Source organism: Balaenoptera acutorostrata, chromosome 20, assembly GCF_949987535.1.
Source record: "Balaenoptera acutorostrata chromosome 20, mBalAcu1.1, whole genome shotgun sequence".
Classification (NCBI taxonomy): Eukaryota; Metazoa; Chordata; class Mammalia; order Artiodactyla; family Balaenopteridae; genus Balaenoptera; species Balaenoptera acutorostrata.
The window spans coordinates 20,466,254-20,537,590 of NC_080083.1; the positions used below are offsets into that span (position 1 = coordinate 20,466,254).

At 45.7% G+C, this 71,337-nt stretch overlaps 3 protein-coding genes across 3 annotated transcripts; 2 read left to right on the forward strand and 1 right to left on the reverse strand.

Annotated features, from left to right (window-relative positions):
- The first annotated feature begins 33,744 nt into the window (after positions 1–33,744).
- On the forward strand, positions 33,745–35,464 carry LOC103015160 (C-C motif chemokine 8). The gene is made up of 3 exons (XM_007190168.2): positions 33,745–33,880; positions 34,730–34,847; positions 35,253–35,464. Exons 1-3 carry the CDS (start codon positions 33,805–33,807, stop codon positions 35,356–35,358), a joined length of 300 nt encoding a protein of 99 aa, XP_007190230.1. The 5' UTR covers positions 33,745–33,804; the 3' UTR covers positions 35,359–35,464.
- A 12,614-nt stretch (positions 35,465–48,078) lies between these two features.
- Positions 48,079–52,953, forward strand: LOC114238844 (C-C motif chemokine 13-like). The gene is made up of 4 exons (XM_057536225.1): positions 48,079–48,116; positions 49,994–50,067; positions 50,619–50,718; positions 51,203–52,953. The coding sequence occupies exons 1-4, from the start codon at positions 48,079–48,081 to the stop codon at positions 51,399–51,401; spliced, it is 411 nt and encodes a 136-aa protein (XP_057392208.1). The 3' UTR covers positions 51,402–52,953.
- Positions 52,954–54,790: 1,837 nt separating this feature from the next.
- On the reverse strand, positions 54,791–57,352 carry CCL1 (C-C motif chemokine ligand 1). The gene is made up of 3 exons (XM_007190335.2): positions 57,277–57,352; positions 55,992–56,106; positions 54,791–54,881 (listed from the first exon to the last, which is right to left on the reverse strand). Exons 1-3 carry the CDS (start codon positions 57,350–57,352, stop codon positions 54,791–54,793), a joined length of 282 nt encoding a protein of 93 aa, XP_007190397.2.
- Between the last annotated feature and the right edge of the window lie 13,985 nt (positions 57,353–71,337).

The following is a 71,337-nucleotide window of genomic DNA, read 5'->3' on the forward strand; positions in this document are numbered from 1 at the left end:
ATGCACCATGGTGAGTGAAAGAATGCAAAACCTGAAAAACGGGACTGGCCAGGAAGCTGTGAAGAAACAAGTGGCCATCTTGATTTCCCCATAACTCTGACTGTTTATTGAATTTACAACCACAGTCAATCCTAATTTCTCTGACTCAGGAGCAGATTGTTGCTCTGTTGCAAGGACATCAGCATGGCGGAAGTCTGGCAGCAAAAGGTCACAATATAGAGGCAGAATGGACTTCATCCACATGTGCCACAGCTTTTTTTTTTTTTTTTTTTTTTTGGCCACCTTGGGTCTTTGTTTCTGCGCATGGGCTTTCTCTAGTTGCGGCGAGCGGGGGCTACTCTTCGTTGCGGTGCGCAGGCTTCTCATTGCGGTGGCTTCTCTTACTGCGGAGCACGGGCTCTAGGCGCATGGGCTTCAGTAGCTGTGGCACGCGGGCTCAGTAGTTGTGGCTTGTGGGCTTAGTTGCTCCGCGGCACGTGGGATCTTCCAGGACCAGGGATCGAACCCATGTCCGCTGCTCTGGCAGGAGGATTCTTAACCGCTGTGCCACCAGGGAAGTCCCGGGCCACAACTTTTATAGACTTTTATGGCCTTCTCATGAAAGCCAGCCAGGGTGTCTCCCTGATATTCAGGTTCAGTCCTTTTAGTGTGAGCCTCAATTTTAATGATAGCAATTTCAGAAGCTAAGAGAATGGCAGTAAGAAGGTTGTTTATTTGTTATCCATGTTTGATTGGGGTCCCAGAGGATGTAAGAAAACCCCTTTGTTTCCATAACATTCCCAAATCACGGACAATACCAAAGGCATACCAGCTGTCAGTACAGATATTAACAGTTTGTCCTGATAACTGGCACAGAGCTTGGCTTGTTGAGCTGATTTAGCTTGTGGGAGACTTTCCCTCTCAAGTAGTTCATTTTGGGTAGTAAAAGCATCACCAGTGTGGAAATCGCCTTTCTCATTTTTTTACAATCTGAACCATCCACCAACAAAATTAGATCAGGATTACTCAACAGGGTGTCTGTAAATCAGAACGTTGTGTCACAAAATGGGATGTTATTACCGTGCAGTCATGGGGCTCACCTTCATCAGGTAGAAGTGGTAACATAGCAGGATTAAGGATGTTGCAGTGTTTAAGGTACAGATTAGGCAGTGAGAACAGAAGGATCTCACAGGCCAGTCTGCTTGCAGAGAAATGTTGGGTCAGCTCAGAATTAAGAAGACTTTGGCCAGTGTGAAGAATTTGTAAATAAACATCATTTCCTAGGGTTGGATCCTCTGAGGCTTTACTAACTTTGCAGCTGCGGCTATAGCCTTAAGACAGCTGGAGTGGCAGGAAAAATGGAATCAAGCTGATGCTGTGACAGGCCTGTGTTTATCACCAGGCTCTCGATGCTCCCAGGGCCTGGTTCTCTCTCTCCTGCGCAGATAAGGTGAAAGGTTTTGAATAGTGAGGTAGCCCTAGGACAGGAGGTTCTTGTTTTAGTCTTAGAAAGGCCTACTCATGTTTATTTTCCCATGGAAGTGGTTCAGGGACAGAAATTTTACTAAGTTCATAGAAAGGGGAAGCTAATAGGGAAAAATTAGGAAACTGTAAGGCAATAAATAGCCAGCTAGGCCTAGAAAGCCACAAAGCTGTCACTTAATTGTGGGCCTAGGAAGTCCTTGGTTTAGTTTAATCATTTTTGGAGCTAGCTGGATTCCCCAAGAGCTTACATTACGACTCGGTAATGAACAGTGTCTAGAGATAATTGTAACTTTTACTTACAGCAAATAAGTGGAATGCTTTATGGGTGCCCCTTTGGTAGCTGAGCACAGCAAGAGGTCATCTACATGCTGTAGAAGGTTGATTTCCTGACACTGGAGGGTCTTACATCTCGGTGGAGCCCTTGGGAGGAACAGGAGAGTCCTCAGTGAACCCTTGAAGCGTGACTGTCCGGGTATATTGTTGATGGTTCCAAGTCAAGATGAATAGATATTGGCTGTTGGGGTCCACAGAGATGCTGACAAAGGCTGAGCAAAGGTCCACAGCAGTGAACCCTTCTGAGTCTGGCGGAACTTGTGATAGAAGAATGTGCAGGATTGGAACCACCGGGAAACAGGGAACAACTATCTTGTTAACAGTTCTCAAGTCCTGGACAAATCATCATCCCGCCCATTAGCTATACTGGGAGGATCTGCGTGTTGCAGGGGCCGGTAGAGAAATGACCAGCCTCAGCATGATTAAGTCTTTTGCTATGTGACAAGGTGTGAGGCCTTGTACAGTCTCAGGCTTTAATGGACACTGAGGCAATTTAGGAAGAAGTTTAGCCATATCTATCTGAATATGTACAGGCTTTATACTTTTTATTCCACCAACATCAGTATTAGAAGTAGCCCACAGATTTTTGAGCACCTCGATTAAATCAGGGGACTTTTGTTGGAATTCTTCTTGCAAACCAAGGACAAATTGTAAAAGACATATAAGATCAGGTTGAAGTTGGTCAGGAAATTCTAAGGTGGAGTCTCCATGGGAAGCAAAACATATCAGTCCTTTTCATTTAGAAAAGAGATCTCTACCTAATACATCAACTGGGGCTGTGTCACACAGCAAAAAATAATGCTTTACTCATAATCATTTTGCATTGCTTGAGATAGAAATTCTCCCTGAACTTTATTAGATGGAAACCTTTTTTTCACAGGATTTGTTGTCCTATGAGAGTGGGGTTTAAAGTGGAGAGTGCAGCCCAGGATCTACCAGAATTTGGCAAGGTTTCCATCAATTTTAATTTTTGTTTCCCCTGGGCTGTTTAAGGGTATGGCTGGTAGCAGTTACCAGCGGGTCCCTCAGAGCCTCCCATCAGTTTTGGAAGAGGCCCAGATGAGTGTTCTCTCTTAGGGACATTTGCGTGGATATTGAGGAATTTGTATAGGACTTTGAGGACAATTTTTCTTTTCCAGTGTCCCAACTGATTACAAGTGAGACATTGCTTCTTGGGTGGGCATTCTAATGATGGACCTAGCAGGATGCGATGTGGGAGGCCCAAGTATTATCTGAGGTCTGGTCTTGGTGCTGTTGTAGTTATAAGGCCAATAATGCATCAGATCTTTGTTTACCATCTTGTTTCAAAGTCCTTTCAAAGTGCTCAGCTATGGTCACGAGTTCAGTCAGGTCAGTGGCCTCCCATTTAATTTTCTGCCTTTTTTATTAATCCACTAATCTCAAGAGATATTCTGTTTACAAATAGGGCAGCTGGAGCAGCTTAGGTGACATCATTTATTATATGAAATCCGGAATGCCTCAGGACAAGCATTCTTTCTTTTGTTTGAATGTTTGAAGAGTAGAAAAATTAGTGCAGGGAAGACTCTAGGAATGGTTTGTGAAAGGTTGGTGGCTCTTTTGCGAGCTTTTTTTTGGTTGAGGCTCTCAATCATCATCCTCGGGGTTTTGCCATTCTGCTTTCTGTATCCGTTTTTGGGTTTCCCCAGGTCCCACCATCCCGGGCACAAGCTGATAAAGATCTGGCAGCCCCGGGTCATAGGCCCCAGTAAGGATTCTAAATTCTTCAAAAAACTCTTGGGATCCTCCCTGGGTTTAGGAAACCCTTTAGCTATGGCCCTTAGTTCAGTCTTTGACTAAGGAGTAGAAGATACCTGAGGAGGATGGCCTGCAATCTTGGGCAGTTTTCATTTTTAAAAATAACTGTTGGACTTTCCTGGTGGCGCAGTGGTGAAGAATCCACCCGCCAGTGCAGGGGACACGGGTTCCAGCCCTGGTCCGGGAAGATCCCACATGCTGCAGAGCAATGAAGCCCATGTGCCACAACTATTGAGCCTAAGGTCTAGAGCCCGCGAGCCACAACTACCGAGCCCACATGCCACAACTACTGAAGCCCGCACACCTAGAGCCCGTGCTCTGCAACAAGAGAAGCCACCGCAATGAGAAGCTCACGCACCGCAGCGAAGAGTAGTCCCCGCTCACCGCAACTAGAGAAAAGCCAGCGCGCAGCAACAAAGACCCAACGCAGACAAAAATAAATTAAAAAAAAAATAACGGTTTACTAGTCTCTTAGAATAAAAAGGCAGTTCAGAGAATTAGTAAAATGTGAGTACCCAGGTAAAGAAGGATAGAGGGGAACAGGAAGAGTCATGCTGGTCCTATTATCTTTTGTTTTAGGTACCTCCAGTGTCCTTAATTTTTTATTGGCCTTTTGCAATGAATCTTTCTCTTTTTCTCCCCATTTTTAAATTGAGTTTTTAAAAAATATTTATTTATTTATTTATTTGGCTGCATGGGGTCTTAGTTGCAGCACAAGGGATCTTTAGTTGTGGCATGCGGGATCTAGTTCCCTGACCAGGGATGAACCTGGGCCCCCTGCATTGGGAGTGCAGAGTCTTAGTCACTGGACCACCAGGCAAGTCCCTGAGTTGTTTATTTTTAATTTTTTTTATTGAAGTATAGTTGATTAACATTGTGTTAATTTCTGGTGTACAGCAAAGTTATTCAGTTATATATGTGTGTATATATATATATATATACACACACACACACGCACATATATATTCTTTTTCAGATTCTTTTTCTTTATGGTTTATTAGAAGATACTGAATATAGTTCCCTGTGCTATATGTTAGGACCTTATTGTTTATCTATTTTATATATAGTAATTTGTATCTGCTAATTCCAAACTCCTAATTTATCCCTCCCCCACCCTCTTTCCCCTTTGGTAACCATAAGTCTGATTTCTATGTCTGTGAGTCTGTTTCTGTTTTGTAAATAAGTTCATTTGTATCATATTTTAGATTCCACATATAAGTGATACCACATGGTATTTGTCTGACTTACTTCCCATAGTATGATAATGTCTAGGTCCATCCATATTGTTGCGAATGACATTATTTCATTCTTTCTCATGGCTGAGTAATATTCCATTGTACGTATGTACCACATATTCTTAAGCCAATTGTCTGTTGATGGGCACTTGGGATGTTTTCAGGTCTTGGCTATTGTAAATAGTGCTGCTATGAGCATTGGGGTACATGTATCTTTACGAATTGGAGTTTTTTTCCAGACATATGCCCAGGAGTGGGATTGCTGGATCATATGGCAACTCTATTTTTAGTGTTTTAAGGAACCTCCATACTGTTTTCCATAGTAGCCACCAATTTACATTCCCACCAACAGTATACAAGGGTTCCCTTTTCTCCACACCCTCTCCAGCATTTGTTATTCGTAGATTTTAAAACTATGGCCGTTCTGACTGGTGTGAGGTGATACCTCATTGTGGTTTTGATTTGCATTTCTCTAATAATTAGTGATGTTGAGCATCTTTTCATGTGTCTATTGGCCATCTGGATGTCTTCTCTGGATAAATGTCTATTTAGGTCTTCTGCCCATTTTTTGATTGGGTTGTTTGGTTTTTTGTTATTGAGTTGTATGAGCAGTTTGTGTATTTTGGAAATTAAGCCCTTGTTGTCACATTTTTGTAAATATTTTCTCCCATTCTGTAGACTTTTTGTTTTGTTTATCATTTCCTTTGCTATGCAAAAGCTTATAAGATTGATGAGACCCCATTTGTTTATTTTTGCATTTATTTCTGCCGCCTTGGGAGACTGACCTAAGAAAACATTGCTAAAATTTATGTCAGAGAATGTTTTGCCTATGTTCTCTTCTAGAAGTTTTATGGTGTCATGTCTTATATTTAAATCTTTAAGCCATTTTGAGTTTATTTTTGTGTACGGTGTGAGGGTGTGTTCTAACTTCATTGATTTACATGTGTCTGTCCACTACTTGCTTAAGAGACTGTCTTTTCTTCATTGTATATTCTCGCCACCTTTGTCAAAGATTAATTGACCATGGGTGTGTGGGTTTATTTCTGGGCTTTCTATCCTGTTGCAATGTTCAATGAGGCTATTTTGGAATCTTGAAGGCTTTTGGAGGCCTCTGCATACCAGTTAAAATAGGTACCCCGTTCTGCTTGTTTAATTTGGGAATCCTGACTTTCAAGTGCTCTTCTTAAATGAATGATCATGTCTAATTAAAATGTTCTCCATGATGACCATTGTCATTCTAGACTGTTTTTGGTAAGATTTTGCCATTTTTGTAGAGATTTGTAGCTTTCAGAATCATATTTTTCAGACATAAAATAAGCAGTTGTGCCAAAAGGTGGTGCCCTTGACTCTTTAGAGTTTAAGGATCCCATTAGCTAAGGCTTTGGGTTTCTCGAAGCTGGTCTAATACCCATAAGGGATGTACCACTGAGTTGGGGATTATGTGGTATTTTACAGTGTACATTGTTGCACGGAAAATTTCTTGAGGTTGGTGAGTGACCTAGTGTCAATTTGACCCACCCGATGGCCAATTTATCCTAACACAGAAGTCTTTGGGTTTGGCGGCAAGTGCTTTAACAGTTCTTATGTGCTTGATCCATACCCACCAATTTTTTTAGCTTTTTGGCCTCCCAGATTACCATTAGCTGTAGCCTTTATAGATACAAAACAAGACAAACAAACATGTGCACCTTAATATATCAGCAATAACCAACAGATGTTACTGCACCCTGGCCAGGAAAAGGCCTTGTGCACACCACCAGCAATTCCCAGTGTGGAACTGGGGATTGGGGAAAGGATTGAACCAGCAAACCCCAAAGAATGGAGACTTTAGGCTGATTCAAAACAAATACGGAAATGCAGACTAAACCGCCAGCAGCTCCCAACGTGGAATCTGGGGACAGAACCAAGAGCTGGGGTTTCCAATCAAACAGGCAACTGTGGTTTAAGGTACCAGCAGCTCCCAACTTGGAACCAGTGATTTCAGACAAAAGGAGAGCTAACTGGAAAGCTAATTTTTAAAAAAATCTTTTTTAAAAAATATTTATTATTTATTTATTTATTTTGGCTGCGCTGAGTCTTAGTTGCAGCACAGGGGATCTTGGTTGCGGCATGTGGGCTTCTTAGTTGCAACATGTGGACTCTTAGTTGTGGCATGCATGCGGGATCTAGTTCTTCGACCAGGAATCGAACCCGGGCCCCCTGCATTGGGAGCATGGAGTCTTACCCACTGGACAACCAGGGAAGTCCCTGGAAAGCTAATTAAATTGAGCTTGATGCAAAGAGAGTGATGCTCAAAATCAAGAGGAAACTTACCCTCAGAATTGGTGAAAAAGACAGTGAACTCAAAGGGTTCATGGAGTACCTATGTTTCGCATTGTCCCGAAGCTGTCAGAAGTCTCCTTCAGTCCCACCATTGCCACTAAATCTATTAAACAACAAAAATTCAACTGAGTGAATTTAAAGATCAAATTGGCTTTTTTCAATGATTCATGAATCAGCATCCCTTCTAGCAATAGAAAAGAACTCCCTCAAGCTGTAGAAAAGGAATAGTTTTTAAAGGCAGAAGGGGGGTGGAAAAAGGAAATTATTAGCAAAGAATGGATTATTTCAGGCAAGGTCGCCTTTCTAGGGGGAACAGAAGGGCCTATCGGAGGGATCATCTCACTATTGCTGACCAGATAATTTCATGTTGCCTGGTAAAAGGTTATACTCCTGGGAGATTGAAACTGCAATTAGGTTAGATATTAAGTCTTGGTTTGCTGACATGGGGTTTAGCACAAGTGACTCCATTTGGGCCTGCTGTCTTCTTTTAACAAGGTAATGGGGGACACAGCCAGGGAACTTGTAGATGGTAAGGGGGGAGAGGGCAATTGTAAGGAGAAGGGGACTAGGTCAGGTGAAATGTTGAATGTTGTGGATGGAGAAGCAGGATTAGTGATGTGGAAACTTTCCAAACTCCACAAAGCTGCAATTAAAGGTGGCTTCTTAGACCCAGAAAATTCACTTCCCTCCATTACTCTTCCCATTACACCCCAAATTTCCAAGCTCAAGAGCTTCCAATCAAGTGGACAGGACCCCAACTTCCTGTATCAGCAGCTCAAATCAGGATTCCCCTGCAGCATATGAAATCAACTGGCATTTCTGTCAGTCACGTGACCCCTGGACACAAAGACCCACCGTGTCCTCTAGGGTAGAAAAGGGTCACTGGTGCTCTGCTGGTGTAACTCCACGCAGCCTGATGCTGCCAATCTGGAGAGCCGATTGTCCCCTACATATTGTTACATCCAGCAGTGTCACTGCACTGCATAGCTCCAAGGGGCACCATTCACACCAAAGTCCCCTTGGGCCACTATATGTGGTGACCATGGCAGAAGGCAATATAAATGGCAGCATGAGGCATCAGGAAGCACACTTACCTGGGAGGCAGGTGACTTCCATTTTAGCCCTTAGAAATGGTCTCTCTCACTATATTACTTTGGTTTTGATTACCCCATCCATAATATGAGATAATGATGTTTTAGATGTTGATTGAAAGAACACACACAACATAAGAGCAGTGAGTTTCAGGTTTATTCAGGGACCTTACTGAGAACTAGATCCTGGAAGACAGCCCCTCAGATAGTTCTGAAGAACTGCTCCGAAGAGGTAGGGAAGGAGCCAGGATATATATAAATTTTTTGGCTGAGAAATACATGTAGTCAAGCATACATCTTGGTAAAAGATTAGTGCTAATCAGCAAAAAAAAAACAAAAAACAAAAAACCCCCCCAGATATCTCAAGGTAATGATTTTAGTGCTTTTCGGTGAGTGGGAATATGCAAGAATCTGGGCTCATTGAAATTCTTCCTTAGATATGCATCTTAACTATCTAGGGGTTATATTTCCAAAACTCAGAATGCTTCTCTGTTTTTCTCCATCTTGAATTCCCCTCAGGGTGCACTGTCTGTGGGTTGCAACTTAACCCTTTGTATAACTGGATGGTGAGTGAGACTCTTGTTCTTTTTGTTTGTACAGGGAAGGATCTAAGGGATCAAATAAATGGTCCTTCAAGATCTTCTGCTCTGAGAGCACTTTCTCTTGGAAAACATCACTATCTCTACCCACAGGGGCAGGGAAGTTTGGGTGAGGGTTCTTACTCACACTCCCACAATCACACAAGGGTCAAGCCAACTGACACATCCGTGCATTCAGACTGCCTTTCTGGGAAGCTTTTCTATCAGAGCCTCAAGTAGAAGCAGGGACCCCAGGAGCCACCAGAGAGCTCCCAGTGGCTACCACAGAAAGTCTCCCATTTAGAGTAATCACTGGACCTCACTCCAAGGACAACAAACCTCCCTGCCTTTCCTGCAGCCCAGCAGACTTCAGCCCTAAATGCCACTCAGAGAGGCACCTCCAAATGTTAGCATATCCAGAGGCGGGTACCAGCAGACCAACAGTGTGGTGGCCACAGGACAGCTTACTGGGATCAGCAGACCCTCTGGTGCCAGGAAAATCTTGAAGATGGGATCAAGAAAAGAGAGTGGCAGGGGGGAGTGTCTTCCATTTGTGAAAGACTAAACAGAATTTGCTCACATCACTATTGCCAAACTTTCTCTCTTCTCGTTCAAGGAATCCTGAGCCCGATTCACCTCTAACCAGGCACAGCATCATCTGCCCCTGGAGTTTGAATGGTGGGCACAAAACATTGGAGATATTTAAAGCTTCTGATGACACACATTTTACCGAACTAAACCTGGATCTTCTTGCCCTCGCAGTAAAGCCAATCTACTGACACCGGGTTGTGGTGAAAGAAAGTGTAGCATTTTTTTTTGGACTGTTTTTTTATTTTTTAACATATTTATTGGAGTATAATTGCTTTACAATGGTGTGTTAGTTTCTGCTTTATAACAAAGTGAGTCAGCTATACATATACATATATCCCCATATCTCCTCCCTCTTGCGTCTCCCTCCCACCCTCCCTAACCCACCCCTCTAGGTTGTCACAGAGCACCGAGCTGATCTCCCTGTGCTATGCGGCTGTTTCCCACTAGCTATCTATTTTACGTTTGGTAGTGTATATATATCCATGCCACTCTCTCCCTTCGTCCCAGCTTACCCTTCCCCCTCCCCGTGTCCTCAAGTCCATTCTCTACGTCTACATCTTTATTCCTGTCCTGCCCTTAGGTTCTTCAGAACATTTTTTTTTTCTTTTAGTTTCCATATATATGTGTTAGCATGCGGTATTTGTTTTTCTCTTTCTGACTTACTTCACTCTGTATGACAGACTCTAGGTCCACACACCTCACTACAAATAATTCAGTTTCGTTTCTTTTTATGGCTGAGTAATATTCCATTGTATATATGTGCCACATCTACTTTATCCATTCATCTGTCGATGGACACTTAGGTTGCTTCCATGTCCTGGCTATTGTAAATAGAGCTGCAATGAACATTGCAGTACATGGCTGAAAGTGTAGCATTTATTGCAGGGCATCAAGCAAGGAGTCCAGACAGCTAGTGCTTAAAAGGCCTGAACTCCCTAAAGACTTTCAGGGAAAGGTTTTTAAAGATAGGGTGAGGGAGGGGTTTGTGGGGTGTGGGGTGTGTGATCAGCTCGTGGACATTCTTCTGACTGGTTGGTGGTGAGGTCATCAGGAGTCAACATCATTAACCTTCTGGTTCCAATCGGTCTGGGGTCTATGTGCTCATGGGCAGCATACAGTTAACTTGTTCCGGTCTGGTGGGGATTTCAGTATCTGCATAACAGCCCAAGGATATGGCTCAGAATATTCTCTATAGCCCTTGAGGAGGAACTAAAAGTCCTTGACTTTGTGTAATGGCTAAACTATTATTATTTTGTCTTGCTTGACTGCTTTCCTTTCTTTCTGCATTTTCTCACTCCTCTGATTACAATTATTCTTTGACCAAAGTTTTTCTACAGACAAAAAGCAAGCAGAAGACATACATTGGGGGTGGGGGTGTGTTGTGAGGATGTCCCATAGGGTCCTGCTCAGTTACACACAGACCCCAACCAGGGAACAGGGATGTCATCGAATGGTTTCTCTGGGAAGCAAACTCTTAGATGAAAACGCTAATCCACTGCTGCAGCTGGTCTTGAGGCTGTAAATGATACTATGGTGTTGCAATTAATAATAAGAAATACATGTTCCTGGCACAGAGCTCCTAAAACTGGAATTTCCAGTGATGAGAGCTAATATGAGCTGTTACGTAACGAGGTTACTTTTGGAAAGTGCCTAAGGATGGAGGCCCTCTGGCCCTACTTGTGCCCAATCCCAAGGTGCTGATTTAATCTCACAATGGACTGTTGCTGGGTCCACCTGGTTTTATAACTTGGTGGGTTTCACTAAACCCAGCTCCTGACAGGCAGTTCTGGCTGCAAGTCTACTTGAATTCCTCTGGCCAGGCTCTTTGTCTCTGCCTGGGGCAGTAAACACACTGGGAACTCTTTTTTTCAGAAGATATCAATTCTCCTCTTTAGATGGCATGGTCTTGGTCCAGAAGCCCAGGGGTCCATTTTGTGATTCTCCAACAGAGTCCTAGACTCCACGGGGCACAGTGGGCTTCTTTGCCACCACGTTGCCTCTAATACCTGCGTCGAGCTGGTTATATGGCACAAGCTGCAGGATCACTTGCCCCACATCCAGACCTGCTGGAACCCACTCATGCTCTGCGCCCCTGGAAGCCTGGAAGTCACAAGTGGAAGCCTTTCGTATACATGGTCAGAGCAGTCTTCCCGAGGACAGAGAAGCTGACTGACAGGCACTGTGTCTCTTTTTTCAATGGTGGGAGGCGAGGGATGCTACAATTATTCTCTGACTTCGGAGGGGATATCCCAGTGTGCTCCCAGACTAATCCTATGAGGCGCTCTGGAGCAGGGATGCTCCTTTAGAATTAGCCCATATAAGGAGAAAGGAATGGGCCTTTATCTGTCTATATCACCCATCATTGGGTGTGGGCAGTCCCCAGAAAAGGGGATGTGACTTTGAGGAAGGCAGTTCCCTACAGCCCAAGGCAATTCCTAGAGAAGCACTCGGTGCAGACCTGTTGGCCACCAATGCGGCTGAAGTTGGGGGAATGATTACCTTGGTCCTGAGGAGTGAATGGGGCTCTAGGCAGAGCAACATGGCAGCGGCTATAAGGATGCAGGCCTGGACCTAAGGCATGTCTGATCCCTGGATGGGTTCTGTAGCTAGCCTGGAAGGTAACTCTTGGAAACTTACATTTTCTCACTGGGCTTTGTTGTACCCAACCATAAAAGGGATCCTTGAACTAGATATATGACTTCTCATTGACTGTGCATTAAAATGACCACAGACATGTCTAAAAGCACAGGTTCTTTTTTTTTAATTTTATTTCATTGAAGTATAGTTGACTTAAAATGTTGTGTTACTTTCTTGCTGTACAGCAAAGTGATTCAGTTATACATATATATGCATTCTTTATCATATTCTTTTCCATTATGGTTTATTACAGGACATTGAATATAGTTCCCAGTGCTATACAGTAGGACCTTGTTGTTTATCCATTCTATATATAATAGCTTGCACCTGCCCAACTCCCAATCCTTCCCTCCTCCACCTACCCTCCGCCTTGGCAACCATAAGTCTGTTCTCTATGCCTAAAAGCACAGGTTCTAAGTTATCTTTTCCAAAGACTCTGCCTAATGTATTAGAGTGGGGGTGAGGCTTGGGGACCCTATTCTACTTGCTAGACTTGCTTCAGCTCTGATTTGCCTGAACCAGCTCTGCATTCTCTGGAAATCATTTAATCTCCCCAGTAAAGTGGGGATCAAGACACCTGCTACTAGAGGATTATGTGAAATAACAGACAAATAGCACTAGAACAAAGGCACATGGGTGTGTGTTCAGCATAGCTCAAGGGCAGGTCTGCACAGAGAGGCAGCTCTCCCTTTTATGGGCTCTGTCCCATATGAGGAAGGCTTTTGGCTTCTCTAAGCTGCACTTCTTGTATCTTTATAATGAGCGTCATAAAAGCAATTACCTCAGATGTTGGCCAGGAGGATTAAATTAGATAACATGCATAAATTCTATAGTCCCTGGCATGGAGGACAAATTCAAAAAAGCAGCCACCATTATTGAGTTTTTACTGTGTGTCAGTTGCAATGCTGAGCTCTTATATGAAAATGAGTTTATAGACCGTTTCTTCCAAAAAGTTCCAAGAAACTTTGGGAAAGGCTGATCCCAAATATCAGCTGGTTCTCTTTTATAGAAGGGACAGTTGAGGCCCTGGGCTTGAGAGAGTACAATATAGTAGTAACCTCATGGGACACGTCAGGGGACCTGGGCACTGGGACACATAGGCCTCTAATACCCTGCATGGCCTGATGGATTTTGTCCATCCTTGGGCCTTGGTTTTTCTATCCAAGAAAGGAGAGGGTAGAAGAGAATGAATTCTCGGGTCCTATTCACTTCTTTCTCTAGTTGTGTGGTGTCAGATGAATTCTGCATCCGAGCTATAAAACAAAGCTGGGAGTCTGGATTCCCAGGTTGCACTTCTACCTGACCGTTCTTATTTCTTAGGGACCAGGTAAGAAGTCAGGACATCAGTTTCCATAACTGGGTACTCATATCCTGCCCCCATCAGAGTGAATCCCGATCATAGACTCCCCAGGCACCAGCAAGAGCGAATGTGAATTGAATCTGCCTTGGGTGAGTGCTGGCTGGGAGGTTGCAGAAAAAAGCCAGAGAGCGCCCACCACGCTGCAGAAGGCAGCTGAGCCGGACAGAACAGCTGCCGAACCTGGATGGTGGGAATGAGTGGGTTAATATTTCACACTGAGTTCCCCAGGGAGCACAGCTGAAGTCTGGGGCAGGAAACTGCAAAATGAAAATAGCAGCCTGGCGTCACTGAACATTCACCAGCTATGACGCTGGCATCACTCAGAGGCTGTCGTCCCTGGAACACATCAGTCACATTGCCTGAGGCCTGGAGCACTCAAAACATCTAATCTGGGGTGGGAGAGTCGGCCTTTGACTCAGCCGCTGTGCTTGCAGCGGCTGGAGCCCCACATGTGCCCAGAGCCATGCTGAGGATCTGCACCGCGAGACCGCGCACGCTCCGGTCCCTGCACGGCCGCCGGGAAGGCACGCCCCCGCCGGCGAGGGACCCGGGACCTGCGCAGAGGTTGTTTTCCACTGAGAAAGTCAATTCTAAGGATCGTGCTCTCCCCAACCCCAGCTGGAGCAAGGACTTAAGACTCCCCTTTGACCAGTTCATGAAGAAATGTGAAGACGGCTCCTGGGAACGTTTGCGTCACATAAAAGTAACTGTACTCAAGAGTGAAGACTTCAAAACCTTTTTTCTTGGTAGGAATAGCTGCTCTCCCATAAAGAATATTTAAATATCAAACATAAAACTAAGACAGGAGGACCTTCAAGATGGCAGAAGAGTAAGACGAGGCGATCACCTTCCTCCCCACAAACACATCAGAAATACATCTACACGTGGAACAACGCCTACAGAACACCTGCTGAACACTGGCAGAAGACCTCAGACTTCCCAAAAGGCAAGAAACTCCCCACGTACCTGGGTAGGGCAAAAGAAAAAAGAAATAATAGAGACAAAAGAATAGGGACAGGACCTGCACCAGTGGGAGGGAGCCATGAAGGAGGAAAGGTTTCCACACACTAGAAGCCCCTTTGCGGGCGGAGACTGCGGGTGGCAGAGGGGGGAAGCTTCGGAGCCACGGAGGAGAGCGTAGCCACAGGGGTGCGGAGGGCAAAGTGGAGAGATTCCTGCACGGAGGATCGGTGCCGACCAGCACTCACCAGCCCGAGAGGCTTGTCTGCTCACCCGCCGGGGCGGGCAGGGCTGGGAGCTGAGGCTCGGGCTTCGGTCGGATCCCAGGGAGAGGACTGGGGGTGGCGGCGTGAACACAGCCTGAAGGGGCTAGTGCGCCACAGCTAGCCGGGAGGGAGTCTGGGAAAAAGTCTGGAGCTGCCGAAGAGGCAAGAGACTTTTTCTTGCCTCTTTGTTTCCTGGTGCGCGAGGAGAGGGTATTAAGAGCGCCTCTTAAAAGAGCTCCAGAGACAGGCGCAAGCTGCGGCGATCAGCGCGGACCCCAGGGGCGGGCATGGGACGCTAAGGCTGCTACTGCCGCCACCAAGAAGCCTGTGTACAAGCACAGCTCACTCTCCACACCGCCCCTCCTGGGAGCCTGTGCAGCCCGCCACGGCCAGGCTCCTGTGATCCAGGGACAACTTCCCCGGGAGAACGCACGGCGCGCCTCAGGCTGGTTTAACATCACGCCGGCCTCTGCAGCTGCAGGCTCGCCCTGCATTCATACCCCTCCCTCCCCCCCCGCCCCGGCCTGAGTGAGCCAGAGCCCCTAATCAGCCACTCCTTTAACCCCCTCCTGTCTGGGCGAACAACAGGCCCCAGGAGGTGACCTACATGCAGAGGTGGGATAAAATCCAAAGCTGAACCCCAGGAGCTGTGCAAACAAAGAGGAGAAAGGGAAATTTCTCGGTGCAGCCTCAGGAGCAGCGGATTAAATCCTGACAATCAACTTGATGTACCCTGCATCTGTGGAATACCTGAATAGACAACGAATCATCCCAAAATTGAGCTGGTGGACTTTGGGAGCAACTGTAGACTTGGGGTTTGCTGTATATGACTGACTATTTTCTGATTTTTATGTTTATCTTAGTATAGTTTTTAGCACTTGTTATCATTGGTGGATTTGTTTATTGGTTGGGTTGCTATCTTCTTTTTTTAATTACTTTTTAAATTATTTTTATTTTAATAATTTTTTATAACTTTATTTTTTTTCTTTCATTCCGTTTTTTCTCCCTTTTCTTCTGAGCTGTGTGGATGACAGGATCTTGGTGCTCCAGCTGGGTGTCAGGCCTGAGCCTCTGAGGTGGGAGAGCCGAGTTCAGGACATTGGACCACCAGAGACCTCCCAGCCCCACATAATATCAATCAGCGAGAGGTCTCCCAGAGATCTCCATCTCAACACTAAGACCCAGCTCCACTCAACGACCAGCAAGCTACAGTGCTGGACACCCCATGCCAAACAACTAGCAAGACAGGAACACAACCCCACCCATTAGCAGAGATGCTGACCAAAATCATAAAAACATCACACACACCCCAAAACACACCACAGGACGTGGTCCTGCCCACCAGAAAGACAAGATCCAGCCTCATCCAACAGAACACAGGCAGTAGTCCCCTCCACTAGGACGCCTACACAACCCACTGAACCAACCACTGGGGGCAGACACCAAAAACCCACTGAACTTAGCCACTGGGGGCAGACACCAAAAACAATGGGAACTACAATCCTGCAACCTGCGAAAAGGAGACCCCAAACACAGTAAGTTAAGCAAAACGAGAAGACAGAGAAACACACAGCAGATGAAGGAGCAAAGTGAAAACCCACCAGAACAAACAAATGAAGAGGCTATAAGCAGTCTACCTGAAAAAGAATTCAGAGTAATGATAGTAAAATGATCCCAAATCTTGGATATAGAACGGAGAAAATACAAGAAACGTTTAACAAGGACCTAGAAGACCTAAAGAGTAAAAAAAATGATGAACAACACAATAAATCAAATTAAAAATTCTCTACAAGGAATCAATAGCAAAATAACGGAGCCAGAAGAACGGATAAGTGACCTGGAAGATAAAATAGTGTAAATAACTACCACAGAGTGGAATAAAGAAAAAAGAATGAAAAGAATTGAGGACCATCTCAGAGACCTCTGGACAACATTAAATGCACCAACATTCAAATTATAGGTGTCCCAGAAAAAGAAGAGAAAAAGAAAGGGACTGAGAAAATATTTGAAGAGATTATAGTAGAAAACTTCCCTAATATAAGAAAGGAAATAGTCAATCAAGTCCAGGAAAGGCAGAGAGTCCCATACAGGATAAATCCAAGGAGAAACACGCCAAGACACATATTAATCAAACTATCAAAAATTAAATATAAAGAAAAAGTATTAAAAGCAGCAAGGGAAAAGCAACAAATAACATACAAGGGAACCCCCATAAAGTTAACAGCTGATCTTTCAGCAGAAACTCTGCAAGCCAGAAGGGAGTGGCAGGACATAGTTAAGTGATGAAAGGGGAAAACCTACAATCAAGATTACTCTACCCAGCAACGTTCTCATTCAGATTCCACAGAGAAATTAAAAGCTTTACAGACAAGCAAAAGCTAAGAGAATTCAGCACCAGCAAACCGGCTTTACAACAAAAGCTAAAGGAACTTCTCTAGGCAGGAAACACAAGAGAAGGAAAAGACCTACAAAAACAAACCCAAAACAATTAAGAAAATGGTAATAGGAACATATATATCAATAATTACCTTAAATGTAAATGGATTAAATGCTCCCACCAAAAGATATAGACTAGCTGAATGGATACAGAAACAAGACCTGTATATATAATGTCTACAAGAGACCCACTTCAGACCTAGAGACACACACAGAGTGAAAGTGAGGGATGGAAAAATATATTCCATGCAAATAGAAATCAAAAGAAAGCTGGAGTAGCAATTCTCATATCAGACAAAATAGACTTTAAAATAAAGACTATTACAAGAGACAAAGAAGGACACTACATAATGATCAAGGGATCAATCCAAGAAGAAGTTAGGACAATTGTAAATATTTATATACCCAACATAGGAGCACCTCAATACATAAGGCAAATGCTAACAGCCATAAAAGGGGAAATCAACAGTAACACAATCATAGTAGGGGACTTTAATAACACAATCATAGTAGGGGACGTTAACACCCCACTTTCACCAATGGACAGATCATCCAAAATGAAAATAAATAAGGAAGCACAAGCTTTAAATGATACATTAAACAACATGGACTTAATTGATATTTATAGGACATTCCATCCAAAAACAACAGAGTACACTTTCTTCTCAAGTGCTCATGGAACATTCTCCAGGATAGATCATATCTTGGGTCACAAATCAAGCCTTGGTAAATTTAAGAAAATTGAAATCATATCAAGTATCTTTTCTGACCACAACACTATGAGACTAGATATCAATTACATGAAAAAATCTGTAAAAAATACAAACACATGGAAGCTAAACATACACTACTTAGTTACCAAGAGATCACTGAAGAAATCAAAGAGGAAATCAAAAAATACCTAGAAACAAATGAAAATGAAAACATGATGACCCAAAACCTATGGGATGCAGCAAAAGCAGTTCTATGAGGGAATTTTATAGCAATACACTCCTACCTCAAGAAACAAGAAACATCTCAAATAAACAACATTACCTTACACCTAAAGCAATTAGAGAAAGAAGAACAGAAAAACCCCAAAGTTAGCAGAGGGAAAAAAAATCATAAAGATCAGATCAGAAATAAATGAAAAAGAAATGAAGGAAACAATAGCAAAGATCAATAAAACTAAAAGCTGGTTCTTTGAGAAGATAAAATTGATAAACCATCAGCCAGAATCATCAAGAAAAAAAGAGAGAAGACTCAAATCAATAGAATCAGAAATGAAAAAGGAGAAGTAACCACTGACACTGCAGAAATACAAAGAATCATGAGAGATTACTACAAGCATCAATATGCCAATAAAATGCACAACCTGGAAGAAATGGACAAATTCTTAGAAAAGCACAACTTTCCAAGACTGAACCAGGAAGAAATAGAAAATATAAACAAACCAGTCACAAGCACTGAAATTGAGACTGTGACTAAAAATCTTCCAACAAACAAAAGCCCTGGACCAGATGGCTTCACAGGTGAACTTGATCAAACATTTACAGAAGAGCCAACACCTATCCTTCTCAAACTTTTCCAAAATATGGCAGAGGGAGGAACACTCCCAAACTCCTTCTATGAGACCACCATCACCCTGATACCAAAACCAGACAAAGATGCCACAAAAAAGGAAAACTACAGGCCAATATCACTGATGAACATAGGTGTAAAAATCCTCAACAAGATACTAGCAAACAGAATCCAACAGCACATTAAAAGGATCATATACCATGATCAAGTGGGGTTTATCCCAGGAATGCAAGGAGTCTTCAATATATGCACATTAATCAATATGATACACCATATTAACAAATTGAAGGAGAAAAACCATATGATCATCTCAATAGATGCAGAAAAAGCTTTCAACAAAATTGAACACCCATTTATGATAAAAACTCTCCAGAAGGTAGGCATAGAGGGAACTTACCTCAACATAATAAAAGCCATATATGACGAACCCACAGCCAATATCATTCTCAATGGTGAAATACTGAAACCATTTCCACTAAGATCAGGAACAAGACAAGGTTGCCCGCTCGCACCACTATTATTCAACATAGTTTTGGAAGTTTTAGTCACAGCAATCAGAGAAGAAAAAGAAATAAAATGAATCCAAATCAGAAAAGAGGAAGCAAAACTGTCACTGTTTGCAGATAACATGATACTATACATAGAGAATCCTAAAGGTGCTACGAGAAAACTACTAGAGCTAATCAATGAATTTGGTAAAGTAGCAGGATACAAAATTAATGCAAAGAAATCTCTTGTATTCCTATACACTAATGATGAAAAATCTGAAAGAGAAATTAAGGAAACACTCCTATTTACTATTGCAACAAGAAGAATAAAATACCTAGGAATAAACCTATCTAAGGAGACAAAAGACCGTATGCAGAAAACTATAAGACACTGATGAAAGAAATTAAAGATGGTACAAATAGATGGAGAGATGTACCATGTTCTTGGATTGGAAGAATCAACATTGTGAAAATGACTCTACTACCCAAAGCAATCTACAGATTCAATGCAATCCCTATCAAACTACCACTGGCATTTTTCACAGAACTAGAACAAAAAATTTCACAATTTGTATGGAAACACTAAAGACCCCGAATACCCAAAGCAACCTTGAGAAAGAAAAACGGAGCTGGAGGAATCAGGCTCCCTGACTTTGGACTATACTACAAAGCTACAGTAATCAATACAGTATGGTACTGGCACAAAAACAGAAATATAGATCAATGGAACAGGATAGAAAGCCCAGAGATAAACTCACGCACATATGGTCACCTTATCTTTGATAAACGAGGCAAGAATATACAGGGGAGAAAAGATAGCCTCTTCAATAAATGGTGCTGGGAAAACTGGACAGCTACATGTAAAAGAATGAAATTAGAACACTCCCTAACACCATACACAAAAATAAACTCAAAATGGATTAAAGACCTAAATGTAAGGTCAGACACTATAAAACTCTTAGAGGAAAACATAGGAAGAACACGCTTTGACATAAATCACAGCAAGATCTTTTGACCCACCTCCTAGAGTAATGGAAATAAAAACAAAAATAAAAAATGGGACCTAATGAAACTTGAAATCTTTTGCACAGCAAAGGAAACTATAAACAAGACGAAAAGACAACCCTCAGAATGGGAGAAAATATTTGCAAACAGATCAATGGACAAAGGATTAATCTCCAAAATATATAAACAGCCCAGGCAGCTCAATATTAAAAAAAAACAAACAACCCAATTAAAAAATGAGCAGAAGACCTAAACAGACATTTCTCCAAAGAAGATATACAGATTGCCAATAAACACATGAAAGCATGCTCAACATCACTAATCATTAGAGAAATGCAAATCAAAACTACAATGAGGTATTACCTCACTGTCAGAACGGCCCTCATCAAAAAATCTACAAACAGTAAATGCGGGAGAGGGTGTGGAGAAAAGGGAACCCTCTTGCACTGTTGGTGGGAATGTAAATTGATACAGCCACTACGGAGAACAGTATGGAGGTTCCTTAAAAAACTGAAAATAGAACTACCATACGACCCAGCAATCCCACTACTGGGCATATACCCTGAGAAAACCATAATTCAAAAAGAGTCATGTACCACAATGTTCATTGCAGCACTGTTTACAATAGCCAGGACATGGAAGCAACCCAAGTGTCCATCGACAGATGAATGGATAAAGAAGATGTGGCACATATATACAATGGAATATTACTCAGCCATAAAAAGAAACAAAATTGAGTTATTTGTAGTAAGGTGGATGGACCTAGAGTCTGTCATACAGAGTGAAGTAAGTCAGAAAGAGAAAAATAAATACTGTATGCTAACACATATATATGGAATCTTAAAAAAAAATGGTTATGAAGAACCTAGGGGCAGGACAGGAATAAAGATGTAGACATAGAGAATGGACTTGAGGACACGGGGAGGGGGAAGGGGAAGCTGGGACGAAGTGAGAGAGTGGCATGGACATATATACACTACCAAATGTAAAACAGATAGCTAGTGGGAAGCAGCCACATTGCAGAAGGAGATCAGCTCGCTGCTTTGTGACCATCTAGAGGGGTGGGATAGGGAGGGAGGGAGGGAAACGCAAGAGGGAGGGGATATGGGGATATATGTATACATATAGCTGATTCAATTTGTCATACAGCAGAAACTAACACAGCATTGTAAAGCAATTATACTCCAATAAAGGTGTTAAAAAAATAAATAAATGAAACTAAGAACAGGTTGAAGCACTTGTTACCATTTGAAAAAGGAGGCTAGTGCAGGCGGGTTGCTATATTCTCCAGTTTTATAGGCCAGAAATCTCAATAAATTTCACAGATTGTGGGAAAGCAAAAAAAAAAGCAAAAACATCTAATCCTCATCACAATATCTTGGACATTGCCCCTCTAGCTGGTATTCCTTCTGTTTCTTTTTCCATAACACAGGCATTCCTGAAAAACCATCCCCACTGCAACATGTCTCAGTTTGGAACCACAGGTCAATTTGGGGAAGAAATTATGAGAATTCCATTGTCTTACACTTTTGAGTCTCTGCCCAGAGACGCCAGGCCATACTTCTTCTGAAGTCCCTAAAAGTAACGACTATTAAACTTATGGAGAATTCGCCATGTGCTAGTAGCCACTTTTGAAAACACTTTGTGTACCTCAGTGCATTTAAGCCTCACAAGTTGTATTAGCCCAATTCCAGACGTGGAAATTAAGGTTCAGCTTCTGACTCCTCCCCTATTGCCACATCCCGTGTTGATGTGCACAGGGCTTTTATCTAGTGGACACAAGCAGGCATTTCCCCTGGTCCCAGGACAGGGACACTCAGGCCTTCACCTTGAGGAAGTTCCTAGAGGTAAGGGGCTTCATCAGTTGAAGGCCATAGCCCTTGACCTATTGCTCTGACATCCACAAGAGGTGTTCAGTCGCCTCTGGACAGGGCCCCCGTGCCATCCTCCACACCCGTGCATCATCCGTAGATCTTCAAAGAGGACGTTCTACTTGGGCAGAGGGAGCCTAGACAGAGCAGGGATGAGCACAGAGTTCAGGGGTAGCTGGACAAATGTCTCTAAAATACTTCCAAGCCAATATTGGATGCAGTGTTTTTCTCTGATGCCCTGCGTGCCTCTGCACCAACTGTCCACTAGAGGGAGCCAGTCCTCAGCAAGTAGAACACGTGTATGCTGTGTTCACCCCTGCCCATTAGTTCTTGATGTGTGTGGGGGTGGGGGGCGAGGAATATCTCATCAGCGCATCTCACTCTGAGCAGTTCCCTGGAGGCCTGGCATGAGGGACCAGGGCCTCCAGCTTCTGCCTCGTACAGACGGCTCCACTTGCCCTGGTTGATCACTGGGATTCCGCCCATGATCTCACTTGGAGAAAGAATGACAACTAAGCTGAGGTTTGAAAACCACAGCACTACAAGATCTTTATCTGCCAGCTTTGATCTCTGCTGATGTTAAGATCCAAGAGCTTTATAACTAGGATTCCTGGAGTCCTTCATTCAGCCCAACAGGGGGAACTTTGGATCTGCTTATCTTTCTTATGACCAGTTTCATTTCTTCTTCCCTTTTCTACAAAAGGATTTTCAATGAAAAGGAAGTAGAGCCCCTAAGCTGATCCAGCTCAGAGGCTTTCCTGTTCTTAGATTGGGCATAACTGTACCTCCTCTTCCTATCTCAGCCCTGTTAGTCTTGGCACGGGATGGAAGATGTGTCCAGGCCCGCTCCACTGATTCCCTTTTTTTCTTCCAGGAAGCCTCCCCAGGACCCCACTGCTTACTCTGCAGATTTTGGATCTCATTTCATCATTCCTTGACCGTGACCCTACTAAGAGAAAGGCTTCCCTTGCACCCTCCTAACTCTCTACCTCCTATAAAATAATGGATCACAACTCTATAAAAATCAAGCAGAGCAGCCAGGGGAGCAGAGAAGCTGAGACAAACCCAGAAAAATCCACGGTTTTAGGAAGTGGGGGGCATGCCTCCAATGAATGTCCTTTTGACTTGGCTGCTCTCCATGCCGAGGTTCAAGACAGACAGGGCCATTCCAGCTCTGGGGTTCCGGTGCCCCACTGCAGCTTGCTGGGACTCCAGGACTTCAAGTCGCCTGTCCAGCACCAGCCCGCAGCCATTCCCTTCCTCACCTGCCCACCAAGCCCTCCCTCCCACACAGTGAAATCTCATAGGAGGGAGATCTATTGCAATAGCCTTTGGGATTTCTCCCTGCCTCTCATCATTCCCATCCATCTATCCTCAGCCCCAGAGATCTTATGTGAACTGAGACCTCAGAGGAATGCTGGTGACAACAGACTTAATAGTCAGGTGACACTTTTCAGTGAAGAAGAAACATAAGCAGGACCTGCCTTAAAGGGTGGGGCGAGATTAGAGCAGAGGATTCTACAGAATTAGTTCAGGATGGGCAGATGAGTAGGCAAGAAGCAGAAATTTCATCTGGCTGGAATTTGGTCCAGGAACAGGAGGAAAGTTCAGAAATTTTAGAATGCGAGCTTGGAGTCATGTTTTAGAGGATCTTGAATGTCAAGGTGGACAGCTGGGGTTCAATTCTGAAAGTGATAGGGAGATCCTGAGGATATTTGACCAGCAGGGAAGCCCAAGTGCCATAATCAGAAGTGTGCTCTCAGAGGAGAAAGCTGTGGGCAGGATGGGGTGTGGAAGGCAGGACCTGAGAGCCGGTCTCTGTGATGATCCAGGCAAGAAGTAATGGTGAGGGTGGAGGAGAGGAGGCAGCTTGTAGGGGATTTACTGAAGATATTCAGCCATGAGGACAGAGAGGAGGGCCAGTGATGCAGCTCCTAGAGCCAGCTCCCCAAACGCCACAAGCTGGTATTTACAGGCATGCCCACCCTATGCCCGAAATTTTCTTCCCTTTATCACTATCCCCTTAAGCCCAACTCTAGAGGTTTAGGAACAAGCATTTAAAGAGACAGGGTCTCCTCTTCCTGGATGGTCCCCTAAGATCCCACTGCAGTATATGAGCTTGGCTTGCTGTTCTTTCAAAACTGGGACCCACTTGTACGGAAACCAGCCTCCCCACCAAAGTTAAAGACCAACTAATGGGACTCACACTTGCCAGTTTCAGGGAGAGATGGCTGCTGTATATAACGGTGTACTTGGGAGCGTGGGTGCTGGAAATGTCCAGGCCTGGGAGGCAGGAGATGTCAGTGCTGATTGCAGACGTGGCACTGACTCCCTGTGCATGCAGGCATATCAACTTCTCTTTCTGGGCCTCAGTTTCCCTCTCCATTCACTGGGGATAATACTGTATCACAGGCAGGAAGGGAGAGAGTCTGGTAAGTGACCTCACCATTTCCCTCAGTTCAAGGAGCCATGTCTTGGGAGAAGCTGGAAGGGACCGAGCTTCAAATCCGTACTTGGGGCCAGCCAGGGGCCTGGGTTACTATAAACCCACTCCTGGCTCAGCCATTGCCTGCCTAGGCACAGAGTTTTCATCAAAGCCCCCGAGGAGGCCCCCCAAGTCCTGGGAGCAATTATCATCTTCATTCATCCTAGGACTGGGTCCAGTGGTCCCGTGCACCTCTTCAGACACCAAGATCCTATCTCCAAACGCCCATCAAGAGTGACCCCTAAACCTCCAATGGAGCGGAGGGGCACAGAGTGAGTCAGAGTACAGATGGCTAAGATGCCGCTGTATGATCCACACTCAGAAGCCCCTCTGGCACTAGGCAAGTCTTGGGCAGAAGGTGGGGAATGGTAAGAGGCATGAGGTGGGTTTTTGTTGTTCTTGTTGCTTTTGGGACCACCCTCTGCTGCTACATCCTTGGGGTCAATAGGTAGAGATGCACTGCCACCAAGTGCCACAAGTGCACAACCTCAAATAGAATCTGCTTGCACTCCCTCCTTAAAGGTATCGCTCTTCATTTTGAAGTGGTCCTCCGCCCATTTGTCCTCTCACTTCTGTCCATGAACCTGTAAACTCAACGCACTGGAGACTCTGGGACCTCTGATAGAGAACAGTTCCCACCAGGGACCAGGGACCAAACACGGATGCATGATGTGTAATTGAGGATCACCCTCTCAGGTTCTTCTGCACTAAATGGTCAGCCTCTTTCCATTGTTTCTATGATTCTGTGATCTCTGAATAAACCTGGGGCAAAGCTGTGAAATGTAGCCCGGGCTTGGGATTCCCAGGCTCTTCTTCGACCTGACCCTGATGTTCCTTGAGAGTCACTTAAGAAGTTGGAGACCGGCTTCCAAGGCAGCAGCCTCATTTCTTTCCCAATGCTAACTTAAACCTGTCCTCTACCAGCTTATTGTCTAGACCACAGGCTTGCCATCCACCGGCTCCTAAATGACAGGCACGTTGAGAAGCCCCCAGGAGGGGAGAGAGAGAGAGAAGGTAGAAGGATCCCCTCCCTGGGGAGGACAGTCTGGCAGCTGGCCAGAACAGCTACAGGACTTGAGCAGTCTCGAGTTTCGTTTTAGCTTTTGCACTAAGATTTCCCAAATCCAGATGAAAACCACAACCAAAGGAGGGAAATTGAGAAATCAAAGGGATTTGCTGACGGCAGTCTTTGAACTCCCCGCAGAACCTGAGCGAGGTGCCTCTCTGTGTCTGTCCTACCTGGGATCTGTCTCCCATTCCTTCTGGGGGCCCAGAGTCTTCTGCACCTCTGGTTTGTGTGAGGGTCTGAGGACCCCATGCTCCACTGTTTCCAGGAGACTCTTTCTATTTCCTCATCTATAGCACAGGTCTTCCAGAAGGTCCTACTACATCTTTACCAAGAAACAGTCCACACCCCAGGTACCTCCCTAGCAGCCTCTGGTCACTGCATCCCCCTTATTATGAATATCCATAACTGTTAACTTAATAAATACTTACTATATGCTAATAACACACTGTTCAATGCTCTCCTGTGTCAACTCTTTTCATTCACTCATTTTACTGATAGGGAAACTGAGGTACAGAGAGCCGAAATAAGCATCCAAGCATCCAAATCCTGGAGTTCATTGGCTTAACCACTGTCCTTCCTCCTAGATGGAGCTAAGCAGGAAAGAACACTTCCCAGGTGATTCCTAATGTCCTAAATGTCTGGTCTCAGACTGGACCCGATTCCAGATGATCTTGGGAGAATAAAATGGAGGGGAGCATAGGTATCTCTTGGCCCAGAAATGGCCATGTCACAAAACTGGGGTCCTCCCTAACACCGTGCCCATGGAGGACATCAGTAAAGAGTCTCATCACTATTTCTCACAGCCCAGTGTAAGACCTCGCTATCCTTCCAACCATCCTCTTGGGTTGACACATGCACCGAAACTGACTCGTCATCCCTGGTCTTGTGCATCCCCCCATTTCATAGATGAGGCAGGTGGGCCTAATGGAATCTGGGTGGGTCACAGAGCTACTTAGCAGGCAAGACAGGATTATGCCTGCTGGACCTTAACCCCTTGCATTTCGATGAACACATTTGTCCTCATAATAGACTTTTAGTCTTATTTCTAGTTCTTGCTTCCAGATGCACCTCTGTATCATGTCATCTCACTGGAGAATAAAAATGTCCTGGGCTTATTTAGTGAACCTTGCATGTGGACTGCAGCTAAATACAAACTTGGTCCCTAAACCACGCTGGACCATGTGTATCAGACATGATGCAATTGGTGGGGAGAGTCCCCGAGTTTAAAAAAGCTGCCGTCCTGGAAGGGCTTAAGTTCCTCTTCTTCTAAGAGGAAATCCTGAGGTCAGAACTATGGTTCATGTTCTGTAACTTCTGTATCGTTAAGAGGTGATACTGTGTTTTCAAAAAATGAAATATACAAGAGATAGACGTTTTAAAGTCTCATAAATAAAGAAGAAAAATAAGTGAATTCTTAAGCTAAGGATACTATCAATTCACAAGATAAAAAACCTAAACCAATAGTGTATTGTTTAGCCTCCATGTGTTTGTATTTTTTCCAGATTTTTTCCTGTAATTGATATCTAGTCTCATAGCGTTGTGGTCGGAAAAGATACTTGATATGATTTCAATTTTCTTAAATTTACCAAGGCTTGATTTGTGACCCAAGATATGATCTATCCTGGAGAATGTTCCATGAGCACTTGAGAAGAAAGTGTATTCTGCTGTTTTTGGATGGAATGTCCTATGAATATCAATTAAGTCCATGGTGTTTAATGTATCATTTAAAGCTTGTGTTTCCTTATTTATTTTCATTTTGGATGACCTGTCCATTGGTGAAAGTGGGGTGTTAAAGTCCCCTACTATGACTGTGTTACTGTCGATTTCCCCTTTTATGCCTGTTAGCATTTGCCTTATGTATTAATGTGCTCCTATGTTGGGTGCATAAATATTTACAATTGTTCTATCTTCTTCTTGGACTGATCCCTTGATCATTATGTAGTGTCCTTCTTTGTCTCTTGTAATAGTCTTTATTTTAGTCTATTTTGTCTGATATGAGAATTGCTACTCCAGCTTTCTTTTGATTTCCATTTGCATGGAATAACTTTTTCCATCCCCTCACTTTCAGTCTGTACGTGTGCCTAGGTCTGAAGTGGGTCTCTTGTAGACATCATATATATGGGTCTTGTTTCTGTATCCATTCAGCCAGTCTATGTCTTTTGGTGGGAGCATTTAATCCATTTACATTTAAGGTAGTTATCGATATGTATGTTCCTATTACCATTTTCTTAATTGTTTTGGGTTTGTTTTTGTAGGTCTTTTCCTTCTCTTGTGTTTCCTGCCTAGAGAAGTTCCTTTAGCATTTGTTGTAAAGCTGATTTGCTGGTGCTGAATTCTCTTAGCTTTTGCTTGTCTGTAAAGCTTTTAATTTCTCTGTCGAATCTGAATGAGATCCTTGCTGGATAGAGTAATCTTGGTTGTAGGTTTTCCCCTTTCATCACTTTAAATATGTCCTGCCACTCCCTTCTGGCTTGCAGAGTTTCTGCTGGAAGGTCAGCTGTTAACCTTATGGGGATTCCCTTGTATGTTATTTGTTGTTTTTCCCTTGCTGCTTTTAATATTTTTTCTTTGTATTTAATTTTTGATAGCTTGATTAATATGTGTCTTGGTGTGTTTCTCCTTGGATTTATCCTATATGGGAATCTCTGTGTTTCCTGGACTTGATTGTCTATTTCCTTTCCTATATTAGGGAAGTGGTATGACCCACTTTGTGTCACTCCAGGCAGAGGCCTTAAAAGCTAGTATAAGAATCTCCACGTCTCTTTGACTTGCCACAGTGACCAGAGATATTCTTAATTGATAAAGACCTCAACAGCCCAAGTGAAGAAAGACTACAGCAGAACCAGCACTCTCCACTCAGTTGTTAGTCAGGAAAATATTCAAAGCGGGATAAGGGACCGCCCTGTGTTATGCTGTGCCATGCGGTATCACACTGTTCCATGCATTACGCTTGAAACCAGGGGCCCTGGGAAGAGCCTGGCCTGGATAACCAGAGACCTGGGTGCTCTATTTTGTGACACATAGCACATATCATTACTTTGTCCTGTTCTTCGGCTGCTTCATCAATAAAGTTGAGATCATGTGTTCACTTTGGAAATACGGGAATCCAACAAAGTCCATTTCACCTCTCGTTCTTGAAGCCATGTCTCTCAGACCGTATTGCCGTGGGCACCAGTGGAGACAGAGTAGGGCAAGGCAATGTCTAAAATCCACATTACCAAGCCAGTCAGGAACTTAGGGTCAGGGCAACTTCTATCCACAACCCAATGGCACCCCCAAAGCCCCTGGAGCAACTAAACAGCTGGCTGCTATCAAAATTCCAATTGATTCCGTGGAGTTATTATAAAGGACAAGAATAGACATTCTAGGTAGTCTATTGAGTCTCAAAAGGTCCTCTGTTATTAGCGCTTACTAGGCATTGAGTGGGAAATGGTGATGTAAGGGCTTGGTGGGATAAACTACATATTCCCAAGTTCAGATAGAATCTATTCATGTTCCTCTTGTTAAGACCTATCAAATAATCCTCTTTGAAATCATTTACATTCCAACTGGGCCCACAGTTGCTTATCCCTGTGACATGAACCTACAGACACAAGACATTGGAGGTTCTGGGGCCTCTGTTAGAATGAAGATCCTGCCTGTACCAGGAACCAAAGAAGCAGGCCCAGCCCGGTGTGTAACTGGGCATAGTGACTGCATCTCTGAGTTCTGGTTTGGGGTTTTACTAAATTGTCAGAGTGACTCTGAGCAAATCAATTTACCACTCCGTGCCTCAGTTTACATATCTATAAATGAAGCATTTAAACCAGATTCATGGCTCCCAAATTGGCCATGGTTAAAAGTCACCTGGAACACTCCAAAAACAGAGAATTCGAGGCATTATCTCCAAAGATTCTGAGTCAGTGTGTTAGAGTAGGTTAAGGCGTCCCTTCCACGTTATAAATCACTGCCCAGGGTATTCTGATATTACAGGCAGACCTGGGGACCAGCGCATTGGACAGTCTCTGGGGTTCCTGGGTACCTCACTGTATATTTCTGCCTGGTTCTTGTCTTTTAACTCGGAATTGAATGATGGCTTTCATTCTGACATGCCCATTCACCAGCCCTGGCTTGTCACAGAGTAGTTGTACAACCTATGACAAAGCATCTCACCTCCATAATTTATTCTCTCAATTGTAAAGGGAAAGGGTTGACTAAATTAAGTGCAAATGTCTTTTCTAATTCATTGCATAATTTTGTGACCGTTGCGGACACTTGGGACAGAGCTGGAAAATGAAAGCAGAAATCCTGATTCCCAGGATGCTGTTGCATCTAATCACAATCCTTAAGAACCATGTAAGGGCTTCCCTGGTGGCGCAGTGGTTGAGAATCTGCCTGCCAATGCAGGGGACACGGGTTCGAGCCCTGGTCTGGGAAGATCCCACATGCCGCGGAGCAACTGAGTCCGTGAGCCACAATTACTGAGCCTGTGTTCCGCAACAAGAGAGGCCGCGATGGTGAGAGGCCCACGCACCGTGATGAAGAGTGGCCCCCGCTCGCCGCAACTAGAGAAAGCCCTCGCACAGAAACGAAGACACAACACAGCCAATAAATAAATAAATTAAAAAAAAAAAAAAGAATCATGTAAGAATCCAGATCTATTTCCACAGCAGGGTACCCATTTCTGACCCTCTATTCACAGAGGTTGTTTCTGACCTCGGGTGCCCCTTCACAGCCACTGAGCCATAGGTGACTTGTCAAAATTGCTTTACGAAGATGCTCATTGGGAAGACACCGAGGAGAAAAGAAAGAGAGAGTGCAGAATGAACACTTCCTTAAACAGCACAGCCAAGCTGCTGGAAAAAAACAGCTGTTGAACTTGCATGACCTAAAGTTTCGTTTTAACTTTTATGATGGGATTTCTGGAATTCAGTTTAAAAACAAAACAAGAGAGGGAAATTTCGTAATCAAAGTGACTTACCACTTGAGATCTCTGAGCTCCCTGTAGAATTAAGACCTTGGTGCCCCTTGGTGTGTCAGCCTTGGAATCTGACCCCCATCTCCTCTGGGGCCCACTCTTCTTGTTCATGGCAGGATCCCAGGACTGCACTTCTCTGCTTCCGGGAGACTCTTTTTCTTTCCTCACCTATAGCACAGATATTCCCGGAGGTCTATCCCTACCACATATCTTTGTTTGGAAGCAATTTTAGAGAGAACTTGTACAGGAGACCAAGAACCACACTCTGGGTCCCTTCCTAGCATGTTCTAGACACGATACCTTTCTTATTTGACTATTGATGACAGCTAGCTTATTGATCACTTGCCATATGCTACTCACTGCCTTTCCTAGGGCTAACAGCTAAGAAGCTTCTCTGCCAGGCCTGCTAGCTTCTCTGGTCTCTGACTAGATACTTTGCAAACAATCATTAATGAATTAAGTTAAAGAAAAGTTTAAATATTATTTAATCCAGGAATAGCAACTATGTTACATAGGTAGTACCACTTTCTATTGCTGTACCCATGGCAGACATCACTAATCAATCACAGCATTGCATTCAATAACCCAAGGTAAGGCCTCACTAGAGTTTTAGGTTTGGTTTTGTTTTTTCTTTTCCAAGAAACCTTTCTGGTTATCTGCCATCAATCTATTAAGTTAATAAATTATTGAAAACTATTTGTCATCCCTGAACTTGTCAAAACTCCTTATTTTGTAGATGAGGAGAATGAATCTAGGAGTTAAGATTTACCCATGGTCACATTGGGCAAGTCATTGGCTTGTTATTGGCTCCATCAGGACTGGAATCAAGTTACTTGACACTTAATTCCCTTCATTTGACCAACCCTTGTTGATTCTCAATAATATGATTTTTGCTACCATTTTTGTCATCTGCTTATAGATGCACTTTCTATATGAAGGCAGCTCAGAGGAGAAATTAATGAGGCATTGAGGGTATTCTGTAAGACAATGACTTTATTTCTGAATGAAAAATGTGTGCAAACAACCTCTTAGACAACACCCTCCCACACAGAGATCAGTGCTACACACTACACCAGGAAGGTGGATTGTCTGGAAGAACTCAAGTTCCCTTCTGGTCACGAGAAATTCTGATGACACTGATTTGTCTCATGTTCTTCAAACTCTGTACTCTTACAAGTTCATACAGTATTTGCAATAAATGGAAAATGCATGAGGTAGATGTTCAAAAATCTCTTCCTAATCAATAAGAACAATAAAAAGCCATCCGATATAAAAACATGAATGTATTACTCACAAGAAAAAAAATAAATCAACTAACAGACTCACTAAAAAAAAATAAATAAATTAGAATGTAAGCAAAATAGTGCTGTGCTTTTTTCTTTTTATTTACTTTATGTTGAAGCTTAATTTACATACAATAAAGTGCAGACATTTTAAGTGTACAATTTCATGAATTTTAAACATGTAGACAACTGTTTAAACACCCCTCTGATTAAGATATAGAATGTTTCTGCCTCTAAAAAGCCTCCCTCACGATGTCAACACCACAAAGGAAACCACTATTCCACAGCTTAGTTTTACCTTTTAACGAGATAAATATCTTCTTAGCAATCGTTAAATATTTTTAAGAACAATAAACTCGCATTTTAATGAAGATGCAAACCGTCCAACAATGTAACGATGCTGTAATTTGATTAAGAGCCTTAATAATGTCCACACATTTTGATTGATTAATCCCTTAGCTATGGAATTGATTGGAGACATTAATGATAATATTACATCAGTTTTCTCATAATTATTGTTTATGATTGTGAAAAAATGGAAATTATATAATTCCCAACTGAAATTCTTCAATTAATTATGGTGCCTTTATATATGGACTCCTGTGGAGTCTTTAGCATTCAAGATTATTGGAGAATATTGAATGATTTGTGGAAAGTCTGGAAATATTCATTGAAAAGGTGATATGCAAACTTGGGTTTGATGATGAGATTTTAGCTATAATACCAAAAGCAACATCTATGAAAGAAAAAAATTGATAAATTGGACTTTATTAAAATTTAAAACTTCTGCTCTATGAAAGCCATCGTTAAGAATATAAGCTACAGGGCTTCCCTGGTGGCGCAGTGGTTGAGAATCTGCCTGCCAATGCAGGGGACACGGGTTCGAGCCCTGGTCTGGGAAGATCCCACATGCCGCGGAGCAACTGAGCCCGTGAGCCACAATTGCTGAGCCTGCGCGTCTGGAGCCTGTGCTCCGCAACAAGAGAGGCCGCGATAGTGAGAGGCCCGCGCACCGTGATGAAGAGTGGCCCCCGCTTGCCACAACTAGGGAAAGCCCTCGCACAGAAACGAAGACCCAACACAGCCATAAATAAATTAAAAAAAAAAAAAAAAAAAAAAAAGAATATAAGCTACAGCCTGTGGAGAAAATATTTGCAATGCACATATCTGGTAAAGGACTTGAATGAAAAATATATACAAAGAACTTCTTAAAGTCAAGTGTAAGAAAGAAAAAAACAATTTTTTAAATGGGCAAAAGATTTGACACCAAAAGCAAAAGACCTTTTTCAAACAGACCCATTCTACCTGAATCTGCATGATACATTGGGCTTCCGCATATCATTTCACTTGGAAAGAAGCTTTAGTGTCTAGACAAAATATTTGGAAATCACCACCCTAAAAGATCGGTATTTGCTGCCCAGTTCTTAGGCTCTACAACAGAACATTCTTGGGCATTAAGACTTGAAGATTCCTGGATTCTATCGTTCTGCTAAGGTTCTATCAAGCTACCTGTATGAGGTTCTAAAGGACCCTGACTGATTTAGGATGGCAGGGACACGAATCTGATAAAGAGACCAGGCAAAGCCTTAGGGCCCCATCCCAGACCTCCCGGGACATGGGGAGGGTCAGGCACTTGGTTCTCTTCACTCCGTTAGCAACTCAGCTTCTACTCTTCCTTTCCAACAGATCATGTTTCATTTCAAAGAAATCAGAGCCCTTAATAGGCCAATAAGGTCACTTCCTACACTTTACTGGTCATAACCACATACCCTTCCACCACTGCCCCAGAGTCTAAACAAACGATGGAAACTGCACAGCTTCCTTTTCTCGGTGTCTGGAAATCACCACCAGGATCTGGTACCTACTCACCACATTTAGGGGCCTATTTTATCCTTCCTTAAACACGACCCTGCCCATGTTCTCTGCTCCCTATAAAAGGCAGGCAGATCAGCCAGATGAGTCAGAGTTGCAGAGAAGCTGAGACCAACTCAGAAACCTCCAAGTCTCAGGCTGAAGCTCCTGTGCTCACCCTCCGATATGAAAGTCTCTGCAGCACTTCTGTGTCTGCTGCTCACAGCAGCTGCCTTCAGCACCCAGGTGCTCGCTCAGCCAGGTAAGCACCCTCTCTTCTTAAGCCTTAACATTTTAACTACCCCAGGTACTAACACCCGGCATGAGTCATCCCATGCTTGCTGCATAGCCTACATTAAAAAGATGGAGAGAATGAAATCCAGAGGGGAATTAAGAAGAGCTGGCATGTCACAACTGGTCAGAGGCAGAACCAGAACTAGAAGCCCAGGCCACTGGAGCCAGGCTCCACGATCTTTCTCGACACCAGCTTTGGGACATTAAATGTAGCTGCTATCTCAACAATCCTCACCTTGTTTGGAGACGTGGCACAGAAGGAAGAACCATTTCTCACTGTGGGCAGGAAGGACAGTTCGGGCAGTAGTAGAGAGGACGGAACTCTTGCTGGAGGTTTCAAATGTTGGATTATGGTCCAGGGTAGCTTCCAGAAGGGTGGCTGTGTAAGGAGAATAAGGACCCAGTGGCATCTCAGCATGTGACATAGGTTGGCTCTAAGCCCATGGGGACAAATACCTGGGAAGCAAGGTCTTAGAACTTATCTTCCCAGGGTCAGAGGTTTTGGTAGAACTTATCTTCCCAGGGTCAGAGGTTTTGGATCTGTAGACCCTCCGAATCACGCTACAAGGATTAATCTGGTTACTCAAGATTTCTCCATCTGCAGTGAACAATGAGGGGCCCCATAGTTCAGCAGAGGAAATTGACTCACAGATAACATTTTATCTATGGGATCTGGACCAAAGCTCTGAAATAGGGAATGGTAGGTCTTAGTTAGAACTTGTGTATTTGCTTTGTCTTCTACCTTCTCCTTCTTCTCTTACAAATGCAGGCTTACAATACCTTATAACTCTCTGATGCTTTGCAAAATGTTTTTCAGATTCAGTTTCCATCCCAATCACTTGCTGCTTTACTGTGATCAGTAGGAAGATCCCCTTCAAGAAGCTGGACAGCTACACGAGAATCACCAACAGCTGGTGTCCCCAGGAAGCTGTGATGTGAGTGGACCATGCCCGGGCACCGTCAGCCAAAAGTTCTATCTGAGTTCTATACTTCCAAATGAGTCAGATAAATATGCCATCTAATCCAAAGGACCCTTTACCCCATAGACAAATGAAGCCCATGAGAAGGAATCCATACTCGCTCCAGGCTCTTCTGGAAGCTTGGTCAGATCATCCAAGTTCCTTTAGCCAGGAGCTAAAGGAAGGCTTCCCCTGGAGCAGTAACAACAGAACTTCCTTTCTGGAAGAGAGGCCTCTTCCTCCCATTTCCCCTTCTTCAGGTCCCCATCCAGGCTCCTCACCCAGGGAGCAAGGGCTAATCATGTTCAGGGGCCAACGGACCAAACTCCTGGGCAAAATCCTCAAGACACTCCATTTAACTGTGCCCTCTTTTCCCCACAGCTTCAAGACCAAAGCGGACAAGGAGGTCTGTGCTGACCCCATGCAGAAGTGGGTCCAGAATTCCATAAAGCTCCTGGATCAAAAGTCCCAAGCCCTGAAGGCTTGAACCTTCGTACCTGGACTGAGAGACAGTCAGAGCCTTGGAAAATCTTATTTATTTCCCCCCCAACCTTCCCCAGCTGTATTATTTTATTATAATGTCCAAAAAGAGGTTCTTTGTTTAATAATTTAAAACACATAGTTTCTTAAACAATATTTAATTATATTTAAGTTCTTGATGTTTTAACTTTATCTGCCATAAATCCTAGTGAATGTAAAAACACAACAACCGGTGATGAGTTTTCCTTTGTGAGCTCAATTAAGTTCATGGTAAGATGGCACTGTTCTCCCTCCTACCTGCCTGTAGTATCTTGAGGTCCTTCCACCGATCATCAGAGTGAAACACCTTTGGATTCTTAGGAAATCAGTGCTCCTGTAAGTCGATGTGTGCTATGTAGTATTGTGATGGAAATTAATGTTATTAAATGACTATGGAATTTTTCAAACAAAAAATATATATAATTTTAAACTACTTGGTCTTATTTTGCATGGGGTAACATTTGGCAGGAAGGGAGAAAATGGCAGCAATGAGTGACAATTTGGGGTGTGAGGGTCATCCTCTAAATTGAGTCTTTTGGACTCAGCTGAGGATTAGGGAGAACCTAGAAGGACCAGACCAGACTGTTCCAGCCTTGTGGTTCCAGTCCCTAAATCACCTGCTCTTATTTAATAGAATCTAGATTCCTATTGCTTTTCTCTCCACACTTACCTTTGCCTGGTCTCTCTCTTGATCTCTTGCAACAGTCTTCAAACTTTTCTCCATAGCCCCAGGTTTTCTCCATCTAATTAATTCTCAAAGCCAGAGTTATATCCCAGAAATGAAACTGAGTCTAACAGGAAACTAGATGTCTATAACTTAGAGGTCCACTTAAGGTTCTTTACTGGAGATGAGCCTTCAACAGGACTGGTCTTGAGAGATTCGAATATGATGGGAAATGAAAGGATTCTTCAGAACTGATACAGGAGGGAGATGAGGGGAGTGGGCCAGAGGAAGGAATCCCATCTGGCTGGGCTCTGGGAAGAAAGAGGAGTCAGAGTTTTAGAAATGCAGGTTGGAACCAGGTTGTAGGGGCTCTTGACTTTCAGATTGGGAAGTCAGCAGGTAATAGAGATGCACCGAAAGTTTTGAAATAGGAGAGAAGGAGAATATCACATTCAGAGGCGAGCATCAGGAAGAATAACCTAGTATCTGAGGACAGGATGGAGTGTGAGAGATAGAGGCCTGAGAGCAGGCTGCCGCCATGGTGCAGGGGAAATGATGGGGACATAAATGGTACAGGGTGGGAGTGGAGATGAAGTGAGGAAGAATGGGCCAGAAGGAGTGATAGGTTAAATGTTGTAGAAGGTTGAGAATAACTGACCAAGACACAGACCCTTCTCTTATAATCTTGCAAACCAATATCTACAGGGCTTGCACCCTTGAGACACAGAATGAATTCATCTCTATCACTATACCCTCAAACCCCAATCTCAAGAATTTGCAAAATCCACTTGAAGGCATGGACTCTCCTTTCCTTAATAGCCTCTTAAGGTCAAGATTCTCTTGTACTTCGTGAGCATAGCTGGCTCCTTTCTCAGACATGAGGCCCACAGTACCAAGGCACAAAGACCAGACCCCTCATTAAGGGAAATAAGATTATTGTCCTGCTGACCCAAGTCCAGGGGGGCTATCATTGGTTGGAGAAATACCATGATTCCAGTAGAAACATGGAAACATAGCAAGGCAAGAGACTTGGGCTCTGATCCCAGAACTGACCCTGACTCTCTGAGTCACTTACAGCAAGTCAATTTCTCTCTCTGGCATTAAGATGCCCCATACAAAAGTGGAAGTTGTTCTGTGTCACAGGCAGGAAGTGAGAGGATCTGGCAGACAACCTCATAAGCTCTCTCCTGCTCTAGGAGCCATGTCTCCTGGGAACTTGGCCACATCTGTTGGCTAGGGTAGGACCAGGAAGAAAGTGCCTAGAATTAAAACCACTGAGCCAGCCAGGAGCCCAGCCTAATGGCAAACACCTGCAAGTCAGGTATATAACCTGTCTGAAGATAAGCTTTCCACTGAAGTCCAAGGTAGCACACCTAAACCCCAGGCATCTAAATAAGGCATCTAAATGTCAGCTGGGCAAAAGGAGTGCTTTCCAACCACAGTAGGCTCCATCCAGTTCTCACCGCTCTCTTCCACAGCCTCAAGGTCAAGCTGGCTCCGGAGATCTGGACCCAGGGTTTCATGAACTACCTGGACACAAATCCTAAATTCCAAAGGCAAGAGACTCACCCTAAACTGACACCAGGCTACAGCACACGACACAATCTATTTGTTTTCCCCGAGCGTTACCCAGAGGCACTCTGGGATTATGTCGTTGTATTTCAAATCACAGTGAACTTTGTTAATGACATTAAACATAAATGTGTTAAGTGATATGTCATCTTATTTAAGTTATTGATGTTTTATGTGCCTTCACTTGAATATTAATGTTTTGAAAATCCCCATAAAAATAGAGCTAGCATATGACCTTGCAATCCCACTCCTGGGTATATATCCAGAGAAAAACATTGTCTGAAAGGATACATGCACCCCAGCACTGTTTACAAGCCAAGACACGGAAGCAAACTAAATGTCCATCGATAAAGGAATGGATAAAGAAGATGTGGTACTTATATACAATGGAATATTACTCAGCCACTAAAAAGAATGAAACAATGCCATTTGCAGCAACATGGATGGACCTAGAGGTTGTCATACTGAGTGAAGTAAGTCAGGCAGAGAAAGAGAAATATCATATGATATGCCTTATATGCGGAATCTAAAAAGAAATGATACAAATGAATGTATTTACAAAACAGAAACAGACTCACAAACCTTAGAGAATGAACTTATGGTTACCAGAGGGAAGGGTGGGATGGAAAGGATAGTTAGGGAGTTTGGGATTGACATGTACACACTGCTACATTTAAAATGGATAACCAACAAGGACCTACTGTATAACACAGGGAACTCTGCTCAATGTTATGTTGCAGCCTGGATGGCAGGGGAGTTTGGGGAGAATGGATACACGTATATGTATGGCTGAGTCACTTTGCTGTGCCCCTGAAATTTTCACAACATTGTTAATTGGCTATACTCCAATATAAATTTTAAAGTTTTTTTAAAAAAGAAAAACACATCCTTCCATTAATGGGTTCATATCTGTGAGCACAATTCATTCCCTTGTCAACTGGGGGCAAAGAACTGGTGAGGTCACTTGAAGCTGACAAGCATCCTCTTGGGCTCTCCTCTGATTTCACCCTGGGCTCGGGCAGGGAGCTTGCTGCGGGCTTGGACTCATTTCACTCTCTCAACAACTGCTCTGTGTCTCCTCACTTCTTGCTTTCTGCACACAGGCTCCACCTTGGGTGTCATCTCAGGTCAGGGGTTGGCTCAGCCTGAACATTTGCCTGAGGCTCAGAAGTGCGGGGCAGTGAACACTCTGGGTGACAACTTCCCACCAATGCAGGGTGGAAGGCAGATGTTTAATGCTTCTGCCACCCTTCCTTCCAGCGGCTGATTCTGGGAGCCATTCTGCAAGCACGTCAGTCAGTTCAGGTGAAGCTGTCCCCAACGCCCACTATATTGACCTTGATTCTGCATGCTTCTGTTCGTTTCTCCTCCTTTTCCATCTCACTCGGCTGCCTCTCAGTCCTGATCCCTGGGATCACTTCCCGAAGGAGCTATGTATGAGAGAAGTTCTCATCTCAGGCTCTGCCGTATTGATTCATTGTTTTATACAGTCACTATTTGGTCTCCTTCCCCCAGTCAATGCATGGATTTCAACAGGCAAGTTCGCTGGCCCAGGGCCAGGGATTTAGCTGGGCATTTGGTTGGTGTGTTTACCAAGGCTGGGGCTGGGACCAAGATCAGGGATTCACCCAGTATGTTCTCTGGGATCAGGGCTGGGGCCAAGACTGTGGACTCAACCAGCATGTTCGGTAGAACTGGGCTCAAGAGGTCAGCCCACAAGTCAGGGTCAACAGGACGAGGACTGAGCTAGCCACGTAGCTAGGAGAATGGTGACCTAAAGAAGGATTTAGCAAATAAGTAAATGTGTTGAAGATAATGGAAGCCAGCTCCTTTACTGTTGGAGAAACTTCCATAGAAAAATATGGAATGTTGGAAGCTAGAAAAACCCTGTGGTGTTGGACTGCAATTGGAGGTATCAGTGTGAACTTGAGGTTTTACAGGTAGATGGTATAGATAGATAGATAGATAGATAGATAGATAGATAGACAGACAGATAGATAAAGATAGACAGGTAGATAGATGGTAGATAGATGGATAGATAGATTGATAGAGAGAGAGATAGATAGATAGATAGATATACACACATGGATGATAGGACACGCATATACTAAGCATATACTCAACCACCAAACACTTTTCCAGATGTGGCTAAATATTTTCCAAAGCTATGCCACCAGTTTATATTCACTCCTACCAGCGATGTATGAGAGTTTGAGTTATTCCATATTTGGTATTTCAACACTTGGTACTGTCATTCTTTTTAAGTTAGCCATAATGATTATGTGTATAATTCCACATACTTATGGTTTAAATTTGCATTTTACTCCTGACAGATGAGGTTGAACATCTATTTAAATGTTTATTGGATATCTTCTTTTATGAAGGTCCACTTCATATCCTTTGCCCATTTTTAGATTGTTTAGATTTGGATCTTGTCTACTTTTAGATTGCCTGTCTTTTTATTATGAATTTGTAGACGTACTTTCTATATTCTGAATAGGAATCTTTTGACAGACGTGTGAATTGAAATATCTTCTCATAATCTGTCATTTTATTTTTCACTCCTGTTTTGCCTTTTGATGATACAGCTTCCTGATTTGATTTGATTTGATTGATTGATTGATTTCCACGGAAGGGCTTACAAAGACCAAGATGTAGGTAACGAGAGAGATACAGGATCAGGGGGCTGCATACATGTGTTGAATTGTTCTCAGGCAACAGGTTCAAATGTAATTAATTGGCCTAAGAGAAAATTCTGTCTCAATCTTCAACGAGTAAGTAGATCAGAGCCTAGTTTTTAACTCCATTGAGTTGGAGCTTCTCTGTATATGTCTCTTGGGAGAGAAATGTATTTCAATTCAGCATCTTCTGAGTGCCACTGTGTGCTTGGTGCAATGCTGGCACTGTTGGGGGTGCCGTTACGGTGGGAGAAGAGACTCAGCACCCCCATCAGGACTTCATCATCATGCACTAATGAGTATCCCTGGGCAGAGGCCAGAGGATAGTTGGCCCAAGATAGGCCTTTGCTGATTTACCAGAGAGAGGTGGGGTTAAGAGCATCCAAGGAGGGGGATACTTAGAGCAAAGGCCTCAAATAAGGAAAAGGCCAGAGGGATTGGGGAATGGCAAAGAGACCTCAGTGGCTAGAGTTAGTTTCAGGCTTTGCATTGTGTGTGTGGATAGGGAGAGGCTAGGATGGGGAACCCCCATCTTGTTGACCTTCCTAACAGGAAATACAGCTTCCTAATTTTTTTCTTTTTAATTAATTAATTAATTTATTTATTTATGGCTGTGTTGGGTCTTCGTTTCTGTGCGAGGGCTTTCTCTAGTTGTGGTGAGCGGGGGCCACTCTTCAACGCAGTGCGCGGGCCTCTCACTACAGCGGCCTTTCGTTGCGGAGCACAGGCTCCGGACGCGCAGGCTCAGTAGTTGTGGCTCAAGGGCCTAGTTGCTCCGCGGCATGTGGGATCCTCCCAGACCAGGGCTCGAACCCGTGTCCCCTGCATTGGCAGGCAGATTCTCAACCACTGCGCCACCAGGGAAGCCCTTCCTAATTTTAAAATAGTCCATTTATCAATATGTTCCTTTATGGTTAGTGCTTTTGCTTTCTGTTAAAGAAAACTTTTTTTAACCAGACGTCACAGAGTTATTCTCTTACATTATCTTCAAAAAGCGTTATTTTTTGTTGTTCACATTTAGAACTACAGTCCACCTTAACTTGATTTTTGGGTATGCTGAAAGTTAGCGAACAAGATTTTATTTTTCCATATAAATATCCAATTGATTCAACATCAGTTATTCAAAAGAGTATTTTTTCTTAACTACTCCACAGTGCAAACTTTGGTAATATCCAATATCAATATATGTATGGTTCTATTTCTGCACTCTTTAATCTGTTCCCTTGGCATATCATCCATTCTTGGAACAATGGCGCTATGTCATAATGACTATTGCTTTCTAAAAACTGTTAACATCTGGGAGTGTAAGTCCTACAACTTCGTTCTTCTTTAAAGTTGTCATAACTATTTTTGGTTTTTTATTTCTCCTTTAAAAGGAATCAGCTTATCAATCTCCACAAAATTCTTGCTTGGATTTTAATTGGGATTACATTGAATTAGGAGGAAAATCTGTTACCGAATCAAATTTGGGTCCACTCACCTGTGGACGGAAAAACTTCCGCTTCTTTGGCCACTGCACCAGGGCGTGCCAAATGCAAAGTTTTTTCTGCCTGCATTTCTTATTTAGTCGTGGGAAGGGGCAGCCTCAGGCATTCATCCTGGGAGTCTCCCCCAAAGGGAGGACAGCAGAAACTAAAAACTATAAACACCTGAATTAGCAAGGCAACAACAGGCAAAATGCTAAGACCCCAGTGGGTAGGGAGACTGCACACCTCAGTTTGCCCAGGACAATTCTGCCTCACCCCTGTCTGGCTCAGAAAATCAATTACATGATAATCTTCCCACAGAGGAGAACCCTTATGTCTTTTGAGGCTCCTTGGATCATTGGTAAGTATTCATTTTTTACTATATGCTGGTCCAGAGCGTGATCAGAAAGATAAATCTGTTTTCTAGAGTAGAAGTAGGAGGGCTTGAGCTGGAAGGTCATCAGCCATCCATTTCAGAGCAAGTTTGGTCCCCTATGAAATCTGTGAAGCCAGACACAATGTAAGCCAGACCTCACATAATTCCTGTATGGGCCAGATGGAAAGATGAATGTTGTAAGTGAATGGGATATTATAAGCAAAGACCGAGATAAGAAAGAAGGTGATGTGAAGGAAGAAGTGAGGCAAGTGGTCTTGCACGGTCTTCAGTAGTGGTGGATGGACTTCCCTCCTCCCCGGTCACAATGGAAATATTCTCTTTCTCTGCAGGCTTGCCTTTCTCTGGAGAGACCCAGTCTGAGGGGCAGAGAATGCCAGCTAGCATGTCTCCCTCCTCTTTTCATTAGTCACCCCAGCAGCCAGATACCTGTTCTATAAAATGGAAAGGTTGCACTGTCTCAATATTCCTCAGAGGCTTAAACAGTGAAAGAAGATGGACGGAAAAGTCTGAGTACAGGGTTCCCCAGCTCTGCTTCCTTGAGCAGTTGTAGTTTTCATCGGGTATATATCAGGGCTTCCCAATAAGTTATTCCTGGAGAATAGACATCAGCAGGTAAACACACCTCTGAAAACCACAACATTGCAGAGTGAAGTTAACTCTACTGATAGGATCTTAGATGGTAAGGCATTAAGATTGTCCGGGGCTATTGGAGACAGATTGCAGGACACTTGGGTGCTAAGGCTCTACAGCAAAAGAATGTGTCTAAAATCTCAGGATTCTGTAGTTTTTGAGGCTTCTATTCTATAAAGTTCATTGAGCTGGAAAAGAGCTAGCTGAACTTCTTCTCTTCATATACCTGAAGAACTGATTTAGAACCTCCAAAAGCTCCCTTTCTGACTGGTAAGCGAGTGGCTTTTCAGGTGTCTCGAGAATATCATCCATTTAGAGCTATCATCAAATAATCCCAGAAGATGTCAATATTTCTTTTCCCACTGCAGAGTCACTCTGGGTATATGGCAGCAGGCCCCTCTGGGGGAAAGTTTGGGGATGATTTACAGTACAGACCTATGGGTTTACAGATTTAGCAAAAATATTGCCAAGAGTATATTTATACAAAAAAAAAGTCATTGTTTATCTGAAATTTAAATTTAACTAAATGTCCTGTATGTCATCTGGCAACCTGGCATGGCAGGGCCCTTCCTGAAAGGGACATGGTCCCCACACCCATCAAGAAAATCGAAGTCTAACAGAATAGAGAGCCCAGAAATAAACCCACATGCCTACGGTCAGTTGGTCAATTAATCTTTGACAAAGGAGGCAAGAATATACAATGAAAACAAGACGGTCTCTTCAGCAAGTGGTGTTGGGAAAGCTGGACAGCTGCATGTAAACCAATGAAGTTAGAACACACCCTCACACCATACACAAAAATAAACTCAAAATGGCTTAAAGGCTTAAATATAAGACATGATACCATAAAACTCTTAGAAGAGAACACAGGCAAAACAGTCTTGGACACAAATCGTAGCAATGTTTTCTTAGGTCAGTCTCCCAAGGCAATAAAAATAAAAGCAAAAGTAAACAAATGGGACCTCATCAAACTTATAAGCTTTTGCAAAAGGTAACCGTAAACAAAATGAATAGAGAGCCTACGGAATGGGAGAAAATATTTGCAAACAATGCGACAGACAGGGCTTAATTTCCAAAACATACCAACAGCCCAAACAACTCAATAACAAAAAAACAAACAACCCAGTCAAAAAACGGGCAGAAGCAAGGTGCTAGGAAAGGACTTAGAGGGGATTTAGCCATTTCAATTGGGCTTTAAATATTGATTAGCATTTTCCAACAGGTAAAGAAGGGGAGGGACGAAGGCCCTCAGGCAGCAAAGCTCAGAAGGTGTTGGGACACAGTAAGCCCTCTGCTGTGTGACTTAGGAGAGGGTACAAGAGGAGAAGGAGGAAGAGAAAATATTTTGGATTCAGATAGGAGGGTCGTGAGTGCCATGCTTGGGAGCATGGATATTCTGGGGAGATGGGGAGCCATCCACAAAGGGTTTCTGAGCACAGGGGTACCATGATGAGATCTATCTAGACTTTCCTAGAGACGGCAGCCATCAGGGTATTAGCTAATGATTTTTTTTCTCTTCCTTCCATTGGGAACTCCTAGTCTTCGTGAACATATTTATTTTCCTTCTACCCTGGGGTTTGTGATCAAACATGAATTTAATCTGCCTAAACACACATACCACAGAAGCAAAGTTTCTGTTTTATCCAAAGAAGACTGTAATCAGGCATTCACACTCCTTCAGCTCTCTGGGTGTTTCTTTTTATCCTCTTTGAAATAAACATTCTTGTAAAATAGTGCAACCTCAGAATACAGATCAAGGGATAGAGCTCAAAAAAAAAAAAAAAAGATGGGTGGAAGACCTAAATAGACATTTCTCCAAATAGGATATCCAGATGGCCAATAGGCACGTGAAAAGATGTTCAACAGCGCTAATTATCAGAGAAATGCAAATCAAAATCACAATGAGGTATCACCTCACACTGGTCAGAACGGCCATAATTTAAAAGTCTACAAATAACAAATGCTGGAGAGGGTGTGGAGAAAAGGGAACCCTCCTACACTGTTAGTGGGAATGTAAATTGATACAGCCACTATGGAGAACAGTATGGAGGTTCCTTAAAAAACTAAAAATACAGTTGCCATATGATCCAGCAATCCCACTCCTGGGCATATATCTGGAAGAAAACTCCAATTCGAAAAGATACATGTACCCCAATGTCTATAGCAGCACTATTTACAATAGCCAAGATATGGAAGCAACATAAATGTCCACCAACAGATGAATAGATAAAGAAGATGTGGGTGTGGGTGTGTGTGTGTGTGTATATCTATATCTATATCTATATCTATATATCTATCTATCTATATATATATACATATATATATATATATATATATATATGACCTTCAAGATGGCTGAGCAGTAAGACGTGGAGATCACCTTCCTCCCCACAAATACATCAGAAATACATCTACATGGGGAACAACTCCTACAGAACACCTACTGAACGCTGGCAGAAGACCTCAGACCTCCCAAAAGGCAAGAAACTCCCCACGCACCTGGGTAGGGCAAAAGAAAAAAGAAAACACAGAGACAAAAGAATAGGGACGGGACCTGCACCAGTGGGAGGGAGCCGTGAAGGAGGAAAGGTTTCCACGCACTAGGAAGCCCCTTCGCGGGCGGAGACTGCGGGTGGCAGAGTGGGGGAGCTTCGGAGCCACGGAGGAGAGCGCAGCAACAGGGGTGCGGAGGGCAAAGCGGAGAGGTTCCCGCACAGAGGATCGGCGCCGAGCAGCGCTCAGCAGCCCGAGAGGCTTGTCTGCTCCCCCACCGGGGCGGGCAGGGCTGGGAGCTGAGGCTCGGGCTTCGGTCGGATCGCAGGGAGAGGACTGGGGCTGGCGGCGTGAACACAGCCTGAAGGGGGCTAGTGTGCCACAGCTAGCCGGGAGGGAGTCCGGGAAAAGGTCTGCAGCTGCCGAAGAGGCAAGAGACCATTGTTTCGGGGTGCGCGAGGAGAGGGGATTCAGAGCGCCGCCTAAACGAACTCCAGAGAAGGGCGCGAGCTGCGGCTAACAGCGCGGACCCCAGAGACGGGCGTGAGACGCTGGGGCTGCTGCTGCCGCCTCCAAAAAGCCTGTGTGTGAGCACAGGTCACTCTCCACACCGCCCCTCCCGGTAGCCTGTGCAGCCCGCCACTGCCAGGGTCCCGTGATCCAGGGACAACTTCCCCGGGAGAACGCACGGCGCACCTCGGGCTGGTGCAACGTCACGCCGGCCTCGGCCGCCGCAGGCTCGCCCCGCCTCCTCTGTACCCCTCCCTCCCCGCGGCCTGAGTGAGCCAGAGCCCCCGAAGCAGCCGCTCCTTTAACCCCGTCCTGTCTGGGCGGGGAACAGACGCCCTCAGGCGACCTACACGCAGAGGCGGGGCCAAATCCAAAGCTGATCCCCAGGAGCTGTGCGAACAGAGAAGAGAAAGGGAAATCCCTCCCAGCAGCCTCAGGAGCAGCGGATTAATTCTCCACAGTCAATTTGGTGTACCCTGCATCTGTGGAATACCGGAATAGACAACGAATCATCCCAAAATTCAGGCGGTGGACTTTGGGAGCAACTGTAGACTTGGGGTTTGCTTTCTGCATCTAATTTGTTTCTGGTTTAATGTTTAACTTAGTTTAGTATTTAGAGTTTATTATCATTGGTAGATTTGTTTATTGATTTGGTTGCTCTTTTCCTCCTTTATATATATAAATATATATATATATATATATATATTTTTTACTCAGCCATAAAAAACAATGAAATAATGCTATTTGCAGCAACATGGATGGACCTAGAGATTATACTAAGTGAATTAAGTCAGAAAGAGAAAGACAAATACCATATGATATCACTTATATGTAGAATCTAAAATATGATACAAATGAACTTATTTACAAAACAGAAACAGACTCACAGACATAGAAAACAAACCTTGTTACCAAAGGGGAAAGGGGGTGGGGTAAGGATAAATTAGGAGTTTGGGATTAGTAGATACAAACTACTATATGTAAAATAAATAAACAACAAGGTCCTACTGTATAGCACAAGGAATTATATTCAATATCCTGTAATAAACCGTAATGGGAAAGAATATGAAAAATAACATATATATATATAAAACTGAATCACTTTGCTATATACCAGAAACTAACACAACATTGTAAATTAACTACACTTCAGTGAACATAAAAATTTTTCAAAATAGAAATTATTGGCACAGGACTGAACATTTTGCATGCATTCGTTATCTTATTAGGTTCTCAGAACATCACAGTGAGGTAATAATTAGCAATCAGTTCCTCTTAGAGGCTCAGAGAGGTAAGCAATTTGCTCCAAATCATATAACCAGTAAACGGCAAATACAGGACTTAAATCCATGTCTGGTTGACTCCAGACCCCAGGCTCCTAAACATATTTTCTTACAAGATAATACGTCCTGAAGCAGAGGGAAGGACAGACAGGAGTCCCTTCAGCTGGAAGTGTTTGAATGTCCCCCCACTCACTCAATTTGGAGAAAAGTTTGGGGTGCATGTGTAGGAGTGGATTGTAAGAGGATAATAACATACAAGACTTGGTTAAATTCATTGGCATAAACGTGCTTATCCAGAATTCAGGATTCAATGCACTAGCACAAGTACTTGGGGATGATGAATATTTAGCTAGATTGGCTGATTGGAATCTAGACTTTAAAACAGGCCTGCAGTTGATGAAGTTGAAATGCCAGAACTCCCCTGGGACATTAGGAAGGTATCTAAAGCCACGGGGAAGTGGGTCTATTGAAAAGGATCTATTATGTGCAAGCTGCCTAGCCATCCCTAACTGCACTCCCCGGGCAAGGCCAGAGGACACTTCCTTTACCAAGGCATGCTTTGATGGGGCCGTGAGAGGAGGGCAGCGTCCTTAAGAGCTCTCTGGTGGGTATTCACTATAGATCAGAGATGGCCATGGGATATACTGGAATCCCGTGGTTCTCAAATTTTAGTGCCCATTAAGAATCACTTGGAGGGCTTGATACAACACAGTCTGCCATCCTACTATTGGTGATAATTTAAGTTATCATGATGCCAGCAGGTGCCATTATTATGCTCCTAAAATATATGAGCAACCCAATTCCAGAATCCCATTTGGAAGGTCTATTATCAGGAGCCACTTCTGGTACCTAAACCTATGTCAGTCAGGAAGAAATAGATGACACTGAAATTGGAATGATTTGAGGAGGGTTTAATAAAAATGCTATTTACCAAGATGTGGGCTGGGTGTGGAGAAAGCATAGGGCTGCTTTGGTACTCTGAGGCTAGTGACAGCATGGTGACCACCCTTGGACCCGAAGGAGCAAGGACAGAGTGTGGGTCCCCAAAACTGGACGGAGAGAGTCATGGAGAGGGCCACCTGGAAAGGAAGTGAAAGCCATTGGTTGAGGGCTGCGTCCAGGCAGAGGTATAAGGAGGCAACAGAGAAATCAGTACTTCACCCTAACTACTCCCTCTTTCCAACACCCTGCAGGGTTCCCCCATGTCCCAACCCAACCCAAAGCCAGAAGACCTGCAATCTCATTGATGTGATCCACAAAAGAATGGAATGTGTGTCTGCAGGGACAAGCTTGAAATCTTTTCTTCTGTGGTTCCTGAGAAGTTTTCATGTCAAAGACTTATAAAATGAGTCGAAGAGCGAACACTTTTGATATTGTCTGGAAGCGATTGTGTAAGATCGGAATTCTTTGTTCTTGGAATGCTTGGTGGAAGAGCTGTTAAAGCTCCTGGAGACTGGAGGATGCTTTGTGGGAAGGTTTTCCATTACTCACTCAATTTTTTAAACAGTTTGAGGATTTTTTAAAAAATTTTTCTTGCAATCCGGTAAGTTGGATTTTAAGAAATCCGTCCACTTCTTCTAAATTAAAGTTATTGGCATAAGGTTCTTATTTTCTTCTTGGTGTCTGCAGGCTCTGTAGTGATGTCCCTTACTGGTGCCTTTTTTCCTTTTTTCATGGTCAGTTCAGGCGAGTTTCAGCTTCTTCGTAGGCTTGCCAAAGAACCAAATTTGAGCTTCTTTAGCCCTTTGTCTACATATTCTTTTCTATTTCACAAACCATAGCTCTTTATTTCATTTCTTTTACTATCACTGGGCTTGTTTTGCTAGAGTAGAAAAACTTGCAAGGATGGAAAGTGGACAGGAGAATATTCCAAGCAGGTGCAAAAAGTAAACAAAGTCTGGGAGCCAAGAATGAGCATGGGGGTAGGAACACACAGGCCAAGGGCCTTGCCAGGTATTCTATCACAGCCCAAGCTGTTCCCTCCTTGCCACCGTGCTCATTGGCACTCCCCCCCCCCCCAACCCCAAGCTCCTAGCTCAGACCCCTTGCAGGAGGGAGCCAGGTTCAGGAACAAAGAGCCCACTTCATTGCTCCACTCCCCACCCTGTCCTATCAATGATCTTTCCTGAAAACAAGGGGCTTAGACAAATCAGTGGTTTTCAGACCGTATCCCTCTGGGCCTGAGTAGCAGAAGGGAGCACCTATATGTGATGGGAGGAGGCCGGTCACCAGAAGCTGGCTTTAATTTGTCTGCAGTATGAGACTTCCACCTAAAACTTGCCTTGGAAAAAGACATCAGCTACATGAAACTCTCTTGGTGATTATATGTAAACAGACTGGCTTTTTCTCCCAGTGTCACCCCTCACTCCCCATGAGACGTTGGGCAAGTTATTTAATCTCTCTGTCCCTCGGTGTCCCCATCTGTAAATGGGCATGATAATAATAGCGCTTACCTTGTTAGGACTAAATATGTAATAGGGGAAAGTCCTTAGCATAGGAGTTCTTTTCTATGGTTTCTTTTCCATTTTGGAGAAAGCAGCTCCTTGGATCACTTACTAGGGTGAGTGCCAGCACATCTGTGTTCTGTCTTCATCTCTGTGGTCTGGGCGGCTGGAAGGAAACAGCGCCTACCCTCCTACAGGCCACAGCTTTTGCCTTGCATTTCCTGGAAAACTCTTTGGCAGCCCAGCCTCCAGCTTAGTAGATTCAGGATACACACTAAGAATTCAGAATCTTAGTAGATCCATCTTGACTTGACTGTACCCTGGCCAGGCAACGATCCCTCTGGGGGCCCCCATCCTCTCTGCTACCTACAAAGGCAGACAGGGCAGCCAGAGCTGCCAAGAGGCTGAGATAAACCCAGAAACCAACAGCTCTTAGGCTGAAGCTCACATCTTCCCCCTCCAACAGGAAAGTGTCCACAGCGCCTCTGTGTCTGCTGCCCACGGCAGCTGCCATCAGCACCCAGGTGCTCGCTCAGCCAAGTAAATTCAATCTTTCTCTCCACTTCCTTTCCTCTCTCTCCTTCCCTATGTTTCTCATCTTCTAGGAAGGCCTAAGCCAAAGTGACCCACTTCAGAGACTATCAGAGCATCCGGGGTCCTTGGAGTCTTAACATCTAATTTTGGAGACAGAAAGGAGAAGCCTAGGTTGGCGACAGCAGGCAACGTACCTGCCCCCTCCCACCTCCAGGACACCGCAGAGCCGGAATAAAGCCTAAACCCTACTGCAAATCCAGGGCCTTTTCTTTGACCCCAGCTGATCGCCCCAAACCCTGCAGGTTGGGGGCCATATCCAGGACCTGTCACTCTGGCCCCCCTCAGTCAGCAAAGACGTGTCCCCAACATGCAGAATCAACCTCAAAATCTCGAGCCACATGTCCCTGGTCCCACCCCCTCACGGGGTGGCGGGCAGGAACACTGGACCTGGGGTGGAGAAGACCCACTTCTACCTCTTAGCTTTCCTTCCCCTGCAGCATTCAAGCTGAGAAAAGCCTGACATCTCAAATGGTTTTTCTCTGTGACGTTATTTCTAGATGCACTCCGTGACCGGTTCACCTGCTGTTTCCCATTTAACCATAAGAAGATCCCCTTGCAGAGGCTGAAGAGCTATGGAAGCACCAGTAGCCAGTGTCTGTAGGCAGCTGTCCTGGAGGTAGAAAAACCCTGCTCCCCTCCACCCTCCCCACCTCATCTCACCCCTTCCCTTTCTTCCATCCTCCCCCATCCTAAGTTCTGCCCCACAAGACAGACATAGACTAATTTGACATGTCATACTCAGGGGATAAGATCCAACCAGACTATGTAATCCAAAGCCTCCTATTATTACATCAGGGACAGGCCCAGAGAGGGCCGGTAACCTCCCACATCCTCCTCGCTGAATGGGTGCCAGCTCACACTTGGGTGGTTGCTTTGCTGGATGCCAGGCCAGCTTCTCCCAGGGCGCGGCGAGAACAGCAACTACCCCCAGAGGGCCTCTCCTTCCCACACCCCTCTGACTTCCTGTCCCAGGGCAGCCCCTCACCTGTAGCAGGTGGGCCTGGTCATCCCTAATGAGTCATCTCTTGGATAAAACCCTCCAACATTTCACCTAACCCTGCCAGCCCACCTTCATCCACAGCTTCAGAACCAAATTGACCAAGGACATCGGTGCCAACCCAAAGGAGAAATGGGTCTGGAATTATATGAAACACCTGGGTCAGAAACCTCACACCCCGAAGACTTGGACTCTTTCGGCCACACTAAGACCGAGCCAGAGGCTGAGAAATGATTATTCTCCCCCAGCCTTCCTGTCTCTATCCTGGACTAAATTGACCTGAATTTTCAGATAGGGTGCTTTCTGTTTCCTGATGCAAAATGTACTATGTCTTAAGTAATATTGAGTATTATTTGAATTGTGGCTGGTTGGGGAGTTATTTTGAATATTGGTGATCTCTTTTTTTAAAGCAGGGCCTTGAGCCACTTGGCTCCTGTCGTGAGCCCCAGCTCCTTCTCCTGTAAGCTGTGGGCAGTGGGTCTTTCTCCTGCCTAACTCCCCAGGGGTAATGAGCATGCCTATGAGAGCCACGGCGATGAAGGGCTACTGCAATCTAGGGAGGACAGCGCCTGGTGAATGTGAGGTGTTGCTAAATGTGTTATTATGGAAACATGAATGCAATTGTAGGATGGCTGACTTTTGGCAGAAAATACATTTTGCTTAAAATCTCTGATACAGTAGTAGTGTTTTCTTCAGGGATAACTCCCAACCAGTAGGTGTGCTCTCAGGTGCAGGTGGATGGCAGAGGGTGCTAGAGGAATACGGATGTAGCCAGGGCCTGGCTGTGTGGCTAACCTGGGCCCATCTGAGTGTCAGGGAGGGCCTGGCTCATCAGCCCAGGATATTCTAGAACCATGGCTCCAGTCCCCAGCATTAGCTTCCAGTGGGTCTCCCTGCCCTCGTCCTCCACCCTGGAGTAATACAGCCAGTAAGCGCGCTTGACACACCCCCTGGTGGGGGCGGAGGAGGGGGAGGAATCAGGTGACCCCGTCCTGATTAGCATCAGACTTGACGGCAAAGATGGGACTTGGACAGATGGGCCTTGGAAGATGGTGTAGCACCGTCACAGCAAAGACTCTCCCGGAGGAGATGCGGGATGGAGAAGAGGGGAGAGGGCCTTCAGGGAATATCCCCAAATAGTCAGAGTAAGGGATCCAGAATGGAAAAGCCAGAGACCTTTGGAAAGGAAGGTTGAGGCATGGTTATAGAGGAATCGGAATATCAAGGTGGGAGTTTGGAGTCAGCTCTGAAGTCTTTGGAGCGATGGTGAGGGCAGGGTGTGGGGTGCCGGGAAGAGTAGCCTGGGATCGGGGCCGAGGGCAGGATGGGGTTGGCAGGGGGGCACTGAGAGCAGCCTACTGCAATGGTCCATGTGAGGGGTAGCCAGCGAAGCAGGGCAGTCCTGGGGGCGGAGGGAAGAGATGGCCTAAGAAGTATGAGCCAGATGTGCTGCGTGTTGAATGCCGGGGAAAGAGGGAAAAGCCCTGAGACACAGGACAGGAGACCATCTCCCCTAAAGCCATCAAACCCTGAGACCCAGAATTCACTGCCCTCCTTTGCTAGTCTCCCTAGAGTCTCATGTTACACAAGTTGGAGCTTGTGATTGTCCCTCTTAAAGGGACAGGACCTCCTCTTCCTCTCTATCCCCTGAGGGGCCTCCTGTTCTTCCTGAGACTGCCTCCCTCCTCTGTACCATTGATTTTTTTTTTTTTTAACTTTGGGTTTATTTATTTATTTATTTATGGCTGTGTTGGGTCTTCGTTTCTGTGCGAGGGCTTTCTCTAGTTGCGGCAAGTGGGGGCCACTCTTCATCGCGGTGCGCGGGCCTCTCACTATCGCGGCCTCTCTTGTTGCAGAACACAGGCTCCAGACGCGCAGGCTCAGTAATTGTGGCTCCCGGGCCCAGCCGCTCCGCGGCATGTGGGATCCTCGCAGACCAGGGCTCGAACCCGTGTCCCCTGCATTGGCAGGCAGACTCTCAACCACTGCGCCACCGGGGAAGCCCCTGCCTCCCTCCTCTGGATGACTTGTGTTGGCATCTTCATCAGACGTGGACCCACCAATGCCTGGACCCTCCCCACGGCCCTCCCCAGGAGAAGGCCCTGCTAACCAACTCTGCAGGCTCTGTCCGGTTGAGACAGGGTCCGGGTATCATGCTGTACCACACAGTCACGTGGCATCTGGGGACTCGGGGAAGAGCTCTACCCTGGGAGGCATTGTAAGCAGCTTTGGGCAGGAAAGCGCTCCCTGCAGGAGGTCCCTTTTGTCTTGTTGCTAAACTTAAACCAGGCACCCCCATGCTCTACTCGCCTCTGGCCCTAGCACACTTTTCAAACCTTTTGATCACACAATACTTTGCCTAACTTGTTGGTTCTTTACATAGATCAAAGAAGCAGAAATGAAGAGTAAGTAATTAACTGAGGACCAGATGGCTTTCCCAGCTTCCCCTTCAGTAATCTCTCGAAAGAACTGCTAACAAGAGAGCATCTAAAGAAAGATCACGAGGAGTCGACAAGCTTGCACACAAGCCTGCACACAGTGGGGGATGGTGATGACTCTGACCCCCTATTTCAGTGATTAACTGAGATTACTTCCCTGTTTCCCCTTAAAAACTTTCATGGCCGGACTTCCCTGGTGGTGCAGTGGTTAAGAATCCGCCTGCCAATGCAGGGGACACGGGTTGGAGCCCTGGTCCGGGAAGATCCCACATGCCGCATAGCAATGAAGCCTGTGTGCCACAACTACTGAGCCCACGTGCTACAACTACTGAAGCCCGTGCACCCTACAGCCCGTGCTCCGCAACAGGAGAGGCCACCGCAATGAGAAGCCCGCGCACCGCAACGGAGAGCAGCCGCCGCTCACTGCAACTAGAGAAAACCCGCGCGCAGCAACGAAGACCCAACATAGCCAAAAATTAATTAACTAATTAATTAATTAATTAATTAACTAATTTATATTTTAAAAACTTTCATGGCCAAGCAGAATCTTCGGAGGTGGTTTTGGGGGGACACTGAGTCCACCATCTCCCCAGATTGCCAGCATTCTGATTAAAGGCAACTTTCCTTTCTAGCAACACTTGTGAGTTTGGTTTTGTAAGCAGCCGAGCAGCGGGAACCCTGGGCTCTAACGCCAGATCTGATCCTGACTTTCTGCATGTCCTCAGGCCTGGGGGTGTCCCTCTCCAGCCCTCAGTCACCTCATCTATACAATGGGGCTAGCATCGTCTTACAGGCAGATGATGCCCAAGATCCCTTCCAGCTAGGGCATCATCAGCCTCTGAACCCTCTGGGCGGGGGTGATGGGGAGCATCCTGCATCCAAATGGGGACCCAGCCCCGCAGATAATCTACATCACAACCCAGAGTCCACGCTTATGCCCCAGGACAAAGGCAGTCAGCTGAGAGGTGTAAGTCATTTATTGGCTCCTATTGATGAGAAGTCAGTTCTCCTGGCACCAGGTCCAACAAGAGGCACAGGGAGGCAGAAGTTGAAGATTCCAGAATTTAAGTATATAAAGTGCGACAACATAGCTTATCAGGACCCAGCAGACCCTCTGACGTGAGCCGGCAAAGTTGGGGCAGAAGGGCTGGTGTAGGGTTGGGCGTTGAGGGGACAGGTAAAGCCACGTGGTGTCCGGAGTCCAGGATGGAAAGGAATCAGCTCATATTTCCTTTCACTGGCAGGGGTTTATCCTTTTTAAATAAGCCTGAACCCATGATTTTGTCTGTGAGACACAAGCCTCTCGGCCTCCGTTCAGCTTCAATCTGTAGGCAGAGAACAAAGGAAGGGCTAAGTCACCTGAGCCACCCCCTGGGTGCCACACACAAGTCCCATCACCCCCTCATTGCTCCTGGGTGCCCCTAAGCTTTTCTCCCGGGGCCTATAAAATGAAGTCGTTGCGTAAGACCTACAGTTTGTACACTGGGAGGAACACCCAAGCTTCAGGGGCAAGGGGTGGGGGGGCTTTTAAAATTGCATTTCCTGGACCCCTTTTGCGAATTCATTGTATCAGGGTAGAGTGAAGGCTGCAGACATTCTGAGGATCTGCTAACATGGAAAATTCCCCTCCTAGAACATCTCTGAGGGCCCACCTGCTCCATCTTTTCATGTGTCTGTGTCCATCTGGGACCCCTAGTCATCGCCTTGGATGTGTGTGTGTGTGTGTGTGTGTGCGCGCGTGCACGTGTTTCTTTTCTGATCTGCCCACCTCCCAAACTTGGCTATTGTCCAAAACCGTAGATCAATTCTGCCTTTAATTATCTGCAAGACCTTAGACAAATCTCTCCAATTCCCTGAACCTCAGTTTTCACGATAATGAAAATGTGTGCACCAAGAGAGTTAGGTGAGATAGTAATATACACGAAAGTGCCTTATAGACACTGAGTGGCAAGTGTAAGCTACCTCACTGGAGCTTCATAACGACCCTGTGATGCAGCTGTCGTGTTTACGCCACTTCACAGGTCAGAAGTGCAGAGGAGCTACCCAGATAAGGAGGTTCAGAAGACTTACCTGCCCAGAGTCACCCAAGACTATAGGTTGGCAAATCCAGAAGCAGGAACTAACTGAGAGCCCCTCACTCTTACCATCACACAGTAGTGCCTGGAGCTTTTAAGCTCCGGGCATAAAATATTAAGATATAACACTTGGCGCCTGGCAGCTCCAAGAAACCCATGCCACTGCAGGAGCACAGCTGTTCGTCCTAGCGCCCACTCTCAGCTCTGCGCCCAGATTTTGGCCGCCTCACTAGTTTGGTTAAAAAAAACCTTAATCCGGTGGAACATCGCCACCTAGCGTCTGCTATTCTAATTCCAGGTGGGCCGGTTTCTGTCCTCCGGAGAAGGGAGTCAAGGATGGAAGAGGATACAACCACTCACATTAGACGGTTTTTGTAGGAGCAGGTGGAGCTGGTGTTCTTGTAACACTGGATTCTCTGCAGGGACATCTTTCTCTCCACCAATGTGAAACAACAATTGGAGGCTGGCACATGCACTAGAAGAGAAGCGCAAAAATGGTTTGCATCCATTTCTCAAGCTGGACTGAGTTCCTCTCAGCCAGGATGGGGAGAAAAACAAAAACAAAAAACCCTTCCAGGACAGGCTCAGGCTTTGGGATCACATCCAAAGGGCACTAGTGTCTCATCAGCCACCCAGCTCTGTATTTAGGCAGTCAGGGCACTGGGGTTCAGATCCCAGCTCCCCACAAAACAGCTGTGTGGCTTTGGTCAAGATGAGCCGTCCCCTGGGCCCCAGACTTCCCAGCTGTAAAGCAAGACTCTTTAGACTGATTTCTAAAGGCTATTCTAGTTCTGACATCCCACCACTAGGGTGTGGTTCTGCCCTCATATTTGGGTTCAAGGGCCCTGAGACCCTGGTGAGTCTGGTTCAACAGCAGTCCACTATTTGGGGCAGGATTAGGGACTGTTTTAGGAGCTCAGACTGATGAAATGACCAGGCAAGAGCTTCCAGGAACTGACAAGCTCCACGCAATCCCAACCTCGCCCTCCACCCTGGTCCTCAGCTCTGACCCGCAGCTCCCACTCTGCCAGTGTGTAACCCCCCCTACACACACCCCACCCTCAAAAGGCTTGCATTTCAATCCTGGCTCCTTCCTCCTAGTTTGACCGTTTGCAAAGCCCCTTCCATATGTCTGCTGTTAGGTCAGTATTCTGTCATCAGCCTTAGAGGGTAGGCATTATCAAACCCATCTTACTGATAGCGAAAGCAGAGTTTGGGCAGTAGAGTAACTTGTCCAAAGTTAGCCAACTGTTAAAGCCCCAGATCCTGACCTCAGACTCTGCCTGTTATCTGTTACACAGTGGAGGCGAGACCCCAGTCAGTCCCTCCTCTGGACCTCAGGCCTCCAGCTTGGCCTCAATGACCTCACAGCTGCCCTCCATCAGTCCGCAGAGTCTGGACGAGGCTGACCTCCTTTGGCTGAAAGCAGCTACTCAGCGGTCTGTGTTGGCCCCAGACTTATGGTTCTCCTGCTGTCCCCCTGCCTCCGAACAAGTCCTCCCTTCCTCCTCTTCAGGGAGAATTCTTTCTGGAGGAGTGGAGATGAAGGCAGTGAGCTCAGGGTGAGCCCGCCCCCAACCCCAGAGCACCTGCCTGCGTCTCCGCCCTCCCCAAGGAGGAGCAAAGCGACTCCAGCCAAACTCACTGCTCTTGGCACCCACAGCCTGTAGCCATGCCCCGGCCAGCAGCAGGGACACCAGAGCCGCGGTGATGATCTTCATCTCGGGACGTCCAGCTCAGGCCTCCCTGGAAGGGGTCCCTCAAGGAGTCTGGTGGAGTGAAGAGCTGCCCTCTGGCCCATCCTGCAGAGCCCAGAGCTTTTATTAGAAGACCTGGGTGGGGTTTTCCAAGCCCCAGTGCAGAGGTGGGGAAGTCACAGGAAGAAGAGATGGTTACTCACGTCCAGTGACCACATGGAAAACTCCTTTCCTCACCTCTCCTGGGTGGTGTGAGAGGTGTAGGGAAACTTCCCCAAGCGCAGGAGCAGATAAAGATCTTGAGAGGCCGAATAGAAGCTGTCCCAGCTGAGTGGGAATTGGAAAAAGGTGAATGAGAGGAAGTGGCCTGTCTGTGGTTCCTCTGAGGCCATGCCTTTCCATCCAGGGATGGAGCTACCGTCCCAAGAACGTGGTGGAGCAGGAGAGCTCTGCACCAGCACTGAGACACACGTGGGTTTGAAGCCCAGTTCTGCAAATCAGTGGATGCATAAACTCGCCCGAGTCACATCTCCTGTGCAAGATGGAAAGAGTAACTCGTGTCTCACAGGTGACCGAGGAGCATTCAGTAAGATCCGTTCTGTCAAGGGCCTGGCCCAGATAGTTGCAATTTCTATTTTTTCAATCACTCAACACTTTTCAATCGCTTGCCCTGTTCTTAGTCCTTGGTTAGCCCCAGGGAAGACAGCTACCGATGACATGCAAGCCATTGCATCACAGCTAAATAAGGAAAAGCCGGTTGGTGTAAGGACAGCAGGGGATATGCCATGTGGAGGGCACAGGGGAGGACTGAGAGCTGCCCACAGGGGAGAGGCCTCCCAGGGGAATGTTCTTCAAGCAGAGCTTCCTGCAGGAAGGCTGAAGTGGAAAGGGGCCTGTCCCCAGAGGAAAGAGCTTGTGTAAGGACAGCGAGGCGTGAAGGACAGTGCCCGGAGTGAGGAAATGGCTGGAGAGATGTGTGACTGTCCAGCGACCAAGTGGCCGGGTCAGGAAGACATGGTGTGCAGTGCGTGGAATACGTAGCGCTAACAGGTGCTCAAGAAAAAGTAGCTGGGCCATATCTGTGTGTTAAAATCACAAGGCCAGCGTGATAGCTTCCCATGGTCAATGGGATGAAGCGCAAGCTGCTGACCTGGCCATTCGTGGCTCATGTGGTGTCTCCACGGATTCCCGCATGTTGCAATATTTGCAATTCTCTGAACAGGTCACATGCTTTCTTATCTCCAGGATTTGCTGCCACCGTAACCTCCACCTGCAGGGCCCTCCTCATTGTCTCCCTCTGTGAATTCTATCCATTGCAAATGTCGTTGTCTCTGTAAAGGCCCTTCTGCTGTCCCCACAGATAGGCCTTCAGCCTCCTTTGAAGCCCCTCTGTGCCTGGATCTCCCATATGAAGGTCTTACATTCTTACAACCCCTCCATTCCGAGTATTCTCCATCCTAACACCTGCGTGGGAGTCCTGGCGTGTCAGAGTTGAAAGCTCCCTTGGAGACCATCTGCAGCAGTGGCTCTGAAAGTGTCCTGGGAGAGGAAAAAATGCAAAAATACCTTCGTCCCATTTTTGAAGCAACATCAAGACACATGTGCCTGTACGTGTTGAGGGGCAGGGGAGGAAAACTCCAGGTAATTCAGGCACCAGCAGAAAAGAATCTAGTATGGTCTCTTTCTATTACAGATGGGGAAAAAATGAGCCTCAGAAAGCAGAAACTGACTTTGCCAAGGTCATACCGAGACTTCATTGCACAGATGGAACAGTGGATGCCAAGGCATCTGGTCATCTGACCGCCACGTGTGGCCACCTCTGGGAACACACTTTCAGTAAGGACCACACACTTTCAGTAAGGACCTGCTCCATGAATGCCTTCATCTGGCCAGCTGCTTCCTGCCACCCAAAAAGTACTTAAAGCAGTTGAAATCACTAAGACACTGTTGTCACTCTCCTATTTTCTTTGTCCTCACAGATTTTTTAGTCCTTGGTCGTCATTTTAGTGGGGTCTCAAAGAGGAAGGAGATGAAAGGGATGTGGCCAATTGGCCAAATGTCACCTTAGATCCTTTAGCCTCACTTGGGACACAGAGAAGGGCCAGGTCGCCACCCAGGAAATACTTTGCTCTCCCCTCCTCCCGGGGATGCTGCCCAGCCCACTCGAGACCAGGACAGAGCTGCCCCCGCAGCTGCTCACTTCCCATCCTCCCCCTCACTGCGGCTACCATGAGCCCAGGACAGGAAAAGGGGCGACAGAAAGACTTAGTCATGCCTCCCCCTTCCCAGCTCCCGCAGCCCCAGAAGGAACTGGCCAGAGGCTCCAATTGCATGGAAACCTAGCGTCCCACAGGGTCCCGCCCCCAGCCCCACTCCACCTCTTCTTCTCTAAGCCTGGCACAAAGCACGGGCCAAGTAGTAACTCAATAAAATCTCCATGGCCTTGAATGTGATGGATTAGAACTGCGTAGTTGAGGGAGAGGTAAGAAAAGCTCTCAGCATCGACACTGAACCAGTTTCTCATGTGAACTACCCTTTTCTTAGTTAGAAGTTTGAAAACCAGTATGTGCCTGTAGAGAGGTTTTCTTATTTGTCATCTTTTGTGAAGTAGGGACCAATTTACTGCGGATGGGTAGAGGTCAGACAGAGCTCAGCTGGTGCGGGTTCATCTTAAGATCATCTCCTCCTGGAGTGGCCCCAGGTTCTTGCCTCAGCCCTGCTGGCCTGGGGGTCCTGGAACCTGGTCCTGCCTGCTTCCCCTCCAGTTACATCTCAGCCTGATTGTTCAGACCAGGACACAGAAACCCATAGGGGGTGGGGGTGGGGAGGAGTCATTTGCCCGGCATCGCACAGCTACAACAATACTGGCTTCGCTTTGTCCATCTCTGGGGCCAAGTTTTCTTAGTTCCCTCACTTAGGGAGGAAGTGTGTTTGCCCTCAGAGGTAACTGTGTCAGATTTCAGCCCCATGACTTTTTAGCTGTGTGACCTTGGGCAAGTAACTTAATGCTTCTGAACTTTAGTTCCTTCGTTGTAAAATCCACTACCGACTGGATCTGGTCAAACTCGCCCCAATGTTTTCAAAATAAACTCCCCAGACCACAGCCTAACTTTGGGCTATTTGAAGGATTAAATGAGATGTCTCACCTTATCTTGGAACAAGGGAAGAGGAAAGGAAGGGAGGGAGAAAACAAAAGAGGGCAGGAAGGAGGGGAGAGGAAAAAAAGTTGGATCATTCAAAATCATTGTGGAGCACCTAAAATATGACAGGTCCTGAGGACACAGCAGACACAAGACAGACACCGGTCCTGCCCCTGTGGGGCTTACAGCTCGCTGCAGGAGGCAGGTACTGGGAACTGTGTTTAGTGCTCGAGAAGAGACCTCATGTCCTATGAGCTGCAGAGTATACGGAAGGGCTTACCACGGGGCCTGGCACATAGTAGGTGCTCAATAAAACTGCACCCCTCCCCCCCTCTACGCATCAATCCTGGACCATCTGAGGTTTCATCACAGTGCCGCCACTTCCCTATCCGGGACCCCCTTGCTGGTCTCTTTCCTCTCTAATCCTGTGCTGCCCAACGCCCAGGCCAGGCTTTCTGTTGTCACCCACAGGAGCAGTGTTCTCCATCCCCACCTCCGCACCTGTCCCCAGCTGCCTCCTATAAGTGCAAGTCCAGCCACAGCGCCTCCAGCACCCAAACATCTTTGAATGAAAAGCCCTTTCTTTTGTTTTCCAGAGACTATTACCCTCCGCCTGGGTTCCCTTGTACACTGTCTTCTAACATTCAGCACTTTTTGTGCTTTTCAGGAGGCCTCTTGTTATCCAGTTCTCAGCAACAAAGTGAACGAGGCATCAAGCATCTCTCGTAGCAACAGCAGACCCCGGGGGTGCCCAAAGAATGTCACAGCAGTGACAGTCACCAGTTTTTCAATTCGCGTCCACAGCCATGGAGCTCCAGAGTGACAACAACTCAGCCTGCTGTTCGGAGGTGAAGTACAAATGTCTTGGCTCGGCTTACGTAGTCCCGCACAATGTGGCCCACAGAGCTCTAGCCGCACGGCATTGTTACTGCCCTGCGCACCTGTGCTGGGGCGTCACTGCCCCTTCTGCCTGGGACGACTGCTCCAGCTCTATCTGGAAGACCTCCTGCAGGCTGCCCCATCTGAGCTCCCAGCATGAAGCAGGCTCACGCCCCATAGCAGCCAAGCCAATCTTGTGATTGCCTGGTGGTCCACACTCCTCCCTCATCTGGAAGCTCCCGGGAAACAGGAGCCCCTCTGTCGTGGTCCTCATTTCATGCCCCAGCGCCCCACCCAGGGTGGGTGTGTAGTGACTGTTGCTAAAGCAGAAGGAAGGAGAGGCCTTCACATCATTCTCGTCATCCCCCTGTCGCAGATGAGAAGCGGAGGCCCTGGAGGTGACAGGAGTCATACAAGTAGCAAGTGACAAAATTAGGATGAGAAGCTCTGGCCCAAACCCTGTGCTTGTTTATACTCCCCTGGATCCTCTAGCATGGATGGACCATTTGGTGCTGATGGGCACCATTCCACACACAGGATGCTGGTGACAGGTCTCAGCTCCTGATGTGGTCATTCATTCATTCACTCACTCATTCACTCAGGAAACATCTTCTGAGGACCCGCTTTGTGCACGGGCAGTCAGGTGAGAGAGGGGAGCTGACCACAGAGTCAGGGCCTCGAGAGGGAAACAGACACGCAAACCAGTAAGTGGGCACAGATGGTCAAGGCTGCTATAATATGCAGACTAGACTCTTCACATGCCCAGTTTGGGGGAGCGGGGAGCTCACTGGGGTGCAGTGTGGAATATTGACTGGGCCTGGAAGGCTGAAGGTGGAACTTACCCTGGGAAGGGGCCTGGATAGCACGTTGTGCGCGGTTATAAGGGCGGGCTCTGCCTGGTCCCCGGGCCCAGCTCCTCTGTACACCACTGGTGTGACTTCTTTCCCTTTCTTGACCTCCCAGCCTCATCTCCAAACAGGGATAATAATGATACCTGCTCATAGGCTTGTGTGAAAGTTAAACGTGCTGTATCTCTTAAGGAAAATTAAACAATTGTTTGATGGCATGATAATAGCTGGTGTGCAGGCTGATGTCCTCAGGGCATGGGGGCGGGTGAGGAAGGCCTGCAGAGAGGGGCTGGAAATGGAGCCAGGAGGACCTGGGCCGGGTTTCACAAGATCCTGTTTACTGGGCTCAGGCCTTGGGACTTAAGCTTGCTGTCAGTGGAGGGAAGGCCTTAAATAATCTTTTGCTTGGGACAGGGACGCGGCCAGATTTGTGGTTTGTGCTGAGGGCTTGTGCTAGAGGCTGCAGGACACAATGAATGGAAGAAGCCAGTTGGACTGGGAAGTCTGAAGGAGTCCAGGAGAGGTGACAGGTGAGGAGGTGGGGTTCTGTAGAAAGAGGGTGAAAAATCAGGATTTCTGGGCTCTGCCGCTCATTTTCTGTGGGACCTTGAGCAGGTTACTTCCTGCCTCTGGGCATCAGTTCTCCCACCTAAAACGTGGGGAAGTTGGCCTAAATCAGTGACTCTTTCCTCGGAAATGGGATTCATATTAGGATCATTTGGGAAGCTTTTATCCAAAGACACGTGCTTGAACCTCACTGTGGACCTTTGTATTCTGAGTTCAAGGTAGTTGGAGTATCTCGAAAGGGCTCTCCAGATAATCCAATCCCACCACTTCCCTCTAGCCTGGATGGCTACTGAGACCATCTCTGGTTTGGCATGAAATGATATTCTGGGTCTCTAAGGGCAGATAGAGCCCTGCCCACAATCTACACCCTAAACAGCCCCCTCGTCCATCCGAGGTGGAACTGGCCTCTTGGATCAGGCCGGTTGTCCTGAGGGAGCCTGATGGGGCGGGCTCCCTGCCCTTTCTGATGAGGATAGAAGGCAAAGAGCCTCAGAGGGCTGCTCCCATTCCCTGAGGCATTTAGATCCCACCCACCCTAGGAGCCAGAGTCATCTGACACTTAGAAAGCTCCCAGGAAGCCAGAAACTCAAAGAAGCCTGATAGGCAACACATAGGCTTGGATTCAGAATGTTTTGTAGCCTCAGTTTTATGGTTCTTGAGCCGTTCGGCCCTGAACCAAAAATATCCACTTTGCAAGGTCTCTGTGGGTATATTCGGGGAGCCAGCGTGGGTCAGGTGTGTGCCACTTCCCCCCAGGGCTCAGGAGGACACTCAGGACAATTGGGGTGGAAAACCTCACGTTACAGGTGAGGAGGCGGAAGCCCAGAAAGGAAAAGCGAGTTGTCACATGGGGACCCCGTGACAGAGCCTTGAAGATAGCCCCACCTTAACTCCCAGAGAGGGCTCTTTCTCTGTGATTTTCTGGCTTTATGCTCAGGACCAGAGAGCTGGGCTGTGGTCAGAGAGAGAAGCTGGGCATGATCGGGGCCCCTAGGATGCTGGAAAGCCCTGCAGGGTTCCTGCGGCCCACCTGGAGGCCAGGGCACGATGCCGACTTTGCAGGGAATGGTAGAAGAAAAAAGCCCCAGCTTTTCCACCCAACAGAGCAAGGACGCAGGGGCAGGAAGTGGCAACAGTTTGACCCCAAAATATGCCCACCAACACCAACAAGGTCACCCATGATTCAGCTAACACGCCCACATGCTGCTAGGAAAGTCCCCTGAGGAGCCCTCTCTCCCTGGGGTAGTAGGTGGACGCCTGGGTCCCGGCTCTGCCCACCACTAATTTCCCAGTTCATCTTGGGGCCACAGCCCTGGGAGCCCAGGGCAGCCTGAGCAGGGATGCTCTTCCTTCATTGCCCTTTAGGCCTGGTTCTCAGGCTCAGCTCAGAGCTGGCCACCCAAAGAGACACCTCCGCTGCCAGGTCTGGCCTCGTGGGCTCTGGAGTGAGCTGAACTGGTCACAGAGAGTGCATTTAGCTCAGAACTGGAGCCGGGCCTGGGATGTGCTTGCCAGCACAGCCTGGACATCCGGGTCCCCTGGCCTTCACCTCTATCCTCTAGTGTAATAGGAAAAACACTGGACTTGGGATCCAGACACCTACATTTTAATCCAGGTCACCGCTTACCAGCACCATCAATTCTGATCATCTTCCTGAACCCCTGGGTCATTATCCCAGTGCCTCTGTACTAGGATCGTGGTGAGGACTAAACATGGAAATGTGTCAGAAGGCTTGCAGCACAGAGCCCTGCTCATTATCATGGTTTCTAAGAGTGTTCTGTGTTTCCTCCCTCCCTGCTTGGTTTGTCTGAGGCATCTTTACAGCTGCTCTTAAGAGCTGACTGCAAATTGGTCAGGTCCCAACTCCCGCTGGCTGGCCCAGCTTTCTCGAGGGTGGGTGAGTTTCAGGAGCCAAGTTCACATGGAGAGCATCTGAAGTCAGGGCTGCTGCCTGCCAGACCTAGCTGAAGTCTGCAGTCCATGTGTTCCACCAAGCCTGCGGCCCTGACCAGGAGGTTCACATAATTTGCAGGGTCCAGTGCAAAATAAAATGAGGGGTCTTGTTTAAAAACTAAAAATTTCAAGCGTGCAACAGCAGAGTCTGCACGAGTCATATGCCATGAAGGCTGTCCTGCCCCTCTCAGCCCTCCTGCCATGTTTCTGCTTCATGTTGGATTCAAGCATCCATTGGTTTTCCCCTTGAAATATCCCACTTTGGGTCTCCTGTGCCCTGGTTTGGAAAATGATTTTCCAAAATCCCACCATTATGGTTTTATCGTTCCAAAGTCCTTGACATAAAGGCATTTCCCAAACAAATCAGAAGGATGCATTTTACTTCCCACAAGCGTTGCTGCTTTAAGTGACACATCAACCTCCAAGCCACTCCCACCAACAACTCCCCAGCTGCAGAGTCAAAGAAAGACCAGACCTATCTCAAATGGCAGAGAAGGGATTGCAGAGAAGGGGCAGGAGTGAAAAATAGACAGTGTTGCCTCTGCTGATCTGGGATCCATCTTGCCTCCCCTGTTTCTAGCTGGAACCAATTTCAACCAAAGATTTCTCCCACCACCTGGATATGATGTGATTCAGTAGGATGGGACATAATGGGCACCCAGCATATGTTAGTTTAAAGGAATCTGTCACCAACCTCTTCTGCCACCTCCTCCATCCACCTTCAAGAGATAGGTCCTTTACATCCAGGTGTGGTAAAGCAGGTAGACGGCACTAAGCATCTCCCACCCTCTTGCCCAGTCCCCCCTTGCCCACAATCACATCATGAAAAGGGAGAGGAAATGGGTAGCTGGCCTTTCTCCCAGCTCTGCCATTCTTGATCTGTCTATACACGTGTCCTCATTTATGACTTATATTTTCTGCTCTTTCTCCTGCTTAGCTGACCGGAGATTGTGAGCCTCATAGGAGACAATGGCGGGATGCAGTGGGTATTTGGCAAAGCACATGGTTATCGACCTCACCGTCCCTCTACCTCTGCTGCCTCTCACTTGCGTCCCTTCCCAGCCAAACAGCTAGAAGAGTTGGCGCCACTCTCCCCGGTTCCTCCCAACCCATGTGTTCAATATACTGCAAACTGGCCTCTGTCTCTACCACGTCACCAAAACTGCAATGGCTAAAGTCAACGGTGACCTCCTTGTTGCTAAATCCATGGCACCCTTGGCTGTCATCTTGCCTGACATCTCAGCACCCTTGACCCTGTTGACCCTTCCTTCTGGAAACATCCTCTTGCCATGGCTTCTATGACAGGTGGCCCTCATGATTTTCCTCCAACCACTCTGCTGTTACTTCTGAGACTTGGTTAGAGGCTCCTGGTCCTCTGTTCATCCCTTAATCTTGATGTTCCCCTGGCCCTCCGTGGAATAACAGCAGTTATTAGCTAACGTTACGTTGTGCACTTCACGTGTGTTAAGCTACTCTAAGCACTTCATGTGTGTTCAGCTGTCTAGTCTTCCTCATGGTCCTGGAAGCAGTTATTATTATTATCACCCATTGTACAGATGAGGAAACCAAGGCACAGAGAAGTTGTCCAAGATTACTCAGCTAGTCGCTGGGAAGGTGGGATTCCAATGCAGACAGTCTGGCTTCAATCCTGAAGCAGTACTCTGCACCGCCTCTTGGTAGAAACTCACCCCTGGGTGCTGCCCAACATCTTAGCTTATCCTGCAATCTGCCTCCTAATCTGGCCACAACCTACACCACCTGTAACCCCATATATACACTCTGCGCCCCTAGACTGGATTCCACACCCTTCTGCCAGACACACCCTGGTCTTTGCACATGCTCCTTTCTTTAAGGGGAATAAACTTCAACTGTTTTTTTCAAGTAAGTTCCACTCTTGTTCAAAATCACCTCCTCTGTGAACCCTTCTCTTGTTTCTCCCAATCCTCCCTCTTCCCTGGATCCCAGGCACTGTGCTTTTCTCTCTGTGCTTGCACAGACTGCCTTATAATGTAATTTGTCTGTTCCTGAGACTGCCTTCCTGTCTAGACTCTGAGCTCCTGGCTTAACACAGGCATATGATCCTGCTGATGAACGTGTAGGTGAACTAATGAGCTGGCCCACGTCTCAGTGGAACCTGACGCTACCGAACCAAACTTGGGTCCATTCATCCAAATGCAGTAAAGCCTATCTATTGATGCTGGATTGTGGTGAAGGACAGTGCAGCATTTATTGCAAGGCCAAGCAAAGTGTATGGGCGGCTAATGCTCAAAAGGACTGAACTCCCCACTGGCTTTTGGGGAAAGGTTTTCAAAGACAGGGTAAGGGAGAGAGTTGTGAGGTGCTTGATCAGCTCGTAGACATTCTTCTGATTGGTTGGTGGTGACATAATCAGGAGTCAACATCATCAACCTTCTGGTTCCAACTGGTCTGGGGGCTACATGTACATGGTCATCATGCAGTTAACTCCTTCCATCTGATGGGGGTTTTAATATCTGTAAAACAACTCAAGAATGTGTGTCAGGTACTGTCATTTATGTTCTTCAGGGAAGAACTAAAGATTCTGTGACTCTACTGTATGGCTGATCTATTGTTTAAATTATTACCTGTTCTCCTGACCCAACTGCTGTCTTTTGTTATACATGTTCACATTCTTCCAACCATTAACTCTTGAACCACCCTTTTGTGACCAACAGAGGCCTGGGAAACGAAAGCTTTTCCACAAAAAAGAGGCAGGCCAGGACATGGGGAGGTCTGTCCCAGGAAGGCCCCCATAGGGTCCTGCTTCATTATCCTGAGACTTTAGCTTCATCTACCCTGTGTTTTTACCTAAAATCTAAGCCTTCACATTCAGATCCACACACGCTCTCATGTGCATACAATGACACACACACACACACACACACACACACACGTTCCCAGGCTCAGAAGTTCCCTTAGGCAGTCCCAGCCCCCTCAGGCCATTTTCCTATCTGTACAACCTTCCAGGAGTCTGAAAATCCTGCCTTTCCACAATGTCTCATCCCAACTCTGAGACTGAGTTTTGCATTCTTCCATAATGTTCAGGCCATTTCATGGGGCCTATCAGCTACAACTTGACTACTGAGTCATGTCCCACATAGACAGGACTATCTCCAACAATAGATACAAAAATAGTCCCTTATGTGTTCACAACTATTTGTGGCTTCCTTGGTCCCTTACACCCATGTGTTCATTTAAGCTTCACAACAAGGTATGGAATAGTTACTATAAATCTATATATTTTACAAATGAGGAAATCAAGGCTCATAGAAATTAATACTACACACACACACACACACACACACACACACGCCTCCACCCAAATGCCCCCAGGAAAGGGTTGGGCCCTATGGTTCCAAAGACTGCTTGTCCCATGTTGAAGCAGGTTTATGCCAGGTGAGCATGAGATGGGCCAAGGCCACGTAAGAAATGAGTTTTCTCCAAAAGACTGTGCATGGAATTTCTTTCTGGCCTCCACATCTCTACTTCCCCAGGGCAAGCCTCTGTCAACATCTCACCTGTGTAAATAAGCAAGCAGGTAAATGTAGTCCAGTTTCACTTATTCAGGTACATCAGTGGAAAGGCAAGCTGAATTTAAGACTGTTATTAAATAAATGTGGTTCTCTTACTTCCAACCATATATAAATCCTTCTAACAGTATTATCGTGTTGAAGGTACTTCAAAGATACACGTTAATGGAGAGTTTATCAGGATTTGTAATTAGCACAGCAACTGATAGCACTTTAAAGTAGTTGGAAGCAGGGTAACTCACTAAAGAGAATCAACCACTCAAAAACACATTTGCAGTATCCGTTTACATGCCAGCAATTTGCTTGCCAATTAGAAATGCATAAACTCAAACAGCTACTGTAAATCTTACTCTTGATGCAGTATTTGACATCTCTCCGGGCAAAAACTACTCATTAACTAAGTCAACAGATATTTAAAGGGTGCCTACTATGTGCCAATCACTCTCCCATGTGCTGGGAACCAAGATACACAAGGCACTTGCCTTGTAGAGCTAACCCCCTGGGAGAGACATCATTTTTCAGTTAATTATATAAACAAGATAATTTCGAATAGGATAAGTCAATGAAGACATATAACAATGGGATATGACCAGAGGGGAGATTAAAGAGTTGGCATTTGAGCTGAGACCTGGAGGGGTAGAATATTCTAGGCAGAGAGAATGGTGAGTGCAAAGGCCTAATGGGGTATCTTAACAATACCCTCTGAATAAGAAGACCCAAGACAAAGATTTAAAGAGAGCCATCTATTTGGGAGGTGCAGGAAAGATGAGTAAGGGAACAGGAGAACCAAACAAGGACTTAATAAAGAACCTGTTATCAGGCCAGCTGCTTTGTGAGTCGTGGGGCCAGCTCCCCAGGGACAGTTTGGGAAACAGTGTAGTGCACACAGCTGAGACACAGCTGCGTTATCTCACCTAGGAGCAAGGGAGCTGGGGTATTTATACTCCACTTCCTGTCTCTCACTGGTGAGACCTGCTCCCTGGCTCTTCTGTCCTGTCCTGCTCACGGACAGAGTGATCTTCCAGGGCTGAAGGCAGCTTACGTGCACCGAGACGGAAGGCCTAGCTAAGGCATGTGAGCTGGCTACTGGCAGCATCTGCTACTTGCAGAGACCAGCCTGGAATATTCCAGAAAGAAAGTCAGTGAGAGTGGCATATTAAACTTGGGCAGGGGGTGGGGCGCAATGGTAGGAAATGAAGCCTGAGAGGAAGGCAGGGACCAGCTCAGGTGAAGCCTGAGAGGCCATGATGAGTCTGAATTTTATTCTAAGTGCTTTGGGAAGACAGCTGAGAAATTCAGAGATAAGAACTGACTTTTTTTATTAAAAAAAAAGAAGATTCCTCTCTCAGTTGTATGGGAAACAGGTGTTTTGGAGAACAAGAGAGAATGTAGGAGGACCAGTCAGGAGGCACTGGCTGAAGTCCAGGTGGGAGATGAGGCTGGATTTGGCTCCTGGGGGTGGGGTGGGGTGGGCACTGTGCAAAGCGGATGGACCCAGGTGTGTCAGAGCAGAGTGGAACCGATGGATGGGTTAGATGTGGGGGAGAGTAAAGAAGGATGAAGCCTTGGCTTGAGCGTGTCAGTACTGAGGTAGGAGGATTGCAAGAGGAGCAGGCTGGGTTGCAGCACTCAGGAATTGTGTAACTTGGGTCGTCACTTCTCCAATCTGGTCCTCAGTTTTCTCATTTGGGAAATAAGGAAGTAGAACTAACTGACTTCTAAGGATGCTTTTAACTCTAATAGTCTATGACTTAAATAAAAACAATCATATATACATACACACACACATTTATATAAATGTATAACTGAATCACTTTGCTGTACACTTGAAACTAACACAACATTGTAAATCAACTATACTTCAATTAAAAACAAAATAAAATATAAAAGAGCAATCAAGGGACTTCCCTGGTGGACCAGTAGTTAAGAATCCGTCTTCCAATGCAGGGAACGCAGGTTCAATCCCTGGACGGGGAACTAAGATCCCACATGCCACGGGGCAACTAAGCCCATGTCTCGCAACTACTGAGCCCACACGTTCTGGAGCCCATGCGACACAACTAGAGAGAAGCCCGTGAGCTGCAATGAAGAGCCCATGCACCACAACGAAAGATCCCTCATGCCACAACGAAGATCCCGCATGCCGCAACTAAGACCTGACACAGCCAAATAAATTAAATAAATAAATAAATTTTTAAAAAAGCAATCAAAACAATCTCTCTTTTTTAAAGTTCTAGCTCTTCTTGATAATGCCTCAAACCCATGTGAACCACCACTCCAAACAAAAGCTAGAACCTTGACAATAACCTGCTTCTAATCATATTTTCCCTCTATGCTATTTTTCCTGACTCCTTCAACCCAAGGTAACCAACATCCCCAATTCCCTTGCTTATTTTAATCTCTGTGTGTTTCTAAAGTATATATATTTTTACTTTATAAAAAGAGTATCATAGTGTTTATAATTGTAGGGACTTACTTTTGGGCCAGTAGTATTCTATTAATATATATCCATATTACAGACTGTGCCAATGCAATTCATTTTGTTTTAACTGCTGTATAATATTCCATTGGTTAAGTATGCTCCTATTTATTCATCCACTCTCTCTCGATGGGCATTTGAGGTTTTTCCCAGATTTTCGCCATTGTAAAGAGTGCAGCTATGAACATTTTTGTATGAGCAAGACTTCTACTGCGTCTATATGAAAAAGTGTAATTGCTGGTTTAGGATAGTCACTGTTATGAGTACAGTTTCAATTATTTTCTTAAGTAGCTGCCTGAAGATACCAGCCATGTGTAAGAGGTCATGTAGATCCATGTTCTCTCTAACACTTGATATCATCAGAGTTTCCCATTTTTCCTAGTCAAATTACTTTGAATTGAAATCTCTTTCTTGTCTGGATTTGCATTGCCCTGAACAGTAATGAGGTTAAACATTTCTTCCCTTGTCCATCACATCAATCATTAAGTGTGTCCTCTTCTGTGAAATATCTGTTCCTGTTTGTCATCATTTTTCTTCTGGATGTCTGTGTTTTTCTTATCAATACCATCAGCCTGCTTCCTGCCTGTAAAGTCTG

Bases quoted from the DNA above. Each gene is read 5' to 3' on its own strand.
- LOC103015160 (XM_007190168.2), top strand. From the start codon at position 33,805: ATGAAAGTCTCTGCAGCACTTCTGTGTCTGCTGCTCACAGCAGCTGCC. The intron at 33,881-34,729 runs GTAAGCACCCTC...AATGTTTTTCAG, and splicing joins CCAGGTGCTCGCTCAGCCAG to ATTCAGTTTCCATCCCAATC. The intron at 34,848-35,252 runs GTGAGTGGACCA...TTTTCCCCACAG, and splicing joins TGTCCCCAGGAAGCTGTGAT to CTTCAAGACCAAAGCGGACA.
- LOC114238844 (XM_057536225.1), top strand. From the start codon at position 48,079: ATGGTGACCACCCTTGGACCCGAAGGAGCAAGGACAGA. The intron at 50,068-50,618 runs GTAAATTCAATC...CGTTATTTCTAG, and splicing joins CCAGGTGCTCGCTCAGCCAA to ATGCACTCCGTGACCGGTTC. The intron at 50,719-51,202 runs GTAGGCAGCTGT...CTTCATCCACAG, and splicing joins AGCACCAGTAGCCAGTGTCT to CTTCAGAACCAAATTGACCA.
- CCL1 (XM_007190335.2), bottom strand. From the start codon at position 57,352: ATGAAGATCATCACCGCGGCTCTGGTGTCCCTGCTGCTGGCCGGGGCA. The intron at 56,107-57,276 runs GTGAGTTTGGCT...CTTCTCTTCTAG, and splicing joins GGCTGTGGGTGCCAAGAGCA to TGCATGTGCCAGCCTCCAAT. The intron at 54,882-55,991 runs GTGAGTGGTTGT...CTCTGCCTACAG, and splicing joins TCCTACAAAAACCGTCTAAT to ATTGAAGCTGAACGGAGGCC.